This window comes from Pagrus pagrus, assembly GCF_965226575.1.
Source record: "Pagrus pagrus genome assembly, chromosome: 24".
Lineage (NCBI taxonomy): Eukaryota > Metazoa > Chordata > Actinopteri > Spariformes > Sparidae > Pagrus > Pagrus pagrus.
In genome coordinates, this window is record NC_140206.1 from 18,664,244 (window position 1) to 18,736,332 (window position 72,089).

Here is a 72,089-nt window from a genome sequence, read left to right on the forward strand (position 1 = left end):
AAAGAGAAATACTCCAAAATATATAACTCAGTTATGGCAAAAAAAAAAAAAGTTAAATAGCCTCCATTGCCTTCATGAGGCGTTTTAACAATAACCCAATTTCTTTAAATATACCCAGCTGTGATCAAAGGTTGCCATTGTGAATTGTGATGGTAACATCTTTATTCCAGAGTTTTTAGCTGAGACACACCTCTTATACTCCTGTTTCTACCTCAAAGACAACAACTTCTATAAGTTAGGATACTCTGAGAGAGAGCAGACCCTGCTGAATGCAAGGATACACATGATTGTTTTAGGTAGAAAAAATGTGAAAAATACAACAAGTTTTAAAAAAAAGAGTTGTTTCTGTTTTACTCTGGAGGTCCTACTCTCAAATTACATCGGAGTCAATATATAAAATTGGAAGGTACTCCTGTGATTTATAAGGCCAAAGAGCAAATTGTGTGTCTGATTGCTTCGTTACATTTTATAAAAGAAGACACATTTTCCTTAATTTTGATGAAAACAATTATGTATAAGGAGTGAAACTTGAGGGAGTAAAAGTAAAAATAGGAGAATTCATTTTTTGGAACATTTTACAGTTCCTCTCCACTCTAAAGCCAAGTTCTAGACCAAAGATTTGCAAGATGAGTTGAATATTGCAATTACTTGCAAACTAACGGTCAGCAACATTCTGAAAACCTGCCATTTCACACCAATACGACTAGATGAGAAGATGTATCATCTCAACTGCAGCGCGGATCAAAGCAACCTTAAAGTGGAAGAAATAACAGACCTAGAAGCATTCATCGATCAACATCACCAGGGACCCATAAACATGGAAACAGATGGCTTACCACAACACGGCTCCAGCAAGCCAAACAAGGCTGAGAAGACTGACACATCCACTGATACAGATGACCCATGAATCACCGATATTGACATCAGTGTCCTCTCTAGCATTAACAAAAAACTAGACCTCCTCATACCACTACAACAAGAAATAAAAGATTTATGCTCCAGTATGGAATTGGCCCACAGCCATATATATGTTATTTATTTAAAGGACACAAGGTTTAATGTCAACAACTACTTGCACTCTATCCTTGATCGGGCTCACAAACGCGTGCACACATGCATACATACCCCTTCCACTTTCGACAGAGTCAACACATTATCACACGAACTTTGAAGCTGGTAACCTGGAATGTGTCCCGTATCCTGTGTGTGTGTATGTGCGCGCGTATGGTTGGGATAGGTACATTTGCTACGAAAGATTCAGTGGTTGTATGGGCTCATAATTCATATTCAGATGAAATAATTTGGCAGTAAAACAAACCCCTGGTAAAGACAAAAGACCCGGCCATTAGTTACGCCATAACGTATATATTCTGTAAATGCATGCATATGTATAGTCCTTATGATAATCATTAAAAACTTAATAATACTATTATCAAAATATAATTATTTATGATAGCAATTCATGACGAATGGATACAATCACAATTAATTTTACCTACTGCAGTCTCTGCCCTAAAGGCTTTAAGCAATTGCTCTATGTTGCAAAATTTTTTCAGATTAGGAAGAGCCTCAGTGTGCAGCTTTTGGTCTGTGCAGATGGAATTTTGTTAATGAACATAATGCATTAACAACATGGAGGGTACATTTGCCATCTCAATCTGCACATATCACTGCATGGTATTCCTTTATCATTTTCCTGAGCCATTGTGTGCCAGTACAATATTAATATCAGCAATGTCTCGGTTTGGGTCTGGAACGGATTAAGAGATAATTGGGTAATAACAAAGCTTCTTTGTGGTGTGGACTGAGATGCTTTGTAACATAGTGTCAGTGTGGTTGAGTAGAGTTGTCCTTGTCATTAAGCTAACTAATCTAGACAATTAACTAGATGGTACCCTCACTGTTGTCTTGTCTACTCTCTTTGTCGTTTGTTGAGCTCACACACTTCTAAACTGGCAGAACCTATATCAGTAAATCACTCAGGAGGCTAAGGAGGTCAGAGTAAGACACAAAGTTTGCTGTTGAAATCGTTTGCAGGTTTGTTGTAGCTGTTCTTATTGGTCTCGTATGGCGGGGTGATGTCCCAGGCAAAGGGACTGATTGTGTCTAAGGAGCTGGGGTTCCGGGCAATGGCTCGATTTGAGGATGTCTCTCTCTGCAGGGTCCCAGCTCTCACATCAGGCTCTTTGTCAGGCTCTGAAATGAAAGGTACATTTTTAAAAGTTTAATAAACCATGTACTCACTGTTTTGTTATTCTGTCATCTACTACTCATCCATGTCATGAACTCAAAAGTCTATTCAAGTCAATACATCCACCAAATACACAACAGTTAGCTATTGTTGTTCTTACTCAACCATGTAGACTAGTCATAACTAGTAACAAGCATATGATACAGAAACTCTTTCACTCACTGTTTTAAAACATTGTATTGGAGCTTGTGTCAAATAAAGAATACCTCATGATGAAGTTTTTTTGGTGATCAGATTCTTTAGTAAGTTAGTGCTACTGCAGAAATTGTTTTATTCACTTTAACAGAAAGTTTTGCTGCTAAACAGCATACTCAAGCAATCCTCACGGTGGTAGAATAACAACAGAAAAAAAAATAACAATACAAAGGGGGAATACAACCATGGGAACACTTTCCCCTAAACCAAGAAATGAGAAAATTCATTATTATTTTCAATATCAATCTTCAAATCAAATCACTATAATGCAACTCATTAGAATCACACCGATAAATCACATTAATATTTAATTTCAATAAAAACAATCTATGTATGGGTTCTCTGGACCGCATACACATCAGTTGTTTCTCTGGTGCAATACATAATATATTCAATTAGTGCAGCATTTCTGAATATTATCGATTTTAATAACTAACATGCAAGCTTCTTGCACTTATATCTCACATATAATATGTATTTATACATGAAACTAGTAAGGGGTTTGGCTTCAGTCTTGAAGGGCTGCTTTACATTTTGTAAACCAGCAGATGTCACTCTTCTGCTGAGTTTAAATCCAGAAGCCTCCAGTCTGTCTCAGCACAAAAAGAAAGCCCCAAATCACTAGTGAAAACCATAACAGGGATTTGAGATAATGGGATCTGGGTGTTCATAGTGTCCACCCATCTTCACCTTACACTGTGAAGGTACTGCCACCTGGTCAACTAGTCTTTACAAGCTAAGCATTACTTATCTAATGAGATAAGATATCTGTCCTGCTGATATACACTTGGCAACTGCTTATCTACTCCCAAGCAGTGGGTTCAGCCCCTACTCTCTCCAGTTGCTTTCTTTCTACACCTGATCAACATGTCATCAACCATCCAACCTAACCATCCACCTAAATTTCTTTTCAAGACCTAAGTAATCCATCTTACCATGTACCTAAGCCACTTCTTTAATTCACCACCTCATTTAACTCTGCCTCTGACTGCATTTCTATACACCAAAGCCACTAGTCTAGATACTTCAACCATTCTGTAAATCAGTGTTTCAAGTGATCAGCCTGTGACCTAAGATTTAGGTTTCAACTAATAACCTGCTAACCACTATTCCTAAGCATATATTATACTTGTATATACTACTGTCTATACCATCATGCCAACCTGGTGACACTCTACCCTTTTTATAATTTTCCTTATTTGGTTCATTACCTTTTTTGCTCTGGCATTGAGAGTCCTCCCTGTGAAGACAGGTCCTTCCCACATCTCTTCCCATGATGCTATCTTCTGACACCATTAGGTTCCCCAAAAGGAAATAAGTGGTCATCAGGCCTTTACCCTTCACCTCAATCTGCCCACGCGTTTGTATGTTGAATCCTCCATCCTTCAACTCACTGAAGAGGGGATGGGTTGGGTGGGGACATGCAGAGGGACACAGAAGGGAAGCAAGTAAAGTTTTGGTAATAAAAATAACAACTGGCACCATATTCTAGCTAGGCCTGGGCGATATGGCTGTCACCTCCCAGCTGGTCAGTAGTGAGTACGGCAGTCTGTAGTCAGGCAGTGCGCATTCATGTGTTTGGAGGAGTGGGTCTTAAGCGAAGAGGTGGGATTTTTTCAGTGGATACTTTTAAAATTTTGCTTGCTTTTGCTGGTTCCTACAGTCTTACCAACCACAACTAATTGTGGAAGATGCTCTGCTTCTGAAGATAAAACAGACATGGACACTTTCAGAAATAGAAGTCCAAACTCAATCAGTTTCACATAGAGATATTTACAGATTAAATTTGGTTAGAGCAAAGCAGAGTACCGGTCTTTATTATCAGATCCCATTAGTAGATGGATAATTTTGTATCTGGGAATTGTATCAGGACAACAGAAGTCACATCAGTGCTTGTCTAAATAAGAGTCGCTGAATCTGTTGTAGGTCACAACAGTTGGCTTGGGGTGAGATACATGCATACACACCTGTATGTTGAAGGGCTGATGTGAATGTGGTCAGGGAGTCCATGACTCTCCATCCTGGAGGCTGTGTTAACAGTGTCTCCAAACAGGCAGTAGCGAGGCATCTTCTCCCCCACCACCCCAGCTAACACTGGGCCGGTATGGAGACCCACTCGGATCTGAAACATAAGCACCATGTCAGCACATACATGCTGGCTGGAGTACAGTAACACAATAGTGGTCTATATGATGACGTTAACCAGTGGTAAGATGCTTCTGCTTTTGTGCAGGCTCTGTTCTAGTGGCAGGAAGCGTGCGGAGGCACATTAGGTTATAGTGTTAATCTCAGCAAAGTACTCCATCGGTTTATGCTTACTATGTACATCTGCTATAGCATAGTCGTCACACAGATAGTCTACTTACTAACTTAGCACTTACTCCTTAATGAGTATAGAGATTAGGGACTTGAATTCATTGTAAACAGTTTTATTAGGGACAATCGCTTTGGCTGAGACTAGTTCCATTAAAATCTGTCTGTGTAAAGTCTGTGCAGGGTCTTTGAATAATAAGGAAACAAATCATGTAAAGAGATGTTGCTGTTGATTTTATTTATTGTATCACAAATAAGATTCTGTTCTAATCTTTGAACAGCACATCTATGATTTTCTTCCTATGACTCATAGTTGGTTTACATTACTGAAAACTGACCACATTTCTGAAGGTGAATTAGTTGTAATTGCTGTATGCTGTATAAGCTATGATCCTGCCACAGTGATACAGTAGCATGTGGTCAGTACACCTTAATATCATTGTTGGGTGTGTTTGCAGGTGCAGCGCAGCACACTTCTGTCTACATCCGACTACTTACTAGTCTGCAAGTGTTCACTGGTGCAACAGACTAAAAACTTCCAAAAAGAATGGGTTAGTGAAAAGGTTCTTTCCAACTTGATTTTCAGTTACAACTTCAGTAAAAATCTATTCTATAGGCACTAACAAGAAGGCACCTTGGTCATGAAGTAAATGGACAAGATATTAGGTAGTAAGTGTAAGCATTAACATGTAGTTCATGTAGGAAATTCTTACCTGTATGGGTTTGCCTGTGACAGGGTTGGTTACCTCCTTTGCTGCTACCCTCATACCCAAAGCGAAATTCGCCACTCTGAGAGCATGTGTATCTGTAGGGACTGGAACGCCACCCACCACCATGTATGCATCACCAATAGTCTCAACCTTTAGGGAACCAATAACCACCAAAAGTAATTCAAACAATATTTGATTGAGTAATGTGAAATTTTAAGTTACATACTTTTATTAAACAGGTTATGGAATATCTTTAACCTTTTAATACAATCACAACCATCTACCGGATAGTATTTCAGCATTAATTAACTCATGTGGAAAAGCTTATGTTAAAAACACACATAATTTCTGTGTACTGCAGTCAAACTTAGTTATTGATGGGACAGATGATTATGAAAGAGTGGGGGCAGAGGGTCCAGCAGCCAAGACCACATAACTGCCCCATTGTAAAGGCGAGTGCTACTGTTTAATAGCAATGCACCTGGTCTTGGTGCAGATGGCTGATTTAATTTATGTTACACCCAAAACACACCCATGACTAATGTAGAGTCTAAATACCGTACACCCCTTTGCGCTGTGCGCCTAACTTTGCACCCAGATTATCCGCCGTTTAAGAAGCAAAAGAGTTGGACACTTCCTAAATGCACTAGCACTTTAGACCACCTGACATAAATCATCAGACCAATAGCGTCCTTGTTTGAACATATACAGCCTTCCATAAACCAGAAACATGTATTACAACCACATCAATATCCCCCCTAAACCTCCTAGTGGAGATGACAAATATCACAGGTGCAAAATACCTTGTAGATGTCATGAATATTGGTGAGTCGGTCAAACTTGGAATACATGGAGTTGAGCATGTGGACAATATGGATGGGCTCACAGGCAGCGCAGATATTTGTGAAGGTTACCACATCACTGAACAAAATAGTGCACACCTCAAAGTCTCCTGAAAAAGACAAACACTTTGACAGAGGAGAGTACAGATATGCAGAGATGGAAAGCTGGGTTGGTCAACAGACTGACCTGCTTTTACGCTCTTCCCATCTTTTAGCTGATTGGCTATGTGGCGTGGCAGCATGGCATACAAAAGAGTCTCTGTCTTCTCTTTTTCAGCCTCTAGGTGCTTGGACAGGATTCTCAATTCCTCCTACAGACAGACAGACATATGTGCATGCGCGTGCGCACACACACACACACACGCGCACACACACACACACACACACACACACACGCACACACACACACACACACACACACACACACACACACACACTAAATTTTCCAAGGTCTATGAAAAGACTCAAGCATAACTTTACAAATCACAGATTTGTAAATTGTCAAGCCACGGAAAGTGCAAAAGGGAATATAAAAGTGGGTCCAGCATGGAAGTGGAATATAAAGCAGAGGGCGTAGAGATATACACTCTCAAACAGTTGTATCAATTAACCTCTGCAACAGCTGTGCCAATTACAGTCAAGCATGACAACCTATGCAATGTGACTAAGCACACTTCACCACAAAACCTCAGCCTCAGGCAGATTGTTTATTATTATTATTATTATTATTATTATTATTATTATTATTATTATTATTGTTATTATGTTTAATTGTATAGTGATGATAGAAATACATCACAAAAATATAGAAAGCTTCTCTTGGACTATAAATAATGAGGGTAAGCTTCGTTTTAGTGCTGTACTGTATCACCAGAATAGAGAACATCTTCTTTCCTCAGGCTGTGAGACCCCTCAATTCATTGTCATCACTCGCCAAAAAATGGTTTTAATTTTATGATTTATCCAACTCACACCAGTTGGAATCCAAGGTGGTGACAGGTATTAATAATAACAACTATAATAATGATAATAATAATTATGCAGAAATAGCCAATCCTCTCACTAATGGCCTTGTTTGCTTATGTAGGTCATATATAGGGGGATCAGTATTGAATTTAGCATGTTTCATAGCCAGTCAAAAGTTATTTGTACTACATTTTAATACATAATAAGAAAGATACAAAAAAAAAGATAAAAAAGCTGAATATTTGAGCACAACATCTGCTATTTAAGTTTTAATTTTTAAGACCTAACTTTAAAGGCCCATTTTCCACCAAAATACCAACATATTGCATTGTACTGCCTCATTTTAATGAACTTTCCACCTAGTTCTTCCAACATGTGCACTATGCACTCTGTGCTGGACACCAACATGCCACACAGACCGGCAAAGCAAATGTCAAGGTCAGAAAAATCGATCTCGTTGTATTTTTTAGGTTCTGACTCTGTGGGGGAGAAAGGAGTAAATCGAGCCATTGGGTAAAATGAGCCACCCCCTGTATCTAGGTAACCACAAACAAAAGTAGTCATGTGACCACAAATTAAGGAAGTACACTTCATATTACTCAATTCAAATTCAAACCAGAGTTAAACAATTATTATTGTCATGCCAAGTAAATTCATCATGTTTCTGAAGTTATCAATCCTGTATATTAAATAAATAATAATAATAGACCTGTTTTGGACCACAAATAGATACATTACCTCATTTCTATGCATCCTGCAAATGCCAGGTCTTTCTTTCACTCGCTTTCAACTAGGGATGTAACGATACAAAGAACTCACTGTCTGATATCATCACGATAAATACTCCATGATACGATATTTATCATGATATTGAAAAAGTGACTTGAACAATTTCCTTTAATAATAAACCTGATATGTTATTTGTATACAATTTGTTTTTACTTGAGGTACTTCTTCTTTCCTTCTGCAGTAAAATAAAAGTAGCAAGCTTTGACCTAAGCATGTGCAAAAAGTAGCCATGAATTGTCAAGAATTGCCATGATATATTGAACTATGGACAATCCCAAAACAGTACAACAGCCAGTAGTTCGCAATCCCTCCCTTCCTCGGGTTGTACAGCAGGACTACCAGGGCACCCAGGGGGGGTGTGGAACGGGAGGACAGCCGAGAACAAGCACTTGGCCGTGGCTCTCTCTTGTTGTCAAGGAGACGGCCAGGGCCATGGAAATCTCTGCTAGCATAGCTGGCATGTTATTATTTCCTAGCTACCCTGCGAACAGCTGACCTGTTGGCTCCACCCTACAAGCCTACTTTTGCAGTGAGGACAGGAGCAGCTCCGGGAGAGAGGCCAAAGAGGTTGTTGTGTCGGTGTGAAGAGGTTGGGGTGTTACTGTTATTACAGCTCAACCACCGCCGTAAACAGACATTACCAGACCTACTATGTGTGTTAACAGTTTGTGTCAAGCATAGAGAATGCAACTGAGGTGAACAAAAGTTGTCTCTTGCCAGGTTACAAAGTAAATATATTTAATTGATCATTATTTGTTTTCAGTTCAACATCTCTCCCTCATATGTGTACAGTGAAGTTCTGGAGGGCAAGGAAGTAATTTATCCAAGAACTCCCCCAATGACTAGGTTTAGTCAGTGACCCTGCTTCCAAAGCTTTTGTGAAATGCATAATCTCTGTGGGCTACCATTGTCTAGTCTAAAAGATCGGGCTTGAGCAACATGTTTTCCTCAAGATGAACAAGAGGTTCGAAAGCATATGTGTGTTTGTGTCATCACAGCCCACTACTTTCAGAGACAGTCCCAAGACGATAACACATATTTGCCTCAGCTGTAAATTAGTGTGGCATATTCTAATTTATTGTAGAACTAAATAAATGCCATCATTTCCATTGAGCTATTAATTTTTATGTGTATAAACTGAGCTTCCATTTTGTCCAAGATTGTTACAAAAGACTACATGAACAAAAAATTGCTTCCTACTTTTTTCCTCTCTAGCTGGTTGGTTAGCTCCATCTCAGCTAGACGTTGCTGGTTTAGGAGAACTAGGTCTCTGGTGACGTCATGCTGGGCCAGGTCAGCCAGGTGAAGGCCAACATCTTTAAGTTCCTGGAGGCTTCTTAGCTTTGGAGAACACAGGTACAACATACAGCGAAGAGACTCCATCCACAACATCTGACCTACAGATAAGTACAGGTTAACACATGGAAATAATGCAGTTCAGATATTATGGAACTGCCAACATTGCCATTGAGTACACACAACTTGTACTGAATTTCCATTTTCTCTGCTCTTGTGTGCTTACTTACTTGATCCCATTAGTGCCCTTTGCGACATAAGGCCACAATGTGCTACTTTTATCACACCATGTTGCGCTTCCCCCCCAACTTCGATTTAGCTATGATAGCTTGGTTGTCATGGTCCTGCACTAGGTCAGGTTTTGGTCTTCCAGGTTTGCTTTTGCCGGGATGGGTCAGTTTAAGTGTAACCTTTGGGCTGGCTTTACACAGTGAGACTTTTTATGTAGCTTTAGTTGGTTGCAACCAGGGCTGGGCCATATGGCCCTAAAAAGATATTGTGATATATTTAGGATATATCCAGATACACATATATCTTGATATTTTTAAATTTACTTAGAAGCACTTCATATGCTGGGACTGGGTGACTTTTGAACAAATACTTAACATTGATATTGTGACAATGTTGAAGGGATGGCTATTGGTTCTTTCACAAAATATTAGAACAATTCTGATTTCTGAAAAATTAGTGCTTGGCAGTGGGAGTGTTTGCTTTGCCCCCTTGACAGTTAATACTGAGTCGAATTTTATATTCTTGTTAAGTGTTCTTGCTGTTAAGCCATGTTTTATGTTTGTTAGTGTGGTCAGTTTAAAGTAAATTTTACTGCACTTAACCACTTACAATTATTTACAGTAAGTGTTGCTGTCTTTTTATGATCTAAAAGAACAATCTCAAATATCTGGAATATAGAAGTATAATCGTATTCAATGCATAATAAACAGTCAATCCTGACAACCCACAACGATCTGGAAATTGAATTTTCTCGTTCCCACGTATTAAGGAAGTCGTGGTCTGGACTTAAATATTTTGTGACAACAATTTAATTATCCTCTGGCCACGACTTATTAAAAATTGTGGCAACCAAATTTTTTCCCCCTCAAATATCACCAGACAGGCTGCGTAATTATGCCATGAAATGCACCAAAAATACAATTTTAAATAACTGTAGGCATTAAGTAATGTAAGTAATGTTAAAGATACATAATTTGCTCCTGTATTTATTCACCTTTGTATTAATTCCACTATTTATTTACTTTCCCATTTAATATTATATTTTATGTATTCATTTATTCATTTTCAACATAGCACAAAAAGTAAGGAAATTTGTGTTTGGTATTTCCTGCAAAGTAAAGCCGATATATCAATCTATATTACATTTTATTAATTAATGAATGTCTACATTTTTTTTTTTTTTTTTTGTGCATTTCATTTATTTATTTAGCAATTTTTTTTTGGCAGTTTCAGTCCTCATATGATGGCACTTACTGATCTTTTTAAAAAGCTTTTCTCAAAAGGCACTTTTACTATGGAGAAAGATGATGTTGATTTGATAGGATATATTTTGTTATAATACATTATACAATTTATAAAAAAAAACAATGGGACTTGTGTGTTAAGTTGTATTGTGATGCTGAACCCACCTCTTAGTTTGAGCATGGTGTGTTTGTCTTTGTAGCTCTTCAAGACAAATTGACTGTTGATGAATTTCTTGATGCTCTCGATGGTAAAAGTTACCTGGAGGATAGAGAAAAAGGCTTCACGACACTGGTTCAATGTTTACTACTGCTCACCACGATATTCTGCTGTACTTCATAATTCTCTGTGATAATTCTCTCTTCTCCTTAAAGTTGCAAAAGCAATTCAGTGTATTTACATTTAGAAATGACCACTCTATATGGACTTGATGGATTACCAAAGGAAACTTAGGAAGGCTATATATATTTATGTACAGTACAGACCAAAAGTTTGGACACACCTTCTCATTCAAAGAGTTTTCTTTATTTTCATGACTATGAAAATTGTAGATTCACACTGAAGGCATCAAAACTATGAATTAACACATGTGGAATTATATACTTAACAAAAAAGTGTGAAACAACTGAAAATATGTCTTATATTCTAGGTTCTTCAAAGTAGCCACCTTTTGCTTTGATTACTGCTTCGCACACTCTTGGCATTCTCTTGATGAGCTTCAAGAGGTAGTCACCTGAAATGGTCTTCCAACAGTCTTGAAGGAGTTCCCAGAGATGCTTAGCACTTGTTGGCCCTTTTACCTTCACTCTGCGGTCCAGCTCACCCCAAACCATCTCGATTGGGTTCAGGTCCGGTGACTGTGGAGGCCAGGTCATCTGGCGCAGCACCCCATCACTCTCCTTCTTGGTCAAATAGCCCTTACACAGCCTGGAGGTGTGTTTGGGGTCATTGTCCTGTTGAAAAATAAATGATGGTCCAACTAAACGCAAACCGGATGGAATAGCATGCCGCTGCAAGATGCTGTGGTAGCCATGCTGGTTCAATATGCCTTCAATTTTGAATAAATCCCCAACAGTGTCACCAGCAAAGCACCCCCACACCATCACACCTCCTCCTCCATGCTTCACGGTGGGAACCAGGCATGTAGAGTCCATCCGTTCACCTTTTCTGCGTCGCACAAAGACACGGTGGTTGGAACCAAAGATCTCAAATTTGGACTCATCAGACCAAAGCACAGATTTCCACTGGTCTAATGTCAATTCCTTGTGTTCTTTAGCCCAAACAAGTCTCTTCTGCTTGTTGCCTGTCCTTAGCAGTGGTTTCCTAGCAGCTATTCTACCATGAAGGCCTGATTCACACAGTCTCCTCTTAACAGTTGTTCTAGAGATGTGTCTGCTGCTAGAACTCTGTGTGGCATTAACCTGGTCTCTAATCTGAGCTGCTGTTAACCTGCGATTTCTGAGGCTGGTGACTCGGATGAACTTATCCTCCGCAGCAGAGGTGACTCTTGGTCTTCCTTTCCTGGGGCGGTCCTCATGTGAGCCAGTTTCTTTGTAGCGCTTGATGGTTTTTGCGACTGCACTTGGGGACACTTTCAAAGTTTTCCCAATTTTTCGGACTGACTGACCTTCATTTCTTAAAGTAATGATGGCCACTCGTTTTTCTTTACTTAGCTGCTTTTTTCTTGCCATAATACAAATTCTAACAGTCTATTCAGTAGGACTATCAGCTGTGTATCCACCTGACTTCTGCACAACACAACTGATGGTCCCAACCCCATTTATAAGGCAAGAAATCCCACTTATTAAACCTGACAGGGCACACCTGTGAAGTGAAAACCATTTCAGGTGACTACCTCTTGAAGCTCATCAAGAGAATGCAGAGTGTGTGCAAAGCAGTAATCAGAGCAAAAGGTGGCTACTTTGAAGAAACTAGAATATAAGGAGTATTTTCAGTTGTTTTACACTTTTTTGTTAAGTACATATTTCCACATGTGTTAATTCATAGTTTTGATGCCTTCAGTGTGAATCTACAATGTCAATAGTCATGAAAAGAAAGGAAACTCATTGAATGAGAAGGTGTGTCCAAACTTTTGGTCTGTACTGTATATACAGTAGCTATATATGTAGTTCAGTGGGTAGAGCAGGTGACCAGCCACCAGAAGGTTGCTGGTTCGAACCCCGGCTCCCCTGGGCGGAACTGAGCTACATGCCGAAGCATCCTTGAGCAAGATGCTGAACCCCTACACTGCTCCTGATGTGCAGTTGGCACCTTGCAAGATGCAAGGCAGCCTCTGCCATCAGAGGGCCCTGGATGAACTGGCGTCTCATTCAGGGGTGTGCCCTGGCCTTCGCCCTGTGAGCTGGATTTGGCCCCAGTAGCCCCGCAACCCCCCGAAAGGGGGGATAAAAGCGGCAACAGCCCGCGACCCCAATAGGGAAAAAGCGGAAAGAAAATGAGATGAGATGAGAGACATATATATACACAAGCCAATGTGCTAAAGCGCAAATTCTACTGGTGTTCAGATGATGTTAAAATGAATCTCTTCAGAGCTTACTGTACCCCTCTCTATACTGCCCCTTTGTGGGTTAAGTTCAAAAAGGCAAGTATTCACAAACTTCAGGTTGCCTATAATGATTGCCTACGAATTTTGATGGGAAAACCTAGGTGGTGCAGTGCGAGTGAGTTATTTTGTCAAGTGCGAGTTAATACATTTCATGCTCTGTTGCGGAAATTGATGTATAAATTCATCTGTCGATTGAATGACACACAAAATTCTGTCTTAATGCTGTTGTCCAATCCTGGTCTCAGTGGTGTGAGGTACCAGTCAGCCATGTGGAAACACTGGTATGACTGTCTCCTTTAAATGTTTATGTGTGTGTTTGTTTGTCTTTTTTGAATGGACCTTGAGTCTAATAATAAAAAAGTCTATAATAAATAATAAAAATAATATATATATATATATATATATATATATATATATATATATATATACACACACACACACACACACACACACACACACACACACACACACACACACACACACATAATGTCTGCCTTTACCTGTGGGTGTATAATGGTGAAGTATTGGTCCAACGTAGCGTTGCTGGCCTGGAGACCTGGAACAAACTTTTGTATGTTCACCCCTGTCTGCCTTACCTTCAGCTGATAGTCCAGGACAAAGACCAGATACAGAAAAAGTCAGATGGGTAGCAGAAACAGATCAGGATTTCACAGCATGAGTTTGAGCCCAACCAAAAATAACATCCCAATCAATGTGATTGTGAATGAAAAATAGTCCTAAACGCTCATGTTAAAGCACATATATACATGGAACCTTACATCTTCACCAAAGACAATGTGAAAGGGAAAAGCATTGCAGAAGGTTGTCTCTTCCATCCACAGCTTGTTTGGGTAACATGGACTGAAGGTGCATTGGAGGCTGCCTGGAATGTAAATCAAGCACACAAATTCCATTAGTGTTGGAGGGGCTACCCTTGAAACATAGCTAACACAAAATTGGTGACAGGATCTGGCTGTGTTGTATTATGGTTATGCTACAGCATCTGCTTCGACAGACTAATTTCTAGTCTTGTTCAGAGTTATTTTGCTGACATTTTCGCAGCTCATTAAGATGTTAACAGATGCTCTGTGGCTGTCCTTGACTCAATGTAATTGCTGCACTACATCACGTCTTCTGATTGCACCAAAACCCTTTAAATGTATTTTCATTCTCTATTCATCTCTCTATATTAGTTTTTTTGGTACTGGCGAAGTCTGCCATTTCCAGGCTGAATTTAACCTAAACAAAAGCTTTAGATTTAGTTAGCTTAGCATAAAAACTGGAAGCAGGGAGAGACAGTGAGCCTACCTCTCTACTAAATTAAAAAATACACCTACCCAAACTTCCTTGTGGTTTTAATTACAAATTACATGCTTAAACTATTTCTTGATATATGACTGTATCTATATTTGGATTCTAGTTCTGTGCAGCATATCTACATCAAAGGTTGCTAGAGAAGATCAGTGAGCTCAGGTTGTCAAAATAAGAAATTCTAGATATAGATTTTTTTAAGTTCACCTTTTTCTGTGGAAACCACAGCCCTGATCAGGTCCCAGCCACTCTTTTTCACAGCTAGAGACACACACCTTTCCCTCATTGTTCTGAATAATGCCTCCTGGAGAAATTCACAAAGAGCATAAGCGCCATGAATCAGAAACATACATAATATATACATATAGAAATTGGTCATGCACATTCACCTACAAACACCCACCCCTCTAGGATTGGAATGGTTCTGATTCCTATTCCTGCGAGCTTGGTTGGTCTGTTTGACCAGAAACACAACATGCTCCTTCTTTCCAGTCCTCTCATCTTCTTCGGATTGATTCAGAACCACCATGGTTACTTTGCTATTAAAAAAGTCCCTGGCAACCGCCTCGATGATACCTGCAGCAAGGTGGAAAAAGGGCAAACAGGGACCATGTCGTTATGGAAGTACAGTGGCCAGTAGCTTGATACATGTCTCTGCAATTTCATGAATGTGAATATGCACAAGCAAGTAGTAAAAAAAAAGTGTTTATTGCCCCTGTATTTTCCCTTTCCTACGCCAAAGACAATTGAGTAACACATTATTTGAAGGGGTGTACATAAGACTGACATGACCATCATGACCATAACGTCATGTTTGGTTGGATTCAACATGTTCTATCATGTTCTATCTTTGTATGTCTGTGTTTGATGAGGTTTGGTCAGTTTGCCATGCTTTATTGTATATACTATGCATATCCATGGCAACACAGCTCACACATGTCCAGTATTAGTGCTAATCTCTTTCACATTGCCGCATGCATGCATTTGTACTGTGATTATGAAGGCCAAACTGAGCATGGTTAAATGAGACTATCTGGTCTACTGGGAATTTCCTATAGGCTACACATGATCAGCTCCCCCCGACCTTAACCTTGCGCTACAAAGCAATGCACCTGTCACCTAGCAACCTTGACTGTATTGGGTTCCCTTGTTTTTTTGAATAATTGTATCATTAGCTATTCAAGTGACTTGTAACCCCATACTTACATCTAAAATTGCATTTGAAGGAGCCTTTGAAATGGGACGCCTTGTTGCGCTGCTGTGACGCATTTGGTCTTCAAATGCAGCCCTCGAAAGATGGGGCCCCAGATTTGAGAGGCAGTAATTGTTTGAGATTTCTTTGTTACGGTAACTTGAACCTTGAACAGCACTGTCACCTATATTTACTGCAAATGCACACAATTCTCGGCAAAAATAGACCTGAAAACAATCTGTAGACGGTCATATCTACATCACACCAGCGTTTCACCACAGTTTTAATGTCTGTATCTATAGAATGTCACAGACATGAAGAGAATACACAAAACAGGTGAAGGGCAGTTTTTTTCCTGTGTACTCTTCTTTATTTCTCTCCCTCCCTCTCTTTCCCCCTCCTGCTTTTTAGCTCTTTCAGCTGGGGTGAAGAAAAATTGCATCATCATATTTTTGATAATTATCATAGGCAAACTTCATGTAAACAGATAGGGCAGGCAAGAGCCACACTGCAGCAGCAATGCTGCCTATGTGGACACACACGCGATTGAGCCACAGCAGCTCAGCAATGCAGCCACCATGCACCCTACACAAGCAGCATGTGGCCAGCCTGTAAAGGCAGGCAATGGACAAATAACTAAGCTCACTAAACACAGTGACTCACAGGAAAAGGCTGGAACGCTGTCACAGGGGAACAAGATGAACTAGCACAGAGGAAAGGGAACACAGAGACTAAATACTCTACATGTGGGGAGAAAATGACACACAGGTGGAACACATTAGGGCAGGGCAGGTAATCACACAGGAGGGAAACACAGGAGAGCAGGAAGAGTGAGTGACAAAGTAAAACAGGAAACACAAGACAAGGGTAATTTATCTATCTTGAAATAAAATCAATAATTTCTTACGTTAGCACTCAAATATCCAAAAGTGTGACCTCGCGATTTAATTGATCCCTGTTCTCCACAAGTACCAAAGTGATTTATGATATTTTACCCATTGCCTATTTTATATAACAAGTTTGAACGTCTTCAGCAAGGGCTCAACAGCCAACTAGTGATCCAAGTAATGTGATGTCATGGAGGCCAAAAATACTTTACACCCTTTATATACAACATATATGGTGTATTCTGTCACTTTGTGATAGACAATACAGTTTCTTGAATCTTCCTATATATTTATGTGATGTAGGTCTATTTATACACTATATATACTCATCATATACCCCTTCATTGCATTCATAAGATGTTTAAACTTGTTTAAAAAGTACTAATCAATAACATTCAGATTTGTTTCAGAGCTGCAGCCCCAGGGCTGAGTCAGCCAATTTGAGTATTAGCTCCAAGGCCAACTGATCTAACTGGCTAACAGCAGCTATCGCAAGTTAGCAGCAGTCAGTGGTTGGCTCATTTTAGCAACAAGTTAAACTCCATAAACTCCATATCCCCAGTTGACAAACTGTCCCGCATGGTGCATGGCAGTCTAATGCACACCCCTTAGACAAAAATATAAGCTATATGTTTGGTAGTTTTGTTTCTTCTGATTTGAAATTGTTTTCCTTGTTGTCACTGGATTAATTGACTTTCCAACAACAAACATTTGAACTTCATACAGAGGCTCTGATCCAATAAGCCAACTGTCTAAACCATTCTAACTAGAGTAGCAGGGGTCACCAGGAGTGGCCAACCAGAATCCAGGCTGCCCTGCCTCGCTTGCTTGTATTTTTTGAATGAGTAATACCTATGTAGCAATTGAATACGATTTGCAATATGAAGATCAGGATCAATGCAGTGGATTTAGGTAGTCAATAGGTGTGTTTGTTTTTACCAGGCACAATATGGTACAGGCCCTTCCTGTCAGAATAGTAGTGAAGTAGCATCTTCCCATCATCTGCCATCTCCACTCGGAAAGATGGTGCATTCATTTCCTTAAAAACAGGAGGTGTGTCTCAGATTCTGTTAAAGTTAGGGTTATAACAAACAGAAAAACTCCCAAAATTTCATACTGCTTTCCTCTCCAGGGTACAGTCAATGAAATTCCTGTATTTACTTATAACACATTGCAGTGGTGTCCCCACACAGTACATAAGAGTTGTAAAAGTGGACTGCATGCTGGGATGGATGGGTGCTTGGGCACAGGTGCAACTTTTTCACACACATTTTGCAGATTAACCAAAATGTGAAGTACTCCTATTGGTTTTAAACAGATGGATCCACACTGATACTCATTGCTGCAAACATCACACTGAAGGATATTACACAAAATATTACAGGAAACCATTAAAGGAAACCTGTGCTAACCAATCAGAGGTGGAGTAGGGCAGGTCTTATGAGAAGGAGTCTGTCTTCTTGAGCAGTATGATTGCACCCTCTGCTGTTCAAATGGAACAATACAATGATGAGGAGCAATAGTAGAATGCATTCATACTGATTTCCCTTGTTAGATCCATGAACTTTACAAGCAAAATAGTCACACGGTGGAATTGCAGCACTTTTCCAACACTGACATACTCCTCACAATCACTAAGTAGTAAATAAAAAGACTAACACAAGGGCCTCTAATTTTAAGTACAAAGCACTGATGAGCTTTTCAGAATGGAATTCAGAATTCCAAAGACATTTTCCTTAGGCGCACTGAGTAGTCAAAGTAATATAGTTGAAAATATGAGACACTGTTTTACAAAGTCTGTTTGTTGTTGATCCATACAGAAACAATGATACACATAAGCATACCTGATAGGACAGGGCCAGGTAACTATGGAGAGCATCCAGATTCCCAATGAATTCAATGAGATTTCCTCCCAGTGTCTTCAGCATCGTGTCATAACCCGCTTGCTTACAGAAAGTAAAGGGGGGGGGCACTGTTACACAACTTAATAATATCATATCCAATGGGTGTAGGGAGCATTTAAAATATGGGTGGGACTATCAATCTAATGCATTATAACAGGCATTCTAATTAGGGTCTGGGGGTTCGTCCCTAGAACATTTTTAACAGAGTAGATGTAATTTCTTGTATTCTGGTGCCTTTTAACACCATACATTTATTTGGCTATAGTAGCATGAGAAATATAATAATAACATATTATTACATTTAGCAATTTCAGTATTGGGCTTACATGTTTGAATATATTATCAAGCTTAAATTACAGAAATTGATGAGATGATGAATTTATAGCTTCGTGGCACAGGCCCCTGATATCTCCCTTTTTAGCTTAAAATACATATTTGCTTTAAATAGCTAATAATTTCAACTCCAATACATAGAACCCAAAACATCAAATGTAATATAATGGGGTTAGTACGTTTTTTATTTTGTAAATTTCATAATCTCACACAATTATCAGGTGCAGGTGTATCAAGTAATGTAATGGTGGTACTGCAGTAACATTTAAAGATAATAACTTGTGATACTAGTTGATAGCCTTTGTTTATTGTGTGGACAGACATGGTAAAACTAATTCATTTTATAAAGTGGGCTCTTGTCCCAACCTTGTATATCAGCTGGGATGCCCATGTTATGTCCATCAAATACATCACTTACTACTTTGTAGTCTGGCCTGCAAGTACCTACACTGTAAACCCAGAATTAAATAAATTTTTGAGTGGTCATGAATTAGTCTTTCATGTTTTGTAAAAAAACCTCTCCTATTGTTAAATCAAATAAGTTGTGTGCACTAATCAGATGCAATATGCAGTACAATGATCATGCACAGATTACATAGTATGTTAAGGTTTTGGAAGGTAAGGGAGGCGCCTGATTTGTGGCATATTAGCAGATTCCTAGCATCATTTGATATTTAAAACTCTCCTGAGACCATACTTTTTCATAGTTCAAAGAAAAGATAAATGATGGAAACTTGCCTTGCCTGTCTTTAATACATTTTAATGTTCAATGTTAATGTAAGTTATGTTTATTTTTTTGCAATAATGAAGACATTGCTGACTGTGATAAAGGTTAGTATTGAATTCAATCATGACCTACTCATATTTGGCAGAGATCTGCTTGGAGCGCTCTCTTCTTTGAACCAATACTGAAATCCAGTGGATAAGCTTAAATCAACTTCGGTTAACATGTACAACACTAATGACTAGGGTGATAGAACTTTACAGAAATTGTATTGTTAAGTTATGTAAACCAAAGAATAGTTATTATTACAGGGATTTTATGTTATGTACTGTATATCTATCTGAAATAAGTTAATTTGTACAACTTAGACTCCAGTAAAGAAATAATTTATATGATCTAATGATTTTGAGTAAACTTTTGATTGTGATTGCTGTAAACTTGTTATGTCAACTACATCCAATTATGGCTCTAAGTTAATACAACTAGAAGTGTTTGGTTTCTGCTTCTTTACAAATTAAAATGGTTAAAGGGAATGGGTTTCCTCACACTTTTCTGGTAAAGTCAGACTAGTTCAGGTTTAGAGTGTGTTTGTTTTACAACAACATTGGCAGCAAGCAGATATTCAATTAGCCTATTCCCAATATTATGTACAATCCAGATAATTGGACCCTTAGGGAGAGCTCAGTACAATGTTGACATGCCCCCATTATGCTTTATACACCTGAGCCCTGGGGCCCATTCTTTCATAAACAGTTTTTTTCAGCCACTGCTGTGTAGACTAGTCTCTCTTTGCAAATGTGTAGTGCACCATACTGTGACGATACAATGTCTCTACAGAACTGACATTATAAAAAAGGTAATTAAATTCAAAACAAGAATATGTTTGTTACAAGGGATTATATTTATACAAAAGCTGAAACTGCAGTCACATGACAGTCCTTTCTACACAAATGTTTAGCAACTAATGTAAAAAGTTGCTATTTTCCTCCCAAGTAAGCACGATATTCTCTAACTCACGAAAAGCCCACCAAAAACTTTTTTGCATCTTTATTCGTTTGCATATAATTTGAAAGCAGCCATTGAATCATGCAGCAATATAAACATCTATTGGGTGTAACCTGTTGGACTTCATCAGGGACCTTGTTAACACTTCATCACAAACACACAGCTGTAATTTCACACCTCAGACAACTACATGCTTGCATTTATCTTGTAGTATAAAACATTATTTAAATTCAAAATTATATGATTATTATACAACAGAAAACATATTTGACTACAATGTATAAATGTGTAATGCGTACTGTAATGATTTACTCAAACTACTTATGATATGTATAAAAGTGAGGACATTGTGCACTCAACATTAAGGCTCATTAATTCAGGCCATGGCTTGACTGCAACTCTGTTTCACCAAGAACAATTCAGCTAAAAATATATAACAATGCCATGCTTCGAAAATGTTATCTGCTAAAATGCTGGCTTACAATCACCATCTAATAAAAAGCTTTTAATGTAAATTCGGGTGAGCATCAGAATTTAGAAAAGTAGCACTATGTATGGATATAAACTAACACAAAAATGTAATAAATGCAGTCCACAACTTTACCCCAGGAAGCAATCCATTTAATTTTAATCTTATTTTGCTCTACTGTTTTAATCTTGCATTCAGTGGTTCTGAACAAGACACTCCACAACAGGCATTGTGTACAGATAAACTTGTTGAAATTGTACACTTGTTCATCCATACGCAATGGCTGTTTTTAAGTGTGACAATGCCATCATATGGTCAAAATGTCCCTTCAACCAAACAAATGTTGGTTTATCACAACATGTCTGAAAACCCCCATTTGGATTGGGAAATTAAATATTGTGCTTTTTGGTAATTTAACACATTGCTGTGGGTGACGTTGTAACCAGGACCACATGGCCGTTTTGCAGGACAGTGTCCAAATAGACAGCCAATAGACGTGGGATAGGTAAAGTGTAGGTTAATATACTATACTACAAAAAATTGAAGCAAATATGAACACACAGACATGACACACATGTTGATATCATTCAGTGTGGTTTAGACTTCCCAAGTATGTCATTATGTCTGATGTCCATTAGGAGTAAACATCCATAAATCTGCTTAGAAATCATGGCCCATTTTGAGGAGTCTTGCTCTCATGATAGCTTTGAGTTTGTCATCATATTCCCAAATAAACCTTACCTGTATATTGGAGTTAGCATGCTTCCAGATTAGCAGAAACAAGGTAAAATTTCCCATTCAGGCAATTGAAAATTAAAAAAGCAACAGTACAAGGGCAAGCAGCTCCTTGTACCACACAGAAAAACAATAGGTAGCTTGGGTATTTATTACTGGAATGGGGATGGAAAATTACCCACATCTATATTCTGGGTGTGATTAAAATCACTGACCAACACAGGTAATGTAAGATTCATCCCAATAGGGCTTCACTCAATAGTTAACTCATAATAGCTAACTCAATCAAAAAGTTAGACTGGCATGGAATTTGGTGAAAAAACATGATGTCTGATATGTACAGAGAGATACCAATGAAAGCATGGCATCAAAAATGTTGACAAAATTACTGGAAATACTGGAGATCTAACCAAGACATAGAGAAACTTAAATACTTGCCCAGCAGTGAACATGCCTCCTGCACCAGGCTTAGAGTTACAATATCATCATAAACCGTATATGTCTTGAAGGTATCCTGGAACCCTGGTAGAGAGCTATGCAAAAACCATGATTTATTAAATATGTACATAAGGTCAACATCATCACAGTTATCATATTGATCCTGACAGCCATCGCTGTCAGTTATAATATACTGTATAAGTGTACATGCGTCCAAACCTTAGTTTGTCCCAGGTCTCCTGGCCAAACCTCTCCATCACCAGAGACTGGAGGCAGCTGTTAATGAACCCATACTGCAAAGAACAAAAACACTTTAACTGGTTAGTACTGCGCTAATTCCATTAAATGTCAAAAATTTGTATTTTAACTTCACAAATCAATCAGCATGCACCAGTGCGTTTGTCACAAAATATATACAGTACATGGCCCTTACTGAATCAAATAATAAGGTCCTATGAGAATTTAGAATTAAGGTAGAATTGCATGTCCCCCTCATCACTTCTTCTGTTACAGTCCGTTAAGTGTATGTTTTCAATGGGACCTGCAGTCAGGGAGTGGAGATGAAAATTAGCTTTAAACAATACATCCAAGGTCACATTTTAATTTTATATCGTACTGTTATTTGGTAAATTGAGGCCAATCTCAGAGAAATGAGTGCAGAACCAAATCAAACTGTGCAAATCTACAAGCTTTCACCTGTTTTGTTGTTGACCTCCCTCACAACCCTCAAAGCACATTTAAACATTTAAAATATATATTTTTTTACAACACTGGCTATGGAACTAAGCTCACAAACACACATAATGCTTTCTGATGCACTATATGAACAGTCATAAAATACTATAGATGTAACTTATTAAAACTCCAAGTGTATGGATGGTATATGTTCTTGACTACTTATAAACTTGAGGGTTTTATTTCTATTTAGCCTTTATTTAACCAAGTTAGCCCCACTCATTTACAAGGGAGACCTGGCCAAGAATGGCAGCAACACAGAGTTATAACAGCAAATTAACAGAAAAAACACTCTGATGAAACATTTGCCCACAGACATGGACTTCCATTATAGTTTTAAAGTTGTTCAGTGGTACAACATTCTGAAGTCTTGAGTTCAGTCTGCAGATTTATCCATGCAGTGTGTGCTGAAAACCTAAAAGCTTACTGTCCCAATTCAGTTCGGACAACAACAACAAATCGCAAAAACTGAGTTTTATGAAAGTAATTCCAGGCCAGCTCAACATCATCAAAGCAGGCCATTCTCTCCCAATTAAGATTATACGAATCATGTAAATTAAGCCTGATCAGCAAAACATCTTATACTACTATCACACAATGGTCACTGGAAAACACTGGATGCAACATATTTTAAAGGCATGTTTGTCAAAGCAAAGTCAATGAGAGTTGATTTTTCTAAACATTTAGGTTTGGGTCTTGTGGGGGACCAAGAATTATCCTATAAAGATAGGATAATTCTTTCATAAAACATTGTTGGTTTGTGACTTGAACTGGGATTGACTAATGCCTGTCCTGTCCAGAATCCACCACGACCGGACAATAAGAACCAATCAGAGCCAGGATGGTGTCTGATGGAGTGTCTGACAGCTGTCAATCACTGCTCACGCACACACTGCGGACAGCCCCCTCCCCCTTCCTCCTCAGCTCATGCTAGCGCTTGGTCAAGCTCATATCTCCAAGAGCGGCTTCAGGAGCTTAGAGAAAGTAATGGCACAGCAACAACCATCAGCGAGGAAAAACGATCTATACCTCCATTACCAACAACAGCATACACGACAAAGACGAGTAAAAAGAGGAAGCTAGAGCCGGAGCCACTACTCCGTAGTGCATGTGATGTTACTGTGATGTTGCAGTCGGGCTAACGTTAGCTTGTTTCCGATGCTAGGGCTAACGTTACTGGTTGGTGTTGTTTTATTAGAAAGTAGCAGAAAATATCTTTATGAAGTGACCTGGCAGTCTTAGCGGTTTCGTTTTTGTCCTCATAATTATGTGGAACGTTTCTGTGCTCTCACAGATACATTTTGTCATACGTTGTTTACTGGCCATTTAGCAATATTCACAACAGTTTCGGTTATAAAAAAACCCATCAAAGTAACTTACTGAAATCAGTGTGTGCTGGGTTGTGTAGATTATTTTTCATGTCGACATGATTTATTTCTGCTCGTTTGTTGGCCAGCAATGTTGACTATTCATAACAGTAATGTCTAACGTTGCGTGCACGCCACGTCGCGTGGGGAGGGACTTTGGAGGCAGGGCAGGAGTGCAGCGGAGAGGGAGGGGGAGAGATCTGAAAGTTGTACTTGTTCAAATTTAATACTAAGTCCTCTCTCTCCTCAAAGTTACCAACTGCACCTTTAATGCAAGTATCCCTGTTCTCTACAGATTTTGTAAGCCAGGTTTCAGATAAGACAACAATGTCAGCATTAGTTACATTTATCCAGATCTTAATCATGTCAATTTTAGAGAATAAACTCCTTACACTGATATGGATAATCCTAAAACCAGATCTAGATTTAAAATCAGCAGGTGTGAGGCATTATGACAGGGCCTGGATTTGTCTCAACATTGAGAGCAAAAGCTATACTATAACTAAATGTTTGTGCTTGGTGTTACAGTCTTTTATGTCAGTCACAGTAAATCAGGTTGACTGATGGGGCTTATCATACATTATAACTACCTACACTCACCTATACATCAACAACCAGGAACTCATGGGATGCTATTATAATCAAAAGTTCTCATTGTATTTCTGAAGTAAAGTGAAGTGCATAATAATGCATCTGTGATAATGCATGCTTCATCAAAATAATTAATTGTTGGTGGTATGTAAAGAGTAATGCATTTTCTGTGTGACGTCTGTCTGTGTAAAAGTCACCATCCATAGTGTTTAATGACAATTGACACAGTGCATTACAAAGCATTATTGGTGTTTATGAGGATAGTCACAAAGTATTATGAATGCACTGTAATTTCACTAGGCTGTTCCAAACACTCTAAAACATATATATATATACACTACTTTGATGCGGCAGTGATGAAAGTCCAACTCACAATGATAATTTTAGAGCTTAACCAAATCATATATCATCATATATCACCAAACATCGATAAGACTCATAAATGAGATACCATATGAGCAGTTGCATCCAAAACCTAAGTTATGTCAAGATAAAAGACTAAATTATAATCTACACCCTGAAAAGGAAATAAAAGTTAGGATGCCCTGCTGATGCACAGAATTAAGACTTATACGTATTGTCTATAAAGACAGACGTACGACATGAAGAGAAGCTATCAGAAATTCGCTACCTCCATACCACTGATCACACATGAGTAACCTACAGTCCCAGAAAATATAGAACCAACGAGCAGTTTCAACGAATAGTATAACAGCAAGCATCACAGAGCTACTTTGGGTTTCTCCCGTTCACACCTTCCCACCACAGCAGATGCACAATGAGGACCTCTTTCAAACACTACAGGACTCTATACAACATATTATAGAAAAAAAAAAAATTCATGCAGAGCTTTCAAATACACCTACGTGGTTTCACTATTCTTAATTCAGTTCTATTTTAAGTCAAGCATCCTACATTATATCTCACTGTGAGTTTTATAATGTAGGAATAAGATAATACAAAATAATTTTAACAACTATTGGATTGTAATATGTGGTAATGACATCCACAAGTTAAAAGCAAGCACTGACGATACCTGTACCTCAGTATGGAATTTACATATATTCTGAGATGCAGATGAGTCAATAATCATAGATATATTGTTGATGACATTACACAGACTAGAAGTTGGGTGACGTTGAATGAAGATGAATTGAACTAAAATGTAATAAAAGTTTTACATTATTATAAAATATTAAAATTAAAAGATCAATCCCCTCTTCAAGGGCACCAAAATAATAGAAAAAACCTTGTTACAAAGAATGCAACCTGCACTTGTGATTGAAAATGAAAGACACAGCACAAATTTTCAGGCCTAAATGTTGCACTTTATTCTCTATTTTGGCACAGTCTGACAGAAATTGTTGGATTGAAACGTTCAGTTTTGCTGTTCTAGAGTTTTGCAAAGTGTAAAATCTCGGACATTTTAAACTTGATTGGCAAGTATGGCTGTGTCAGGGTTTATGATTCTTGTGCTCCAGTTACTTTTTGCATTTGTACCCCCAAAATACAAATCAACAGCAACTACAAGAATATTGTTACATCAATGCATTCCTAGCAATGTTTCAGAAATTACAAAAATCCAACAGCATTGATTTACACAATCCAAAATGATGGGCAATGTTACAGCTTTGAAAGAATACACCATAATAGCTATCATACATAATCTCCACCAGGATTTGTTTGACATAATCTTTAATCAAAATAGGGAGACATACTCACCATGTCTGTGTTTGATGTTATCCTACTGTAATAGTTTGTAACCAAAACAAAGGACTTTATACCTCTCTCTCTCTCTCTCTCTCTCTCTCTCTCTCCCTCTCTCTCTGTCATTCCTACCCCCTCTTGTAGCTTGCCTCTTTCAGCTGGTTGTGACAGCAGAAATATCAGAGACAGATATATCTCTAAACTTGGGCAGATCACACCACTATTTGCGCTAGATACCAAAATAAATGGGGGTTGTAGCTCTGTCATAAAAGCCAAGCTGCAGTTAACGGTTTAGGGCGAATTGTTCTCAGGAACAAAATCATGGGTTTATTAAACCCAACTGCTTTGTCCTCAGCTTGGGTTTGAAATGCACCTGTTATCCCAAACCAAGGTGCTGTGTCCTATATAAATCACTTAAACACCACAAGATGTCATCAGATCTGAGCTTTAAAATAAACCTAATGCAGCTGTTACACCCAAAAAAGGTAGAGACCCATTAAAGATGTCCACACACTACGCTCACTCTCTGGCATTTATGGAGAATGTGTATTGTTTTTGAAAAGCAAAACATATTTACAATACAACATAAGAACAAGCAGTAAGGCCACTGCAGCAAATATTGAGACACATTAAGCAGCAAAACTCAAAGCTTTAGTTATGAACTGGACAGAATGGAAGAAATTCTCCAGAGGAAACAGAAATAAACTTTTAACTCCTCAAATATGTTTTATTTTTTGATGCTATATCTTTCTTAGAAAATGGAGTGTTGATGGCAAATCGATGAGACTCACAGCCCAAGAAATGAAGCTGCTCTGTAGTCGTCTGTTGGTATAGCGACAGATACTTCTGTATCTTGTGCCAGATGGCAGCAGGGTGAACAGACTGTGGCTGGGGTGGGTGCTGTCTTTAATATCCTTTGGGATCCCTGCAGGCATCTAACTTCACCAATGTCACTGATGCTCTGTAGATGGGTACCTGTGATGTTCTGGGCAGAACCACTGCAAGATTGTTGATTTTGTTGATGTTTTTAGCACTCATATCGTTGTCAGGGATCACACTGTGGTTGATTCTGTGACACTGACTCTGTGGAAACCTCTGAGTTGACCTTGCCTTTGGACACTGCAAAGGTGAGCGAGTTTGTAGAGTGTAGACAAAGCCTCCACAAGTGACATTAAAATGTTGCATAAGCAGCTCATTGCTGAGCAGGAGAACAATGTTTCCTTGTCACCCCTTTTATGCTGACATACGTTTAGAGGAGGAATGTGCCGGTGATCCAGTGGGGTCAGGGAGTATGGCTGGCCATTTTGGTGTCAACAAGACATATGACCGCATTTTGCAAAATTTCTTTTGGCCGGGTTTGAAAACGGATGTGAAGATTTTTTGTAAAACATGCCAGGTTTGCCAGTTTACAGGCAAACCAAACGAAGTGCTTTTAATGAGCCATTCAGCAAAGTGCTGGTGGATTGTGTGGGATCCTTACCCAGAACAAGGGGTGGAATCAGTTTCTTCTCACAATCATGTGTGCATCTACTTGTTTCCCTGAAGCAGTGCCACTTAGGAAAATTACAGCTAGAGACAGGGGTGTGGTCAAGGCCTTGGTGAAGTTCTTCTCAGTCTTTGGCATTCAGAGAGAGGTATGATCGGATCAAGGCTTGAACTTTATGTCTTAGGTGTTCCAACAGGTGATGCGGCAGATGGGGACAACTCACTCTCCCTCCAATGCATATCATCCGGAAAGCCAAGGGGCTTTGGAATGATTTCATCCCACCTTGAAATCAATGCAGAGAGCTGACTGGGGTGAGGGTGTTCCTCTGGTTTTGTTTGCAGCCCATGAGGTTGCGCAAGAGTCACTGGGGTTCAGCCCTAATGAACTTGTCTTTGGACACCGAGTTCAGGGCCCCATGGCTTTGCTAAAAGAGAAGCTCTTGGAAGAAGAGTCTAGCTCTCAGACAAGTCTGAGAGGGCATGTGACTGCATTTCGCTGCAGGTTGCGACAGGCCTGTGAAGTTGCTGGTGAGAACCTGAAGAGGACTTGGACCAAAAAAAGGTCTGGTTTGACCAAAAAGCCCATACTCGCTCGTTTGATGTAGGGAATCAGGTTTTAATTGTATTGACTGTTGTTGGGTCTCCCCTTGAAACATGTTTTTTGGGACTGTATACTATGGAGGAAAAGGTTGGAAACTTGAATTACATTGTTTCAACACCCGAGCGCCGAAAGAAACGATTGTGTCACATTAACATGATGAAACCATATCATGCTCCAAGTGACAAAGGAAACAGAATGGGTAAACCCTAGCTGTTGGGTGTGCTGTAGTGAGCTGACTCATTGCACAGGAACAACCAGAGTCTAGGCCAGTGGTCCAACTTGGCAACTCTTTGATCTCGGCAAATCTTGATGGTTGTCTCATTTATGCCCAGAAGAAAAGGCAGATGTTGCATCTCTATTGTGTAAGTTTGAGAGTATTTTTTATGATGTACCCTCTGAGACAAATGTTCTGGAGCATGATATATAGATGTGGTTGATGCTAAGCCTATCAAACAACACATGTACAGAGTCAATCTGGAGAAATGTGCTTTGCTCAGATGTGGACTACATGGTTGAGCATGGTATCACCAAACCTAGCAACAGTTCACTGAGTTTGCCCTGCACAAGTCCACGGTTCTCTTCCGACTTTTGTAAGCTCAAAAGTGTAACTGGATTCCTACCCACTGCCGAGGGTAGATGACTGTGTGGACTGTGTTGGATGGGCTTGTTATGTCAGTAAATTTGATTTACTGAAGGTATATTGGCAAGTGCCGTTAACTGAGTGTGCCAAGGAAAGATCAGCGTTTGTAATCACAGAGGTTTGCCTATTGCCGATGTGGCCGGAAGATGTAGTGGCCCGCCATGCCTCTGTACGGCACTGCGCCGGGGTCTCGCTGTGCTGTGTGCTGGGCGGCACCATGCGCACCTATATAGGCAGGTGCCCGACCACACCTCTTCCTCTCTCTCTCTCTGCTGGATGATTCCTGTGGTGGTGGCTGCAGCCTAGCGTGGCGGGGCAGTCCGTTGTGGCGTGATAGCATGGCCGCCAACGTGCTTCACGGTTGTCTAGAGGTAATGTACTCTGCCAGTATACTCTCTCCATTCCGGTGGGCAATCGGCGCCGTGTGCGCACTGGTGACACCGGTGTTTGTGTGTGCAGTTGGCTGGCGTCCGGTCCTCTTGGCGAGTCGGCGTTGTCTGCCCGGCTGTATCAGCTGGCACCCGACTCTCGGCTGACTGATGGCTAATTGCCCTTTTCATCTTCCTCCTCCTCGTCAGTGAGACTGTACCATTGCCCGCCGGCAGGTGAAGGTCCCTTTTTTTTCAATGAATGAAACTCACCAATATATTCACCAAAATTGTTAATATAAATCAGTTGTGCCCTTTTTGTTAGAGGCTGTCAAGGTGCCTGGCCTGTCACCGGCCACCACCCCCCAAGTATGGCTGCTGCTGTTTTGGATGCTGTTGATACCGTTTTGTGCAGCTACTGACTGCTGCTGTTCGCTGCTGCTGGTTGAAGCGGCTGGTCGCTGCAGTTTGATGTGGCTGCGCTGCTGCTGACCACTGCTGCTTTGCTGCTCTGGTCCCTTCCTCGTTTTGGTGTATTTTGTTGGTTTCCAATTTTCACTCTTTAGTCATTTAGTTATTTGTTGCTTTACGTTGTATTAAGAATCTAAACCATATGTTTATTTTGTACTGTATTTTGTCAATATTAATTTTGTTGGTTGGATTTCGTTATTGTCTTTATTGAGGTCCTTGTATTGTGTTCTTTTTCTTTCAGACTTGTGTTAATTTTCTTTGTTTATTTGACAGGTGCTGTGGCCCCAGGCAGCAGTTCACTCCTCTGGTGGTTGGTTTCTTCACACTCCCGATTTGTTTGCTGTGTCACGGGTGATTTTGTTTGGTTGTGGACCCCCGTCCCTCATTTTGATCCCTGCTGCCGTGGTAAGCCCAGTCCTGTCTTTACCCTTGTTTGGTTTCTCTTTATTGTGTTATTAGTTTTTGGTTTAACTTTGTTGGTTATTCAATAAATCATTTTTGCACTGAAAACGTTCTCTGCCCAGTGAAATCTTTTATCGAACCTGTGTCCTGCGTGCTAATATAAAGTAAAAGACCATATAGCAAAATAGTAACACCTTACTTTAATAATTTCCTAGGGGTGAAATTCCCCGGGTGGCGTTGTCACGGCAACTTATTGAACCACTCTGCCACACCTACATTGATGGCGTGGTGGTTTTCAGTGACTCATGGTTTGACTACCTGAGAGCGGAGTTTAGAATGACTGAAGGCAGCCAATCCAACTAACAGTAAATATCTGGAAATCCGACATTGCTCAGGCCACAGTTGTTGTTTTTTTTGTTTTTTTTTGTTTTTTTATTAGCGCCGTATAGTGTGAAGACATACAATCAAATACTACAGGGGTGCAACGTGGGTGATTAACAAACAACAGAACAATACAAACAAGACTTCAAATAGGCAAACAAAGAGGAGACAAGAACAAAACAAGACAGAAAATAAAAGGAAATAAAATAAAATAAAGAATAAAAGGTATGTTAAGATTTTTTCGTGTGTGTGTGTGTGTGTGTGTGCAGATGTGTGAATGACTTCTTGTGTGAGATTTTTGGGCCAGGAGAGAGTGCAGTTAGGTAAAGAGAGAATGAGAGGGAAGCAGAGATAAAGGGAAAGGGATGGATGGGAGAGAGGAAAAAGCAAAATACATAAGTTAAGATAGGTAGTAGTACTGTATCCCCAACTTTAAGACCTCCAGCTTGCCTCCGAGGGCCAAGACATCCAGGGTGGAAGCAGGGCGGGACTGGTGGGGTATCATTTAATCTTTTTTTTTTTTTCTCCCCCTTTTCCCCCCCCCCTTTTTTCCCCCTTTTTTTCCCTTGTTTCATTTTTTTCCTTTTCTTCGTTTTTTCCCCTTTTTTTCAAATGTGGATTTATTTTGTTTGTTTTATTCTTTCTTTTTTATTATTAATAAAATTATTGTATTTAAGTATTTCATTCTCCCTACGGGAGGGTTCTGCTCAGGTTGGTCTGAAGGGCAGTTTTATGGTTGGAGAGGGGTAAGATCATGTTCATGTCTTGTGATATCTTGGTGTCCAAGAGCAGTCTCATCCGTCAGTCTTCCCCCCAGCTCCCCAGCCTCCCCACCCCCAGGACTCCTCAGCCCCCGTGGCCCAGCCGAAATGGTCTCCCGCCTCCGACATGGAGGAAAGTAGCTAAGTAAATAAATAAATGCCAAAATACAAATAAAAGGAGGAAAAGACATGAAGGCGGGGAAGAATAGAAGATGAAACAAATAGGTAAAACAAAACAAAGAAGAGTAAGATAGAGTAGGAAATAGAGGAGAGAAAATTGATAAATGTAGTGGGCTGTTGTCTCGATATACATACAAAAATAAATAAGAGTACAGGCAGGTAAATAAATATGCAATGTGGGGGAGGCCGTGAAAAAAAAAAAAAAAGTCTGGAAAGTCTGTGCAGAAATGATGACTTTAACATATTGATAAATGGGTGCCAGATTGTATCAAAGTCGGCAGTTTGTTTTTTCATAGAGGCAGATAGATTTTCCATGGATATGTATTCTATTAGTAGATTTTTCCATTGTGTAATGTTAATTTTTTTCCGTGATTTCCAATTCATGAGGATGGTTTTCTTGGCGATGGTTAGGGCTATAGAGAGTATTCTATTGGGTATGTTGTCAAGGTTGATGTCGGATGTGTCTCCCAGTAAGCACAGTGCGGGGGATCGTGGGATGTGACAGTCCATGATAAGTGATAGGTTGTTTGTCATGTCCTGCCAGAATTGTTTAATTGGTGTACAGTTCCATGTGGCATGCAAGTAGTTGTCGGTAGTGTTTTGTGTACAGTGTGTCTGTGAAACCCATTTTAAACATACGTTCCCCTGTGTAATGTATTCTGTGAATGATTTTATATTGAATAAGCTGAATGTTTGTGTTGGTGGACAATGAAAAGATGTTTTTACAGGTTTGAGTCCAGAAGTTGGTATTGGGGATGAACTGTAAGTCTTGCTCTTATTTATTTGAAGGGATGGATGTTGTCTGGTCGAAGTCGATAATAATTTGTAAATTTTGGAGAGTAGTTTTTTCCTTGTTGTAATTTCTACAAGATCTGATAATAATGGGGTGAGGTCAAGGGAGGGTGGGTTAATGCTGATTTTAGCTTGAATAGCGGATTTGATTTGCAAAAATTCCAAAAAGTGGTTTTCCCCAATGCTAAACTTCTGGACCAGATAAGAGAATGTAGACCAAGTGTTGTTGTGGAATAGATGTTTGAGATGTGTTATGCCTTAACTGATCCATGATGAAAGGTGTAGTGGTTTTTTGTTCATTAAAAAACCTGGGTTGTTCCAGATGGGAGAGTGCTTGGTAGGTGAGATTGTGGTGTCAGAGATTTGGTGGGTCAGAGTTGTGGCTATGGTTGGAATTTTGAAACAGGGATGGTGTGTGATGGAGCGACTTATGAATGGTAGATCTGAAATATTGATTTCTTTGCATAATGTTTGTTCTATGGAGTTTGTTCCAGGAGTTGTCCGTATCAGTGGGGTGAGACCATTTGTGAATATATTGTAATTGATGGGCTAAGAAGTAATGGAAAAAATTTGGTGCTTCCAGGCCTCCCTGAGTCTTGGGTTTCTGTAAAGGGGCTAGTTTGATTCTGGGTGTTTTGTCTTTCCAGTAGTATTTTGAGATGGCAGAGTCTAGGGATTTGAACCTGGAAGATAGGGGCATAATGGGGATCATTGAGAATAGGTAATTTATAATGGGTAATATAGTCATTTTGATTGTAGAAATTCTGCCTATGAGGGATTTTGGTAGGTTCATCCAGCGCTGTAGGGTGTGTTCTATCTTTTTGAGGAGTGGGTTAAAGTTGAGATTGACTAACTCTGACAGCCTGGCGGAGATGTTGATTCCTAAGTATGTGATATAACCAGTGCTAATTGTGAGGGGGGAGGGGGGGGGGCTGCCACATCCCAGCTATAATTGCTTAGTGGGAGGATAATAGATTTGGACCAGTTGATACTATAGTCTGAAATTTTAGAAAATGCGTTTATGAGGTGAATGGTTTCGGGTAATGATGTTGAGGGATTTTGTAGATAGAGAAGTATGTCGTCTGCATATAGGTTAATCTTATGGAGTACATTTTTTGTTGGAATTCCTGTGATGTTTACAGTTTGACGTATTGCACCTGCAAGTGGTTCAATGAATATGGTGAATAATGATGGTGAGAGTGGGTATCCTTGCCTAGTGCCCCTGTGCAGAGTGAAACATCGTGATATCATTCCATTGGTGATGACTGTGGCCATTGGTGTGGTATACAGAACCCTCACCCAGTGGATAAATGATTCACCAAATCCAAATTTTTTAAGTGCAGAAAACAAATAAATCCAGTTTACCCTATCAAAAGCTTTTTCTGCGTCTAGTGATACTATGGCTGTTGATGAGTTGATGTGAGAAGTATAATGGATTAAAATAAACAGTCTACGTAGGTTGTTAGATGATTGTCTTCTTTTAATAACGCCTGTTTGATCTGAGTGGATGATATGTGGTGTGACCGTTTCAATTCGTAATGTTAGTGCTTTACTGATAATCTTTGTGTCTGTATTAATGAGAGATAGAGGACGGTAGCTTGAGGGGTGCGTAGGGTCTTTATTAGGTTTTAATAATAGAGATATCGCAGCCGTATTCATGTCTATGGGAAGTTTGGATTTTTCTTTAATGTCAGCTGTTAATCTGTTGAAAATTGGGGAAAGACTGCTCCAGAAGTGTTTATAGAATTCAGCTGGGAAACCATCAGGTCCTGGTGACTTATTACTAGGTAGGAGTTTGAGTGCATCATGGAATTCTATTGTTGTGAATGGTCTGTCAAGTATATTTGCTTGGTCCTCAGTAAGTTGTGGTAGTTCAATGTTGCTTAGAAAGGTATTAATGTCTTCCTGGCTTGGTTTATGTGATGATGTGTATAGTTTAGTATAAAAGTCTTGGAAAGTCTTATTTATCTCTTCCGGTGTTTGTGCTATCCTCCCAGCCGAGTTCACAATAGTTGAGATTGTCGTTTTTTCTCTATTTCGTTTTATTTGGTTGGCAAGATATTTTCCAGTAGAGCCCGACCGATAAAGGATTTTTAAGGCCGATACCGATACAAATATTTGGTGATTTAAAAATCCGATATTCCGATATATCAGCTGATATATATATATATTATATATATATATATATATATCCAGAAACGTGTAACAAAACATACAACAGATTTCCGTAACATTAGTTTTTTGTAGTTATTTATGAGTCCTCACTGAAATAATATGATAATGCAGTTTAAAAATAAACTTGTTTGTTTTATTGTCACAACAGAACAGAGGAACATCAAAATTACTTGCTAATTCAGTTTCACTCTCGGCTTACATGTAACAGCAGCAAAACTGGACATGGTAGTCACAAATTCTGTCATGCTTATTTGAGTTAAGAGAACTGATGAGGATGTTCTTTTAATTGTCATTCAAGCAATGTATTTCTCGTGACAGTTGCCATGAACACACTCCACCGATGATCTCAGTCGTGGGTAACTGGTTCGCTCTGCCCGACTCTGGCAGGATCAGCCGGTTGTCGGGTTTGTGGCGTTCTAAACACGAGTGCCACCAACAGGGACGTTGTAGAGTGTCCTCTGGTGGAATAAATATGCAACGCCAACACTCATAACATGGTTGAAGGGTGTTTCATCCGTTCTTATTTTATTTTTTAAATATTCATTTATCGGCCATTATAAATGCCGATACCGATAGTTTGGAAAATGCCTAATATCGGCCGATAATATCGGCCAGCCGATATATCGGTCGGGCCCTATTTTCCAGATTTATTATTGTATTCAAAATTGTCATGTCTTAGTCTCAGTATAAGAAATTGAGTTTTCCTATTAATATGTGTTACGTGTTCTGCAGTAACCTTGTTTCTGTTCTCACGTCTTGTAGGCCTGGTCCCGTGTGTTCGTGAATGGGGATGTGCCAGCGTGCGGGGCGTCTCCCAACCGAGGACATAAAGTGGGGCTGGCCTTTGAAGTGGCGGCGCGAAAGCTTTGCTTTGTCTTTTGGTTTTGTTTGATGTTGAGATTGTTCTACAATATATATGCTTTATTCGTGGAATAAAACCCGACAGGGGTGAAATTGCTGAAAAGTCTCTCTTGGCGTTTCTTTGTTACTTGAGCCGGTAACATATGTTCATTTAACTGTAGTTTGTAATGCCGTAAATCATTCTGTATTGTTGTTGTTGGATTATTTGCATTGATGTTCTCTAGTTCTTTAATTTTTTGTTCCCTTTCCCTGTTTCCCAAAGTAATGATGGTACTATTTCTGGTGAATCATTTATTTCAAGAAAGGAAGCCCACTCTCTTTTGACATATTTATCAAATTCAGGGTCCGTAAGTAAAGATGAATTAAAACGCCATCTTGTGGGTGATTTGTGAGGAGGGTTAATTTTCCAAATGAGAGAGACCGGAGCGTGATCGCTGATGGTAATGGAATGTATCTGTGTGTCTGAAATTTGGGATATAATAGAATTACTGGATAGAAAAAAATTGATGCGAGAATATGAATGATGTACTGGTGAGAAAAATGAAAATTCTTGAGTGGTGGGGTGTTTTAATTGCCAACCATCGCCAAGACCAAAATCGCTCATGAACAGTTTAATTGTTTCTGTCGATTGATAGTTACGTGTATTGTGTAAATTACTCGATCTGTCTAAAGATGGGTCAGTAATTGTGGGTGAATCGGCTAGATTAAGAAGAGAAGTAAAAAAGGTATGGAAGAAAGCTGAGTCATCCTTATTTGGGCCATATATGGATGCTATAGTGATTGGGTTACTGTATACTGTGATGTTTATTATGACAAATCGTCTTTCTGGGTCCTTAATCGTATTATTGTGAGTAAATGAGACATTTTTGTGGATTAAAATAGCTACGCCTCTTTGCCTAGAGTTGAAGTGTGCTGAGAAAAATTGATTAAATTGTGGAGTTTGTAGTTTATGATTGTCAGATTCCATTGTATGGGTTTCCTGTAAGAGACATATATCTGCCTTTAATCTGTTTAAGTGATTAAATACTTTAAGTTTTTTTGCCTGTGAACCAATACCAAGGATGTTCCAAGTGATACATTTGAGTGTGTTCATGGTAGCAGAATGCAGTGGATGTGCATGTGCGTGTGTGTGTGTGTGTGTGTGTAGGAAGGGGGGAAAACATCATGAAAAACATCATGGAAAGCAGAAAAAAACAAAAAAGCAAGACAAAAAGACAACATAAAATACATAAACGTACATTTAAACCAAGTGTTGAGGTGCTTAGTGAGAGAGACTAAGGTGTAAAACCAATCGTCATTATCATCATCATCATCATCATCATCGATTCTTAGACTAGCCAGGGGGTTATCTTTGTATCTCGGAAGAGCTGGCCATCAATGTATAACCTATCAACAGAGATCACTGCTTTTTTTCCCTCTTGTATTTTTTGTTTCCTGATAGGGAACAATGTTTTACGTCTGTCCATAATTTCACGGGGGAATTGGTCATTCAGTCCATAGTTTATGTTTTTGAGTTGTCTGCCTTGGCATTGTACCTGTTGTTTTTGCTTGAAATGTTCGAATTTTGCAACAATGGGTTGTGGGCATTTGTTTGCAGGGTTTTTAGGCCCTATGCGGTGCACACGATGGAATGTGATGTTGTTTACAGTGTCCAGTGGCATTTTAAGGTGTGCGGTCATGAAATCCTTGATCTGCTGTTCTGGGTCACTGTCCTGTGCACACTTTGGGATCCCGGAAAAAAGTAAGGTTGTCCCTCATACTGCATGATTGTATATCTCTTCCATGTCCTTGTTTTCTTTAACAGCGGAGGTGAGTTCAGTTGTGAGAGTGGTGACAGATTGTTGTAATGATTTATTTTCCCTCGTGAGTGTCACAAGCTGTTCCTGGCTGAATTCCAAACTGACGCGTAAGTTTTGGAATTCTTTATGGAGTACTTCCACCAGCGCGATTCTTGCATCTAGTGTCGAGAGTTTACCTTCGATCGAGAAAAGAATGTCACTGACCTCAGTACAGCATGTTTTGTCCAGAGAGTTATGAAAGGAGTTCGATAGCTGGCATCTCTTGGAGTTTGGCGTGGAGGTGCAATTGTCCTTGTCGTGGGCTCTCTGTGTGTCGCTCATTGTGCACAGTCAGGTGAAACATTCGTCAATATAATCCTCGAGGTCTTCCAGATCGATCGGTTGTGGAGTCGGATGGGTTGCAGTCTGAAAACGATTTTATTTCGTAATAAGAGGAAGGTGGTCTGATGTGTTGAAAATCTAGCAGCAGGAGGCTGCCATGTTGAATCTCGCACCGGTCTCGTTGGGTCTCGCGGTCACAGACGCATCCTCTCTCTCACAGACGCATCCTCTCTCTCACAGCTCAGGCCACAGTTAAATACCTTGGAAAGGTGATTGGACAGGGCCAGGTGCTACCAGTCTCGTTAAAGATAGAGGTTATAATTAAACTCCCTGCCCCCAACACCCAGGACCTGAAGCGTTTCTTGGCAATGGCTGGATACTACAGGACACTTTGTCGCAATTTTGCAGTAGTAGTAGTCGCCCCCTGAATGACTTGACCAGCCCTGAGATCCCTTTCCAGTGGAGACCAGAATGCCAGCTTGCATTTCATAAACCAAAGGCACTCCTGACTATTGCCCCTATATTGATGGCTCCCAACTTTAGTTGTCCTTTTTGTCCTCTACACGGATGCGAGTGATGTACGTAGGTGTAGGCGTAGTGCTTATCCAAGTGGAGTGGAGCACCCTGTCGCATTCTTCTCATAGAAACTCAGTCCTTGTCAGGTACGCTACTCTACTATTGAGAAGGAGACACTAGCTTTGGTGCTGGCTTTAGAGCACTTCAAAATGTCTATGTCGCCACCTCTGATCCTCTGGTGGTTTACACAGTCCACAACCCTTTGTTTTGTCCTGCAGCAATCCATTTTCGCTAACCATAGGCTACTCCGCTGGAGTTCAGCCTTGCAGGAAATACCACTTGAAATCCAGCACGTCAAAGAAAAGGACAATTTGGTAGCTGATTGTTTGTCGCATGTGGTCACTGATTAAACGAGTTGTTCTTTTGTGACAAAAGTAATTCATTCTGATTCTTTATTGTGACTAATTCTGATTGTTTTTGGAGAAAGGGAAGAAAAGAAAATGTATGATGTGAAATAAAAATGTACTAAATGTTTTTTATTTACCCTGTCGCCCGGTGCTGGGTGCTGGCTATTGAGTTGATGTTTTGGACATTTTATGATTTTGAGGCCTGTTCAAACATCTTAAAGGGGACATATTATGCAAAACTGACTTTTTCCTTGCTTTAGTATGTATAGTTGCGTATCCGGAGTGCCTCCCCACCCCCTAAGCATGAGTTTTGACAACTAAGTCAATATTTTGTACCTGGCAGAGTCAGGAATTGAGTCTCTAAGCGAGCCGTTTGGATTTCGACCGGATTGTGACGTCACAATCCGGTCTTTTGCATACACTTTGCGTATCTCCTCCCACATTACGGCAGCTACCTGAACGAGGATCCGCCATTTTTTTCCCCTCGCTAACTTGCACGCGACAGCCTGACCGCTACCATGTACAACCCGAAAGCCAAGCACTGCTGCTCTGTCGTCGGATGCACGGATCCTCATGTTTCGCTACATCGCCTCCCTACCAAAGAGGATATCAGAGCGAGGTGGCTACTTTTTATTTATCAGGGTCCCAGCTTCAGTGAGCAGAAGCGGTCTGTGCCAGTCACTTCACCCCGGACTGTTTCAGCAACCAGGGTCAGTACAACGCTGGACTGGCAACGAGATTGTCCCTTAAAAGATGGATCCATACCAGGTCAGTGATGGAACTGTAAGTATTTAAAAAACAGTGTAGTTTGTGTTACTTTGGCCGTTTAGCACATGAGCTAACGCTAACCGTGGGTGTAAATATGAGGCTGAACTAACATTACGTGTGAAGTTGTCAACGTTGGGCTTACTGGCCGTAGGATTCACGATAATGTTAATGATACGAAGCGTTAATTTGTCATATCAACACTTTTAAAACATGAAGGTGAATTGAGAAAATGAATTAGGATATTGAGATTGTATCGCTTCTAACCGGCCGGTGAACCACTGCTCGGCCGTGAACATGAGGAGGAGACGGGGTGAAATGTCTCAGTTGTTCGCGGACGGTGAGCTGCTGTTCCGCGGTGAACACGCAGAGGAAACGGTATGAACTGGTCTCTGTTATTCTCGGCCAGTGAGCTACGTTAATTCATTAGCATGTTGTGCTAAAGGACAGTGTGTAAGCAAACTTCTAGAAGCGTGTCTTGTCTGAATGCACTGCTGACTGTGTGACAGCCCGAGGAGCTGCTGTAGTTTGGCAGATGTCATGGCTCTGGGAGACTGTCCTCTGACCGTTTTTCTGTGTGTTGGTATACATGTAATACGTGTGTAGCGTTAGCCGTAGCATTAGCTGTAGCGTTAGCTGTAGGCTACAGCTAACGGTGCAGCTAATGCTACAGCCTGTAGCGTTAGCTGCTGGCACGAGAGACCAGACCTGAGAGTATCAAAACGTTACCTGCAGTAAAGCAATCACTACTTTATTTTGAAGCTGGAGACAGGGGCTACCTGCTACATGTCTGCTGTGCTACTATCAGTTATATGAAGGCACGGACACAGAAAAGCTGCGTCGCGCTGTGTATTGTTCCTTGTTTTTTTGTTTGTTTGTTTTTTTTCCTCAACTTTATTGAAAGTTGCTGTGTAGTGCTTGTTGCCATGGTCCCTCGATGCCTTCCTCACGTCTTCCGGTCGGCAGGAAGAAGTGGGCGGCGCACGCAGTAGCTCATTAACATAATGAAAAAAAGTCACTGAAACCGGCCGCTTAGAGCAGGGCTGTGAAACTGGTGTGTAAACAACCCTGCTGTGCTCAATCCTTTGGTTTTTTCGACCAAAGCATGTTACTATCATTCCATTTAGACATCAAGGACCCATGTCAACAAGCAGAACCCAGAGGAAAAGAAAATTCAAAAAGAGATCTCAAAAATGTTTCATTTACTTCTCCTAGACAACTATGAGATCTGTGTGACAGCAAACTGAGACTAAGGGTTATTTCTCCTGTGTCTCGTCTTTTTCTCCAGAGCAATAAGATGCACTAAATCTCAATTAAGTCTCCTTTTAAGTTTCAGAAGAGATCTCAACAAGCTCTAATATAATTCTCAGAGTTTCTCAACTTTTATGTCTCTTTGTGATATCATGCAGAGAAATCAGAGAGCTCTCTCTATAAACTCAATCTATTCTCACTCCAGCTTCAGTTTATCCATCTCATACTAAGCTCAGACAGAACAAATGAAGAGCTCTCCACAAGCACTCTTTGAATTCTCAGACTGACTTTATTGTAATCCACATATTTTTTAATTATGTATTGTTCTACGCAGAATGAATTTTAAGTATTCCATTGCACGTAATTCAGTTTTATTAATGAACCACATAAAACACATTATAAAATAAAAACAACAGCAATTTATTAGTAACTTGACAGCAATGAAGTTACTATTTCAACATTTCAGCTGTATCAAAATTTAACTGCCAAAAAACTCAGACCATTAGTGGTGTCAATGTAGTACATTCATCTTCTCATGTGAAGTTCAAAGTGACCTTTTTGTGTGACCTTTTTGTGACCTAGGGATGACAGAAAAAAAGGCATAGATACATTCATACATATGAGTTTGCATATAAAAATATGATGCAATTTATTGTGACTGAAAAGGATTGCAGTAATTTAATAATTATACACATGTGGAACCTTTCCTATTAAAGAGAAATTTATTAAAATAAAGATGACTAAATCATAATCACTATGAAAACAATCACAGTTGTAACATTTATAAGTTGGTAAGGTTAGGTACACTGATTTCACATTTTTTAAATGCCCAGAGGAAAACTGGCATACAATAATCATCACTACTAACTTGTGTTTCTATTCTGACCATTTTATTATTGGGGTATTATAAGGTTATTATAGTTAATGAAAACGAAATAATATGATGTTGAAATAATGAAGGTGTAAAAATAATTTCTGTTAGGCTAACTGAAATAAAAATAAAAACGAGGCTTTACAAAACTCAAGAAGTAACTGAAAATGTAATGTACGTTTACAAAGCTAACTAAAATAACCTCGACTTATACAGAAAATTATTAAGTAAATTCATTATTTAGAAAAAGTGTAGCATTATCCACTCACCGGCTACAGACGCTGCATCTTTGTTTTCTTCATACATCAACAAGCTGGCGCAAACAAAGTTGTGAACTTTGAACCATGTAGATGATGCAGCCCCAATGTTAACATTTCATTGGAAGAGAGCGCCATCAGTCACAAATGCTGCATCGTGATTGGTTAATTCACAACGGGGGGCTGACTTAAGGACGTTAAGTCGTACGTTAACGTAACGTTTTGGAGTTGCGTGCTGGAGGAATGGGGGACGAAACGGCAGGAGGAAAAAGAAGGTAAGCTTCATCTTTGTCAAACGTAATTTGGGTGAAAGTTTGTAAAATGTGGATGGCGAGTGTTCATGTTCTGATAGTTTTTGTAGAAACTGGTCGGCATATGTGGCAAATAGTGAAGCTAGCTAGCGAGGCTATAAGCCTGGACCACATGTGGCCATGAACTAGCTAACTAGCTAACATTAACTGTGGTTTGTCTGGTGGATTTTAGATCATGTTTTCAGTTACTGAGTGGTCTGATACGGTTAAATTAACACAATCTGTGTATCAAAAAGTTGCTGTACCAAATGACATGATACCATATGACATGATAAAACTAATTAAGGCATTGAACCACCGTTTTAAATAATTAAAATGTGTTGGAATTTTATGTTTTTTACAGAATGGATGCAGGAAATATTAAAAAATAGATGCCCCAAAGGCGCGAAACCCACCGAAGAAGTTGAGCCTTTATGAACCAGACCAGATCCAGATGGATGGCTCACCCAGAGATGACCAAGATGGTAATTGATATTTTTAACTTACTTTGAACACTATAATAACCAAAATCTTTGACAGTCTCTGGTCTCTTATCACTGGGATTATTATAAGCAATATATTGGCAACTTCAAGGCAAAAACCTTGATTTACAGGATTTTTATAAGAAATGTCAAGAAAAGGGAGAGTAACTTGAAACTGTGTACGTTTTAGTGACAGCATTTTGCAATGCTATTGGTCAAATTATCACTACATTTGGGGCTGGGAGATTGATTTAAAAATGTTATTTCAATAAAATAAATTGTCATAAAAAATTAACCTTTTTTCCACTATATGCATGAAATTTCAAATAGGTTCCTAATTGTTGTCACCTGCAGAAACTCTGTTGCCACTCGATTGCAGATTTTAGAATCGTTATTCTTTAAAATGTATTTTATTTTACAATTTACTGAACTGTTTGAACAATTTGAAACAATTTCCACAGTAGTAATTGTGGAACATAAAATTGTAATTCTTAATATTGATATTTGTAAAGTTCTACAAAATTTTGTTACTTTAGACATGGGTAATTATTGGGTGCTTAAGCTAAAACTTAAAAGCTTTAAACAATTTGGTAGAAATCTTAGCCCATCATGAAATCTTTGGATTTTTTTTTTTAAACTTGTCTCCTCCTTTTCTTGACTTAATGATTGCTGCTGTGTCCCTGTAAGGTAACACATCTTTTGTGTCACAGGTGGTGAGCACCTCGAGGCATTAAAACGTTTTCTGGACAAAGTGGAACAGATCCAACCTCAGGCTGGTGTTTGGGCTCCAAAAAACAGATCTGGGAAGCAAGAGCTGTATCCAGAAAGTGGCCTGTTCCTGTCCTCTACTCGCCTGGCTGCAATCCATGCAGAAGCAAAGAAGGACTGCCTTCGCCTATTCCATCTTCTTTTTGATGACTTCTTTACTGCGGAGGAGTGCCGAAATGCTGTGGTGTTTGGAAAACACGGAAAGGTGCCAGATGGGAAGACAGTCCTGGATAAGTTCAAAGTCGATGGGATTCTAAGTAAGTATACTGCTCATTTGGTAGTTAACAACTTATGGAAAAGTTGTGGAAATTCATTAGTTAAAATGTGTGGGAACCTAATATAGAGAGGCAAAGTCACGCCCACGGTGGATCTCTTGGGACCTTATTTTGAAAAAGATATGTTATGGCAGTGAACCGCAAAAGACAACTAATCTTTTGAATCCTGTTTTGAATTATGTCACAAATTACACATATTTGTCAATTTAAAATACAACTTTACAACTCAAAAAGTCACAGTTACAGTTAAATACACACCCAAGAGTTGCCCAAGTAACGTCATGCTACCCAGAGCTGCTGAAGCTAGTGTTGACATGATGCCTGTGTGTTTTGTTCAAGCATGTACCCTTCACAAAAAGACATTAAAATAAGTACTTTCCCTTTTGTTTTCTTAAAATATTTATTCACCATGATGTAGTTGGTAAGATGTTGAAAGTACCAGAATAACTCAAGATATCAAAATAGCCAAAATCCCACTTTTCCATCTATCTTTGCCACGAGACCGCCACACATATTGTGTAAGATGAGACATTTAGTTTACTGACCGGTTTCACTTACTTCACTATTTTCATGCTTATTTTTCTTTTATCAGGTAACCTTTTGTAGAGATATAAATTAACAAACATCATGTGTAATTCATGACACAATTCATGGGATCAGAAGTTAAGTTGTCTATCACTGTTCACTGTCGTTCATATAGGGGTGTCACGATTCTCCGATTGCTTGATTCGATTTGATTTTCGATTTTAAGGTCGCGGTTCAATTAGATTCTTTATTTTTCCCCCTTTTAGCACAGATGGCTATGCCACGTTTAGATTAATCTAATCTAGAATCATTGGTTTTATGCCATGATAACTAATTTAATTTTTAATTCTTATTTCAAAAGATGGTCTACATGGTGTCATGAGTGATATTTATAATAATAATAATATAATTTTAATTGACAACTAATTAACTAATAGTTTCAGGTTCCAGAAAATCAGTTTTAACATCAACATATTTTTTTGTTTTTCAACAATGCTTCATCTTCCTCAAGTACTGCTTAACATGCATCCAACCATCAACTTTTTCAACCTAAAGCAGCACATATTATTTTCAAACATTAATTTGTTTTAATACTAGTTTTTAATTTCTACTTTGTTTGTCCCTCTTTCTTCTGCCCCTTCTCACATTTATCACCCTATCTGGCCAAATGTGGCATAGTTTCTGAAGTGTTGGAACCCCATGTATCACATAGCTACATTTAATGTTGTGATTGTTTAAGTGTCCTCACAGTGTTACTGAATGTTCTTCATGTGTGAACAATAGAGATATTACAATGTGAATTTTGTGATATCAGGATAAAAAAGTTCTTAATACAGTCGTGGTAACTGCTGTTACATTATGCAATTTGTAATTTGTGCTTTCTTTTCTTTCTTTTATTTTTGCAGCTTACATCATGCGCTGTAGAACACTGGATGGATGGACACCGGTTGACAAAAGTAATGTCAAAAAAGCCTTCATAAACAAATGCCGCATGAGGGCCACAACACTGTAAATGGATGTAGTATACTGAGAGACATTTGTTGAAATGACCATGTTCAAAAAAGCTCTTGTATGCAAATGCTGCACGTTGGCCTTAAAGACTCTTAAGTTGTTCAATGTTGTGCGTTGTTGTAAAGCTGTGCTGACACTGTTCAAATCGCTGTTAGAAACACTGTTGCTGTTTCAAAAACATAATTTTACTGAAGCACATTCATAGTTAAGATTTTATAATGATGACAATGTGAGAATAGCTTTTGCTGCCTTTAAATGCTAATTTTATTGTTATTAACGTTATTACACCTATTTTAAATACTCAAAAAAGTCATTGTACTTTTTGATCACTGCTGTGTTAAATTTTAATAAAGAAGATAAAGATTGTCAGATCCAGATTTTGTGTGTGTGTGTGTGTGTGTGTGAGAGAGAGAGAGAGAGTGTGACACTCACATATTGCTCCATAGTAGCTCCAGTATTGCTCATTTTCATCTCCAAAGGAGAAATAAAGGAGCCATTAAAAACACTGAATTGAGATTAGCAAGGTATCTCCCTTAAGTCTCAAGTATGACTCCCTCTAATTACTCTGTCTCACCTATTGCTCCTAGTGAATTTTAGGAGAAACATATGAGAAACATTTTAGTCAAAATAGAAACTAAAATGAGGCTCAGCTGAGAATCTCAAATTTGTCTCCGGAGCTACAGAAGAGCAAGCTTTGAGCAGTAAATTTTTCCTCTGGGAAATGAGCATTATATGTCCCCTTTAAGCCATTTGGTTGTAGGCAACATTTCCTTATGAGTTTATATCAAAGTGGGAGTTTATTTTGGTGCTATGCCAACAAACCTGTTAGATATGTTGTCTTTTAGGAGGGAGGTGTTATGGACGGATCAGAGATTCCCCAAGGTCCCATTGTGAACAGATCTCTCAAGATCTAGGTCACAAGTCATCAGGAGCTATTGGGTGCACCTGTGATGTTGTCCCTCAGCTAACTGCAATCAACCTGGAAGCTATTGAGGAAAAAAATGCAGATTTTTCTTTTAAATATTCAAGGAATACCGAACTTCAACTAAAATCCACTATAAAGAGGGTGTGTCTCATTCAACCAGTATATGAAGACATTTCTGCATGCATTTGAGTCAATGGGTCCTGTTGACAACAGATTTCTCAAGATCTAGATCATCAGGAGCTACTGGGTGCACCTGTGATGCTCTACCTCAGCTGACTGCAATCAGTCAACTGGAAGACTATATAAGGGGGTTGCAGTTCCCCTGCTCAGTTTGTTGTGTGTCTTCCGGCAGTCAACATCATCAGTTGGCTTTCTGTGTTTCACATTTTTCTTTTGGCCAGTTTCCATACTTTGTTTACCCCCTGTTCAGTGACTCCCACTTCAACGTTGGTTTTTGGGTCCAATCCTTTTGTTCATCGATCATTTTGATAGAATCAGTGGGTGGCTGTGTGTGTTATTCCCGCCACCACCTTTCAGACACCAAGGGACCAGTTTGCTTTGACCCTTTTTTATGATTTGTGCAGTATTTTGTTAGTTTCCACAGCTTACGACCCCTGTCCTTGAGGTTTTGCTTTCTGGTGAAACACAACAGTCAATCGACCTGGAAGCTATTGAAGGAAAATGCAGACTTTTCTTACAAAAATTCGTGAAAAATGGAAGTTCCACTAAAATCCAATACAATGAGGTGTGTCTTAATTGCCCCATTTAGTAATACAATTCGGCATTGGTTTGGAGTGGCATGGAAGCTATGGGAAAAAAAGCCAATATCTTATGCATTTATTTTGCAAACATATTTGTATAACACATTAGCAATCAAAAAAGTCTGCTATATGAAATCAGTTTAGTATTTTTTATTTTTATATCAAAATTTTGACTAATATCAAGTAAGCATGAATTTACGTTGTTTCTGTAACATGAACAAACAATAGGGTAATTTACTGATGGTCCCTAAGTCAACCTCCGGTGCAGCCAAGGTTCTGGGAGGCGAGGTAACTGTCCTCCTGCTGCAAACACGCTGTGTAACAAACAGTTTATCATTCATGTGTGGGAATTATGTCAATACAATCAGAGCTTATCCAGTATTCATAAAAACATGCTGAAGTTTTCTATGTGTATCTACATAAACACAGACACACAATGAACAGCATCTATAAAAGGCCTGTTTGTAGCTGTAGCTGCTGCTTACGGCAGTGATTTTAAATGTGTTTCAACAAAGTCAGTTAAACTCATTGATCATTTTACGCCTACACAATTCCATCACTTTAATGCAGCACTATTTGTTCACTTAATTCTAACAATATTTAAATACATAAAACTAATTTAATTAATTATCTTGTCTGATACTTTTCAATTAGATTTTTCTTGATTATTCTTAAAATTAAACACTTTTTCCTTGTTGAAAATGATGGAACAATTCCAACCTTTATTCCAAAACCTGTATAAATGGCAAATATCACAATCACAACATTAAATGTGCAAAGATAAGTGTTTCAACCTGGTGACACTAACTCTCTACAAACATTTCCATCTTACAGCCATATCAACCAATGCTGTCTGATATGGAATACAATTTGTACTCAAAACATGTCGGATGCCAACAGTCAGTGTTGTTAAAATGTAACATGTACTCTTGCACTAGATCATCAGGATCCTCATTAAGGTAGACACTGGTATCTTTGTCTTTCATAACATGTATCCCCACTGTGGGCTGCTCAATAGATCCCTGGACGAGAGAGAAAATGGTGCAGTCTGTAATGGTCCTTGGCTGTAATTGCGCCTGTTTTCAAGAGGTGGGTGTTACGCTCAACCTAGGGAACCGAGCCTAACATAAATAACCGACACCCAACACGGTGCAAGTTAAGTGACACAAAAAACAATTTATTGATAACACGAGTAATAAGTGCAATTATGTACAGTGAAATAGGTGCTCTATATACAAGTGGTGAAGCGGGCTTCAGGGTGAGCTCAGGCCTAAAACAACAAACAAAACACAGATCTAAACTCCGGGGTCCGAATCTAAGCCCTATGAAAAAGAAAAGAAACAAAAGACAATTGCTGAACCTAACTCCCTAACCTAATCAAAAAACAGGAGAAAACTGATGTAAAGAAAAAGGCAGCTCACCCCTACTGCTTCCCTAACCACAAACACTCTTGCTCTGGTTTTACCCAGAGCACACGCACACTCAGACACTCTCGCACTCGGGCTCACAAACACACTCTAACGAATTACTAATTTCACAGCACAAAGGATGCTCTCTAAGTTTGGTAGATGCCGGCACAATAGCGATCCACACCATCCTCTGGCATTGCCGGCTCTTATAGTCCCCACTTCCGGAACAGCCAATCCCTCGCTGCCACAGCAGGGATGCGGAACCAATGACGTGCAGGAGCCACAAGCTCTCACTCTGTGTACAAAAAGAAACAAAAAACACACACACATACACACCTAACGAATAAAGGCCCGAGCCGTAACACAGGGCTTTCCATTTTAAACGAAACATGACTCCTTTGCGTCATCTCAACATGATTGAGACTACTAGACTTTACATCCCACAAGATTAAAACACATCTGAGAGGGAAACATAAATTAAAGCTCTGGTCTACGATCTGAGAAAGGTTTGAAAAAAGCATCCCCCCCTACACACACCCCTCCCCTCTGTGCTCCTTAACCCCTCCCCTCCGAGCTTGTATCGCTCTCCCCTCGGAGTCCCGCGACACACCCCCTCCGGCTACAAGCTTTTTTTTTTCTCTTCAGCGAACTTTATACCTCCCGCAACAAGGTTTTTTTTTTTTCTCTTCAACGAACTTTATACCTCCTGCAACAAGCACCAAGAGCAACAAGCCGGCAGAAACCAAATACAGCCCAGCTTCGAATGCGCAGTAAAGATGTCGGATTCACAGATAAAGTTATTACAATGCACGTTGAAGCTAACGTAAATCTTGTAAGTCATTACAATGTCCACAGCTAAGCTCCACAGCCAAGCTAGCGTAACGTCATTAGCATGCTACAGCTACGTTACCTTACAGCTACGTAATAAGTTACAACAGCTAAGTTAGCCACTTCTAAAAGTTATTGAGGGCCAAGAGACTAACAGATGCTGCCGTCAGCTTTCATCACAACGATCGCTTCCACATTGTGGCTGAAAAACAAACCTGTGTGAGTCTCGGAGCAGCTGTGTGTGTCCCAGGTGCTGTCTGAGTAGCACCAGACAGCAGCTAGGACACACACAGCCGCTCCGAAACTCACACAGACCGCGACACAAACATGTCCGTAAACCGTAATCTCTTGTTTATGACAGATAAGACACACAAATACACACATCGTAACGCGTTTATGATAATCCACCATATTGATTTAGCAAAGGCTTCGTTGAAAACAAACGGACAAGACCGGGAGGAGGGTTAGCAAATCAGTTGAGTAGTGACCGGGCGAGAGGTTGCTATGGAGAAATAAATCCGGACAAATAAGATAAAAATCCGGAAATAAATCCGAAACCCCTCCGCTTCGCGATGGGATTTCATCCATCCCTTCATTCATCTTACTTGCTGCTTCATTTAGCTGCCACGAGCAAATAAATAGGATTTAGATTTGATTTAGATTTGGTGTAAACATGTTAGCAATATTAGCTTGTTGTTAGCTTACAATGCTAGCATAGAGGCTAACGTCTCCGTCGAACAAGTAAACAAGTGTTGACAACACTGCAGAGACAGACACCGTCTAATAACACAGAAACAAACTAACGGCAGCTTTCACAGTCATAAGCCAGCATCGGCATGAAAGTTATCTGTGTCACAACATCCACAATAAAGACGAAAGATTACCTACTCAACAGAAACGTCGCTGTATCAGCACCGGGTCCATATCTTCACGGACCTTTCGCCACCGTTCAAATGATGACCCAATGTTTATTCGGTTTGAGCCCTCTTTGTTTCACATGTCCGGTTTGTGTCTTTTCAGTGACAGACTTTCTTTCTTTGACTCTTTGTCGGTGGGGCGAGCAGAGGCAGCTGAACTGCTCAGGGCAAAACAAACCTCTCATCCGCTTGTAGTTTCAAATGCGGAAGTGGGTCGGGACCAGACGTGAGCAGGAGCAGGAGAGTGAGCGAGGATTGGATCGGAAAATTGATCCAATAGGAGCCATCCGGGCCGGATGGTTCCTATTGGTCAATTTCTTTTCAGTTTTACAGACACTAGAGAGAATGGATTTTTTTGGTTCCTTTTACTCTCCACATTGTGTGGGTGGTACTATTGGGTCATAACCACCATCTAAATGATGTTATTAATAATAACATATCTTTCAAATCGTAGACCATAGCTTTAAGTGTAGTATTCACTAAATACATATTTGTAAGATGAACAACCCACCATTTTCCTTTCAGTGTAAGACACCTGTTTTTATTGAATTTTACTTTTTATTATGAAAATTCTGCTTTTATTTTCAATAGTTTCCATGTCATGTGACCCAGTGACTCAAAAAGACCAATAGGACACACTTCTATTGTGTCCATTGCCACACACTGGGAATGGAACAATCTCACAGTCACCACACTGGATCTGTGAAATTGATTAATTGATATATTTTTTTTTTTATTTTGCTATTAGACACCAAGGTGTTTACATGCTTCTGTCAGTTAGCTTTCCTTCAGCTATACTCAAGTGTACCATGTTATGTCCACATTTTTACTGCTGCTTCACAACAACTCACCCAGTCTGTATTGGGAGGTCCAGATCCTGGAGGCCTTGAGGCTGCACACATTGCACAACAAGTGTGCTCATCAAAGACTGAAACAAAAGAATTACAAGATATTATGTATTTATTTACATAGTACATTGTAGTTATGTGTTATTTACAACATATGTACCTGATGCCTCTAGGATTTGGAGAGCCAGATAGTTCATCTCTTTGGTAGATGTCTCGAAATTTAACATCCAGGATCAGAGGGAAGGCCACCATCAGTGTGTTTGCCATCTATTAAAACAACAATGCTGTTACAGAGGGTGTTTCTTCTTCATTAGATAATACCACTGATACTGACAACAAAACTGGGAGACACATTGCGAGACATCCACCCATTTACCTGTGCATCTTTATCTGATCCTGATCCACTTGTGGTATGTGAGATCTTGGGGTTTGATTGCCCTGCAGAGCTGTTAGAGTAATTCCATTAATTACAGTAATTCCAAATTTATTAACTTTGAAATGTTAGTCTATGTTTTTGTTAAAGGTTGCATCAAAGCTTCTGGTGGCTCAACAAAGTTAACATTTACTGGGAGGCCTACCTGTATGAAGCACCTCTGTCTGGATTCCTCTTCTGTCTTCATGTAAGATGACCTTCAATCACTTTAGACCATTTTTGGTGCCTTCGAAAATGGCCAGTGAAATTGAGGACCTCTGCTCAGGTGAAACCTTTTCGCCCACCTTACCAAAACCATGGTGAAGAAAAGACTTGACAAGGAATTCCCTCCCTCCAGCTTTTTGCCAGAGGTGGGTATTTGTCTGTGTTTGGCCTTTTCTGAAACGTCCCATTTTTTGGTTCAGCAACAAACAAATTTACCATTTGTGCCGTTTATCCAAAATGTCTTCGAGCGTCCTCTTCTTCTTTATAAGTTCTGTGTGGTTGTCATTCAAGTACAGGTGCATTATCGCCACCTATAGGATACTGCTCCTCAGGATTTCAGCCCTAAATTGTTGTACAGTCCTGTCCCACACTGTTACATTTTAGTTTGTTTTGTTCTTCATAAATCTTCATAAACCAGTATAACAAGACATTTTGCCATTGCTTTTGAGTCGATAACTCTAATGACTTGGAAGTTATGAAAAAACCTTGGGGTGTATTCACTAAAAATGGTGATTTTTCTTTAAAATAGTCATGAAAAATAGAAAATCCACTAAAATTCAATAAATGCAGGTGTGTCTCATGCTACCAGTATAACAAGACATTTTGCCATAGATTTTGAGTGGATGGCTCAAATGACCTGGAAGCTATTGAAAAAAACGGCCGGTGTATTCACTAAAAATGCTGATTTTTCTTAATGTTCATGAAAAATGGAAATCCACTAAAATCCAATAAAAACTGGTGTCTCATTCTACCAGTTTAACACAACATTTTGCCATTGATTTTGAGTCAATGGCTCAAATGACCTATATTTTGTTTTCCGAATACAGGTTTTCTCAAACCTAGGTGTATTCTACGGAGCTACGGAGCCCCTAAAGGGACATGGGGGGGGACGTAAACGTTTCTCGTGCTCACGAGATACTTTCTCGTGCACACAAGATACTTTGGGGGCGGGGACGTAAACGTTTCTCGTGCTCACGAGATACTTTCTCGTGCACACAAGATATTTTCTCGTGAGTGAGGATTAGAGAATAAAGCTTGGATTTCTCTTGTATAACAGGGCATACATCCCAAATTTCTCCAAAATAGCAACGCACCTCTATCAGTTGTGACAAAACACCACCTGTGGAGCCCCAAAACAGGAAAAGGTCATCACAACCAGAAACAAAGGCAACCCCACACCTAAGACCCCCATACACTGGACACAAAGCCACCAAAAGACTCTAAACTCTCTCCTTGACAAATTGATTGAGCCTCCCATCCTGGCATACCCAGACCTCACAGCCCTTCATCCTGCATTGTGATGCCTCCCAGGAATGACTGGGAGCAGAACTTTATCAGAGGCAGCACGACAAGATGGTAGTAATCGGGTATGGCTCCAGAACACTAACTCCACCACTAGTGATCATCTGTACTATGCCCCTCACTTCCTGGTATACACAGATAATAACCCCCTGACAGCCAAACTCAACCCCAGTGGTCACAGGTGGGTCGAACGTATCAGTGGTTTTGCAGAAATGCTACCTGCCAACATTTCCTTTTGCCAACTGTGCTGGAATCCATTGACTTAACTGACTTAATTTACTTGTAGGAAATGGAGGGAGTCTGAAGCGCCTATGTTGGCTGCAGATAAGGGAGCATCTCAGTCGCCTGCACTTGAGAGCCCCCAGTTTTTATTGGCTTCCTTCCTATACCTCCCGTGCTGATAGATGACCTACGTTACAAGGAGTTTGATGTCTACAGCAGCATTGTTAACCCACAGTGAAAACACAAACCGTTTTCTTACAGAAAACACTATTACAGAGGGACATAAATTGTCAGTATTATTAGTATACTATCCAGGAGTCAGTCGTTATGTTTGCCTCGATTGTGTGTTCTTAAAAGTACTTGTACATGTTTTATGTACTTTATACCTTGTTATACTATTTGTACAAAACTGTATGTTCTTTTCAGTTCTTAATTTCAGTATTTACAGTGACATGTTATTGCCTCGTGTAAAGATTTGCTCTTTTTTTTTTTGCAAACGGGTCATAACAAAACATTTTGACAAAACTGCAAATCATGTATTCTTAGTATTACAACTATTCCAAACACTCTAAAACAAATAAATGCTACTTCAGTGTGGCAGTGATGAAAGTCCAACTCAAAATGACAATTTTAGAGCTTAACTAAATATATCATATAAACCAAACATCGATAAGACTCATAAATGAGATACCATGTGAGCAGTTGCATCCAAAACCTAAGTTATGTCAAGATAAAAGACTAAATCATAATCTATACCCTGAAATGGAAATGAAAGTTAGGATGCACAGAATTACGACAGGACAAATCCAGGCTTTTACGTATTGTCTATAAAGACAGACGTGTGACAGGATGAGAAGCTATCAGAAATTCGCCACTGCTATACCACTGATCACATGAGTAACCTGCAGTCCCACAAAACATAGAACCAACGAGCAGTTTCAATGAATAGTATAACAGCAAGCATCACAGCATCACGTTCACACTTTCCCACCACAGAAGATGCACAATGAGGACCTCTTTCAAACACTACAGGACTCTATACAACATATTATAGGAAATTATTGTTTTTGCAGAGCTTTCAAATACACCTGTGTGGCTTCACTAATCTTACTTCAGCTCTATTTTAAGTCAAGCCTCCTACATCATATCCCACTGAGTTTTATAATGTAGGAATAAGATAATAAAAGAATTTTAACAACTATTGGATTGTAATATGTGGACATGATATCCACAAGTAAAAAGCAAGCACTGACGATACCTGTACCTCAGTATGGAATTTACATATATTCTGAGATGTGGACGAGTCAAAGACATGCAATCAAAAAACCTGGATATTGTTAGAATCATAGATATATTGTTGATGACATTACACAGACTGGAAGTTGAGTGATGTTGAATGAAGATGAATTGAACTAAAATGTAAAAAGTTTTATATTATTATAAAATATTAAAATGAAAAGATCAATCCCCTCTTCAAGGGCACCAAAATAATAGAAAAAAACCTTGTTACAAAGAATGCATGGCTAAAATGTTGCATTGGATGTCTGTGTTCATCGTTGAAAGGCCAGCATACTGCGAGCGGTGGAACGGTTGAACAGCCATGAAACACCGTCCGGCCAGCTTTGCAACGTCGGATGATGGGCTGTGTCCGAGCGTTTCTGTGACTTTTTGTTGCCTGAAATGCCGTTGGGACGGTTCACTTGGCTAACGTTGGCTGAAAAGCTGATCTTCAAGTGGGAGATGCGCCAACGGTCGGGTTAACGAGGGTGTTGAAGACGTTTCACCTCTCATCTGAAAGGACTTTTTCAGTTTTTACGGCCTGGTGGGGAGGCCCTGGTTGCCTCGGTTCAAAACTTAGATACACCAGGAGCTGGATGTCTGAAAACCGTCACAGACATGTAGAAAGAAGTTGAATAGACTACGAATGAATCCACCAGGAATGTGTGCCTGCATGTAATTGTCAACGCAGCGCCTTACTGGATGACCCTGCGATACCGTAAAAGTTGAGCATTGATATGTGACAGCACAGTTGCTATAATGTATCACATGCTGGCAGATGTAACGTACCGTCTGCCCGTACACTTTGGAATTTCCCCTGAAAGACAAAAGCTTTCTCAGGTCAGGATGGCCGAGCGGTCTAAGGCGCTGCGTTAAGCTGGGGAACAATCGTCCATCAAAGAGGGGGAAGAAGGGGGGGAAAGGGGGAAGAGGAAACAGGGAGGAAAAAGGGAGAAAAAGAGAAAAGAGAGGAAAAAATGGCCATCTTGCACATTTATAAGGCATTTCTAGCTGCCTGAACGCAACTTGGAAATTTTTTTTGCATTCAAGTTCTTTTGACACACCGCGGCCGGGATTCAAAACCACGAGCCTGGAGACGGGGGTGTTCCCCAGCTTGGGCGATGACGAGGCCTCCACTTCCTTCCTTAGGTTGTAAATAATTAGGCAATAAATAATAAATGCTTCCTTACTTATGTGAAGATCATTTAGCATGTTTTTATAAATGCAGATTGTTTTCTTGTGAAAACATAATTTCGGCATCATTTCTGTATGTGCAATTATTCTTTTTTTCTTTTCCCACCATCCTGAAGGACCAGAATGCCCACTGACAAAGGCTCATCACTTGGGTGGCAGATCTTTCCATTCTGAAATTCCTCCTCATGTTTACCAGAGACCACCTCCATCATTTATCAGTAATAAAAATGCCTCCTCTGAGCATGTTTCTTTCTCTCTGTTTTCATAGAGACAAAGAAACATGCTGTTGATGTGCTGCACAACACTGTAAAAAAACTGTAACAACTTAACTGTTGCCTGTAACTTTTAAGGTTTTGCTGTATAATAATAAATGAAATGAGGCTCCTGCCTCTTCTGCCTGCTGTTGTGCCACTGGATGAGCGTGTTCTGGTTCACCTCTACCAGCTGAATCTCTGATCCCTGGAACACCAGGGAGTTGCCAACAACAAGCTGCCTGATTTTGTGGTAGTCCCTCAGAATTAATGACCACCTTGAGTCAGCCCCCTTGCCTGTCCTCACTGGACCAGGGTGGAGGGCGCAGAGTCTGATAAAAATGTTCTCCACCAATCGACAGCAGTTAGGCCACTGAGCAGGTGCACTACTTGCACCTAACATGCAACAGGTGGTGCTCTCCACACCAGGATTTTGTGGTGGCTTCTGCGGTGTCCTGAACCGTCCACTCAAAAGTCTCCCCTGGTGTTGTGCTGCATAAATCACCTGCTGCTTGTCACCTTTGTCCAGCTTCTCCCACAGTGCTATGATTGCACTGGTCTGCTGGTTGGTGAGACAGAGAGAGGTCTGCTCCCGAAGCTTCACCAGATACTCAGCCAGTCTGTCCACGTGCTGGTATCCAGGAACATTTTGGTCATCAACAGCCTGTGCAAATAAGAAAATAGCAAACCTTTACAACCTTCACAGTTTATTTAAAGTACACATCATCCAGAGTGTGTGCATATGTACTGTGTGTAAGTGTGTATATGTAAGAGTTGGGCTCATATCTATACACCTACATATTCGAAATTGAACACACCCACACTTACCATATCTTCATCTTCAGCCTGCATATCCTCTCCAGCCTCAGCGGATGAAGTAGAGGGCATGATGGATGCACCAGAGGCCATGGAAGACGTGCCAGGAGCCAGGACTGATGTTCCAGGAGGTAGGGCTGCATGAAATGGTAAGACAAATCACAACAAGATTATTTTGTATAGATATTACAGCATCATAGTTTTAACTATTATAACTATTATAACCATGATGATGCGACATTTGTTGGGGTCTGTACCAAATGAACATGTTCTCTTACATCTGGGGAACATGATTTGTAGGCCAGGCATCTCTGCAGCACTGCGCTACATCATTTTAATGCTGTTTTGTCATTGCACTTGGTCATATTGCAATTTCACTAATATTTTGAATAGTTTAACCATACCAGTAGCTATGGTGGGTGTGCCGAAAACCACTGAGGATGTGCCCACACTCAGGGTGGATGTGGTGATCGCCAGGGTGGAGACGGTGGACACCAGACTGGATGAGGGACCAGGAGTGAGAGACGCTGCAACCTGAGGGACCTCCAGGTCAGCCACTGTGGGGTCGTCTGGGATGTCAGTGAAGCCCTCATCTGTTTCCACGTCATCCTCATGCTGTTCAATTAACTCAGCAGTCTCCTCTGAGTCAGGGTGCATATCCTGCAGTGCCTGACCAGTCTGCCGGAACAGATACTGTAGCCCTATGAGCTCTCCTGAAATAATTGAAGTAAAGTGGATCATTTACAGTGTTAATAAAGGATTTTAAAACAGAGTTGAATACCACTGTGTTCACAAATGCTTACCAGTGTAACGTGAGGGTGGACAGAACTCTGGCGCCACCTTCTTGCCAAACAGCTTCTCGTAGTGCTTGTTCACGCAGTGAAGCAGGTCACCCGAGTAGCTGCGTAAAGGTGATGGTGCAGTAGACAGGGCAGCACTACCACGGTCCTGGTTCCACCTATGGAGTCCCTCCAGCAGGTATGCCTGAAAATTCAGGCTGTTGGCACTGGTCCCTAGAAGGACATTATCAAATATTAAATTATGAAATATTCTTGGATTATATAGCACATGAACCAACATGTCTGAAAGACACAAACCTGGTATGAAGCGGTTCAGGTGGAGATGAAAGGACTCCAAAGATGTCGAGCCTCTGGCACATCTGTATGTTGGTGGCCGCAAACCTCCCTTTGTGAGCTCCCCTGTTTTGGTGTATAGAGCAACACCTGGCAGGTCCTGGATGCACTTGATGTGCTTTTTCTGGACGTGCCAGATGTGCTGCATCCTCTCCCTGTCAAACAGCGGAACTCCAAGGGAGTCGTTCCCACTGCTACCCATTAGCCCCTGCAGCAGCTCCTCCAGCAGCTTAGTGGTGGTCTCCTCACCACGGGTCCTCCTCCGGCAGTGGAGAGCCAGCTCCTCCCTGGACAGGTGTCTCTTGATGTCACCATCGGTGAGACAAGGCAGGCCCTGTGACTGAAGCTGCCGTTTCTTTGCTTCACACAACAGAGCTAAATCAGCTGCATCCCACTCAAACAGGCACGCTGATAGGCGCGACATGAAAACCGGGTACAGCTGATGAGCATCTGTTGTGCATCCCAGGGCAAGTCGGCGCATGAAGTGCCAGATATCCAGCCTTACTGTCAGTCCTGGCCACCCGCTGAATCTGACCTTCAGCTTGGTCTCCGTCGCCTCAGCACAGCAACCACAGTCCACATACAGGATGACAGGGGAATCCATACCTGCCTGCTGGTATTGCTTGACCAGATCCGCTGCCATCATGTCCAGGCCAGCTCCTTCCTGAGCGGTCAGCACACTTATTAGTATCTGACCATACTCATTTCCCACTGAGGTGAGCCAGAGTGCTGTGCTCTTGGCAGTTCCGGCAAGCTTCTTGGTGACCTGAAGCACACAAAATGTATAGGGTCTCTGTCAACATGATTCAGAAATACTGAAAAACAGGCATGTATGTTATATATATGTTATATATATCAAAATATGTAGCCTATTTTTTGAAGCAAAGAAGATTGTTTAACCTTTTTAGTGGAATCCATCTTTAGTATGTCACCATAGGTGGAAGTGATTCTGGCCTTGATGTCCTCCAGCCTCGTCAGAATGTCCTGGCTGTAAACGGAGAGGAGCCACTTACAGCTCGGCACCACAGCAGGCTCTGGAGGCTCAGGGAACGCCATGGGCAACAGTCCGGGCTGCTGGAGGAAGTCCACACACTCTGTGGTGTACTGTGCCACATGGTGAAGCCATTCCTCCGTGTGGTTCTCCCTGAGTTGCTTCAAAACCTGCGTAGGGCTGTTCCCCAGGCCTCTGTCCTGCAGAGCAAGCAAACCTTGGTCACAGACAGATGTATCAGTAAAAATGTTTTACATAATTCTATTTGACAAGGCAAGAGAGACAGGAGATGTTACTCACTTTTGTGTGAGGATGACCCGAAATTCCAACCTGTGCACCAAGTCCAGTTGTTTCAGGACAGTCTGACTCCAAGACACATGGTTGGCTCTACATTTGGTGCAGGTTAGAGTCTCTGTCACCATGTTGTTGATCCTGTCCACGTCCAGGACCCGACGTGCTCTCTTGTGCAGTCCTGCTCCTGTGAGTTGGTGGCGTCCACAGGCAGGGTTGGGACAGACCACCTTCACCTTCCACAATTTGTAGGGCATCCAGAAGTGGGTGGGCGAAAAAGCGGTCTGGAGCAGGAGCCTGGTGGTAGAGATGACTTGGCTGTGGTGGATAGTACCAGAGCTTCAAGTTGTTTTGGAAGCTCTAGTTTTCCCCTGGGCCCCACCTTCAAAAAGTATTTCTCAATCCATTTGTGGTCTTCAGGTGGCAAACCCTCTGACCACAAACGGGGCAGCTGAGATGATGTCTCTGTGCTGAGTTGCGCAGCCTTAGTGATAAAAAAAAACCCACCATGCATAAACACACTTAATACTGGTAGAAGACTGATTATGCTCTACACAGAATGATATTAAATGTTATATTACTTACTGTGACGGTGGCACACACTGCTGTGGTACTGAGGACAGGCACTGGACCTGGAGCATCTGTCACAGGGTCTGGAGACTGTAAAGGCATGGAAAAGATTAAAATTCATATTATTAACAACATAAAAATTACTTTATTTCATATAGCTGCTCTACATGAAACACTATTTAGCTTTCAGGTGTCATTTCTGATTTGAGTGTTTCTTTTGTAATACTTTAATACGTTTGAAACTGAGTTATATTGTTACTTACTGAGACAGTAATGCTGGCTGGGGAACTGGTGCTTGCTTCAGTGGGGCTGGTGACTTGGGTCTGTAAAGAATTCAATCTAAGTAACTTGTACAAACAAACTTAAATTTGAACACTTTCAATGTGATCTCCATTTACCTCTGTTGCTTTTCTGTCTCTGCTCAGATTTGGCTTTGCAGCAGCAACATGAGTGCCACCAAATCTTGGCTTGGTAAACTGAAAGGAAATAAAGCAAAGGCCGGTGTCATGAGAGGACTTTGTTGTCTAACTATCAGTCAGTGAAGAAAATGTCAAATATTCATCGTCAAGTTATGAGTGTCACAAATACCATTGACAAATTTAATAATGGTCGCTGTTTATGGCCGGCTGTCACTTGTCCCACGGCTGCACCCTGCTGGCCTGCTGCTGCACTATGTGGCCCCACAGTGCCCTGGACGGGACCTGCTGCTGCACTCTGTGGCCCCACAGAGCCCTGGACAGCACCTGCTGCTGCACTCTGTGTCCCCACAGTGCCCTGGACATGGCAAAGTATATAAAATCACAAATTAGCTTGTGTACTAATATACACACACAACTTGAGTATTAAATTGACCAGTGTTACCTTCTGCGTGTGAAAATGACACACACACTGCCTCTCTTGACCGAACAAAGACCTCTGTCCTGGCCTCTGCATTGGACATTTCTCAATCTAAAAATAACAGTTGCACATTTGATTGAATCAACCACAGATTAAATCACTGATTTTCATTTGTGTAGTTACACAGATCCAATGCAAATTATTTGTTCATGACATGTTTATTAACTCATAGGAACATGGCCTTTATTGCATTTTATACAAATTATAATGAGTTAAATGTATTGTGAGAGTAAATAACAATGAATACAATATACTGTATACAGTGAATATACTGAATATACTCATACCATCTGATAGAGGGAATACCACTTCTTCTGCCTGGGAGCTGGCCTGTTTCCTTCACCTGGAGGCCAGACCCCAGTGCTGGCAAACTTCCTCAGGCGGGACATCCACTCTGAGTCCGCCATCGCCTTGTGGGACTTGGAAGATGTTGCCTTTGGTGACATAATTGCATGAACATTTTTTAAATGAATGAAAACAACGTGAATACTGGAACATGAAAGCTAGACCATGACAACCAAAGCCAACTAGGCTTTAGTTGCATCTGTGTTTGTAACTCAGCTGTAGAATTAACCTGATTTATATTATAAATATGTATTCTTATAGTATGTTTCGGGAAATATCATGAATTAGAAAGTTAATGCCTTTACAGTTTGAATAATCTTATTAAAACAGAATGAAGTTTTAAGAGTCAGCTTCTCAGAAGTGTTAAAAATCGCAAGACACCGTGAGTTCAGGATACCACTAGGACCACCCCTCCCCCACCCTGACAGTGAACTTTCATTGACAAACAATGAATGACTTTGATTGTGTAAGGGATACGTGTAACACTAAATGGACACAATTAAAGTATATCTCCAGCGATCAAAACGAGTGTTTATCACATGGAAAACACTAGAATTAGCCTTGTGAATGGGCTTAAAAGCAAATTAAAGCTAGCGAAGCTAATGTCTAAAAGTGGTGAAGATAAAAATACGCATTCTTATGACAACCCTAAACTATATTTGTTTATATATGTGAATTTCAAGGATTTGGTAGAAATATTCTGCTTCAAAATCATTCATAAACTCTGCTTCGAAAACGACGACGGTCTTTTAAACTATTTACAATATACCTATTTACAGTGGCATCACTTCCTCCTCATTTCTGGAAACCAGTCCTCTTAAGAAAGGGTTTCCACATTTGGGCACCCTGCCACGGGAATGGCTGTGCCCATTTGCAGCACTCCGGAACTGGCCACACTTTTTGCAAGTGTTGGCTTGCACCGTGCGCCTGTAAGGCCTTTTCGGGATGGCACCAGCTCCCTGTGTGTCTGTTGGTCCTATTTGTGGATTGGTGCCCTGACCTGCTGCCACTACAGGTATGAAAAAAACAACAGCCTGTCCTGCAAGCTGGGCTGTGCTGGGGTGGACAAAGGGTCCTGGTATGGTGCTGGGGTGGACAAAGGCTGCTGGTGCAGCAGGTGCTGAGGGAGTGGCAAACAGCTGTCTCTTTGCTGCCGCCTTTGGCAGTATGGGACGCGGTATCTGCCGCTGTTGTGCCTGACCGGCTGTGCTCTCCAGCAGCCGGTACTGGTGTTCCTGGTGTGCTGGAACAGGCTCAGCGGGGAGCTCTCTTGCCTCCTGAAGAGGCTCTTCGGCCACGGTAAGGGCTGGAGGTAAAGACGTGCCTTGCACCAGTACAGACAGCTCCTGCCTCTTTTGCCTGTTGTTGTGCCATTTTATCAGTGTGTTCTGATTGACTTCTACCAGCTGGAGTCCAGTTCTCTCCATCACCCGGGAGTTGCCAACCACCAACTGCCTGATCTTCCAATAGTCCCTGAGAATTAAGGACCACCGGGAAACTGCCCCCTTACCCTTCCTCACTGGGCTTGGGTACAGATGGCACAATCTTATAAAAATGGCCTCCACCACCCGACAGCAATCTGACCACTGGGTAGGTGCACTACTTGCACCTAGCATGCAGCGAGTGGTGCTCTCCACACCAGAAGTTTTGAGGGCTTCTTTGGTGTTCTAAAGCGACCACTCAAAAGTCTCTCTTGGTGTCGTGCAGCATAAACCACCCGCTTCTTGTCTCCTTCGTCCAAGCTCTCCCACAGGTGTACAATTGTGTCCACCTGCTGGTCGCTGAGACAGAGTGAAGTCTGTGTCCGTAGCTCCACCAGATACTCAGCAAGCCGGTCTACATGCTGGTATCCAGGCACATTCTGGTCATCAACAGCCTATGAAAATGATTAAACAGAAAACAGAAAATCACAATTTAAAACCTTTACTGACATATTACTGACACTTATGCTGATGCCGTGGACTTAACTAAATATGTGATATGCATACAGACTCTAAAATAGTACTAAGAACATTTTTTATACATCAACATAGTTTAAAATGATCACACGGCTATTTACCATAGTTTCATCTTCGGCCTCAGACAATGAACTTGAAGGCAGAGAGGAGGTGCCAGGAGCCAGGGTGGTTCTGCCAGGGGCCTGGGTGGCAGTGGCAGGAGCCAGGGTGGCAGTGCCAGGAGCCAGGGTGGTTCTGCCAGAGGCCTCGGTGGTTCTGCCAGGGGCCAGGGTGGATGTGCCAGGAACCAGGGAGGATGTGCCAGGAGCCAGGGAGGATGTGCCAGGAGCCAGGGTGGCAGTGCCAGGAGCCAGGGTGGAGATGTCAGGAGCCTCTATGTCCAGCAGTGTGGGGTCCTCTATGAGGTCAGAGAAGCCCTCATCTTCCGCCACATCATCCTCCACATCATGCTCTTCAATGAGCTGGCCTGTCACCTCTGAATCAGGGTGCATATCCTGCAGCGCCTGACCAGTCTGCCGGAACAGATACTGCACCCCTATGAGCTCACCTAAAACAACAGATGATAAGTTAATCAGGCAAGGCACAGAAACAGCAAGACAGTTTTTGTTTGACATAGTAATACTGATGTACTGCAATCACAGGTGTATTATTGTAAAGTATTTCACAATTGCTCCGAACACGGCTCTGCCAATCATAATCAGGGAATGAAAACAGATTTAAATGACAAATTTGTTCACAAATTCTTACCAGTGTAACATGATGGTGGGCAGAACTCTGGTGCCACTTTCCTGCTGAACAGCTTTTCGTAATTGCTGTTCACACAGGTCAGCAAGTCCCCAGAGTAGCTGCGCAGAGGAGATGGTCCTGTACTCAGGGCAGCACCACCACGGTCTTGGTTCCACCTCTGTAGCCCTTCCAGCGGGGGATCCACGCCGGCCTGCTGGTACCTCCTCACCAGGTCAGCTGCCATCAAGTCCAGTCCAGCTCCCTCCTGAGCGGTCAGCACACTGATGAGTATCTGGCCATACTCATTGCCCACGGAGGTGAGCCAGAGTGCTGTCCCCTTGGCTATCCCAGCAGGCTTCTTAGTGATCTGAAGCACAGAAAATGAATCAGTCTGAATGTGATACAGAAATACTGAATTAGTGACTGGAAGTAGTTAATGCGTGTAGCCTATTTTAAAGTGAATAATATCTTCAAACCTTTCTGGTGGAATCCATCTTTATAATGGTGCCAAACGTGGATGTCAGCTTGGCTTTGATGTCATCTAGCCTGTTAAGGATGTCCTGACTGTAGACAGACAGGAGCCACTTGCAGCTTGGCACCACAGAAGGCTCAGGTGGCTCAGGAGAGACCATGGGCAACAGTCCGGGACGCTGGAGGAAGGCCAGGCATTCGGTGGTATACCGAGCCACACAGTTCAGCCACTTCTCCGTGTGGTTCTCTTTTAGCTGTTTCAACAGCCGCGTAGGGCTGTTGCCCAGGCCTCTCTCCCGCAGCAGCCAGATCACCCGTATGTCACAGGCATATCTTTGTCGTAGACAAATACATCAGTAAGAACATATGAAAGTATTATTCTGATTCTATTTGGGAAGGTAAGAGAAAAAAGAGATGGCACTCACTTTTGAGTCAAGATGACTCTGAACTCTGACCTGTGAGCCAAGTCCAGCTGCACGAGGACAGTCTGGCTCCAGGAGACGTGGGAGGCTCTACATTTGGTGCAGATCAGCGTCTCCGTCACCATGTTGTAGGTCCTGTCCACGTCCAAGACCCGTCGTGACCTCATGTGCAGCCCTGCCCCAGTCAGCTGATGCTGCCCACAAGCGGGGTTGGAACAGACCACCCTCACCTTCCACAGCTTGTAGGGCATCCACACCAGCAGTGGGTGCACAAAAAAGCAGTCTGGAGCAGGGGCCTGGTGGTACAGCTGGCTTGGCTGAGGTGGGTAATACCACAACTTCAGGTTGTCCTGGAGCTCCAGCCTCCCCTTGGACCCCATCCTGAACAGCACCTTCGACATCCACTTGTGGTCTTCCGGTGGCAATCCCTCTGACCACAAACGGGGCAGCAGAGGTGACGAAGCAGGCCCGAGGTGTTGTGATGCTGCTCTGGACTCTGCTGCTGTGTTCTTAGGAATAACAGAACAATGTATAGCCACTTTACACTGCTAAAAGACACTGCTGAATGAAGCTCTCCATATGAAAATAAATGTTATATTACTTACTGACACAGAGGCACACACTGCTACATCAGGCACTGTAGCTTGAGTCTCTGTCTGAGGGTCTGGAGTCTGTGAAGGTATGTCAAAGAAAAAAATGTTGGAAAAGACACTATAGATGCTATACATATTATGAAACTGCTTGTAGAACTAAAAATGCTCGAGCTGTATTTGAAAAGGTTACTCACCGAGACGGCTAAGCTGGCTGGAGAACTGGCACTCTTCCGGGTGTCCGTGACTGGTAACTGTAAAGCAGTGTCTGAGTAACTTGTATTGAGATCCCCCCTTTAAACAGTTTGAATTGATCTCTTCTTACCTGGGTCACCTTTCTGGCCATACTTAGATTCGGTCTAGCTGCAGAGACGTGAGTGCCACCTAATCTTGACTTGGTAAACTGAAAAATAATATATACAAAGGCCGTATCATGAGAGAAACATTTTGTCAAATTATCATTCAGTGAATGAAATGTAAGATATTAGTGTGAGTTCAGGATACCACTAGGACCACCCCTCCCCCACCCTGGCAGTGACCTTTCATTGACAAACAATGAATGACATTGATTGTGTAAAGGATACGTGTAACACTAAATGGACACAATTAAAGTATATCTCCAGCGATGAAAACGAGTGTTTATCACATGCAAAACACTAGAATTTGTCTTGTGAATGGGCTTAAGAGGCAAATTCAAGCTAGCAAAGCTAATGTCTAAAAGTGATAGATAGAAATACGATAAATATAGATAAAAAATACGCATTCGTATGACAACCCTAAACTATATTTGTTTATATATGTGAATTTAAAGGATTGGTGGAAATATTCTGCTTCAAAATCATTCATAAACTTACGTTATCAAAAAAGTCCCATTCATTCATCGGTAACATGAATGTCAGCAAACGCGACAAAAAGCTAAATGTCCGTCATATAATTAACACAACAGGTGAAATTCCTTTTCTATATAAAGTGTTAATGTGTACAGCAGTGTTATAAATGTTTAAATACTCGCCATTTCACTTGTTATCCGACTTCTTTTGTCACCGTCACTCGCCTCAAACTCCGCTCCGAAAACGACGACGGTTACCGCAAATCTCCTCGGCTTTGCTCGGCTTCGCTCGGCTCTGTTCAACATTTCTCCGTCGTGATTGGTCAAATGTTGAAGCTGGGCATTGTGAAATGTTGAACGGTCGCTCCGGCGGCTGCTTGCGTTCAGGTCGCAGTCTCCCCTGGAGGCGTGGGTTCGAATCCCACTTCTGACATGCAGTGTTTTTCACTGGAACTGTTTCTTCTAACGTGATATTTGGAAAGAAAAGTCGGCAATATATGCATGGTGGCAGTTCTGACATAAGCCCTGTACAAGGTGCAACGTTGTTCATTTCTGTTTGCGCACTTTGTTCCCTGAGCAAAGAATACTATTGTTTGTCTTTCTCAACCTGCCTTTTTATTGGAGCTTTGTTCCCGCCGCAATTAATAGCAGTCCATCACGGTCCCAACTTTTGAGTTTGTATGTGAAAGGCCAGTGGGTCAACAATCTCACGCTGTGAGCTGTTAACTTGCCAGTTTGTTGTTGTCTCCAGTAGCCCTATTTGATGCTGGATAAATTGTTTGTGGGATTTCCTTGAGAAGAGTGCCTAAAGTTGGCATTTCCCACAGCTGCTCTCGACTGTGACCAGTCAGCTAACTAATTGAAGTAAGTTGGCGCGTAAAGTTAGCATGTTTAGCGTGTTGTCTTCTGTGTCACTGGTATTGATGCGTGCCTTCTTTGTAGTACACGAGAAGGACGCAATAACACATTCCAAAAGTGTTCTACAGCGATCCAGGGGAGCTCTTCTGAGGTTCCATGGTGCCCCTGTTACAGGGCCTCGTGGGCGTTCCCACTGCAAACGTTAAGGTGGCAACACAGTTGTTCCAGGTACCCCTAAGTCCCGATGCGAGCAGGTGTTCACTGTCGTCCAATCAACCCTAGAGACTTGGGATTCCAAATGCGATAGAACAGGAAGGAGTGAAATGGATTCCAGTTACATTACTTGTGCACACTTTGGATTCCGTCTCATTCTCACCACAAAAGTGAGGCTTCACCGAACTTGCTGCGTCTGGGCGTCTGTGCTCATCGTTGAAAGGCCAGCATACTGCGAGCGGTGGGGCCGTTGAACAGCCATGAAACACCGTCCGGCCAGCTTTGCAACGTCGGATGATGGGCTGTGTCCGAGCGTTTCTGTGACTTTCTATTGCCTGAAATGCCGTTGGGACGGTTCACTTGGCTAACGTTGGCTGAAAAGCTGATCTTCAAGTGGGAGATGCGCCAACGGTCGGGTTAACGAGGGTGTTGAAGACGTTTCACCTCTCATCTGAAAGGACTTTTTCAGTTTTTACGGCCTGGTGGGGAGGCCCTGGTTGCCTCGGTTCAAAACTTAGATACACCAGGAGCTGGATGTCTGAAAACCGTCACAGACATGTAGAAAGAAGCTGAATAGACTACGAATGAATCCACCAGGAATGTGTGCCTGCACGTCATTGTCAACGCAGCGCCTTACTGGATGACCCTGCGATACCGTAAAAGTTGAGCATTGATATGTGACAGCACAGTTGCTATAATGTGTCACATGATGGCAGATGTAACGTACCGTCTGCCCGTACACTTTGGAATTTCCCCTGAAAGACAAAAGCTTTTTCAGGTCAGGATGGCCGAGCGGTCTAAGGCGCTGCGTTCAGGTCGCAGTCTCCCCTGGAGGCGTGGGTTCGAATCCCACTTCTGACATGCGGTGTTTTTCACTGGAACTGTTTCTTCTAAGGTGATATTTGGAAAGAAAAGTCGGCAATATATGCGTGGTGGCAGTTCTGACATAAGCCCTGTACAAGGTGCAACGTTGTTCATTTCTCTTTGCGCACTTTGTTCCCTGAGCAAAGAATACTATTGTTTGTCTTTCTCAACCTGCCTTTTTATTGGAGCTTTGTTCCCGCCGCAATTAATAGCAGTCCATCACGGTCCCAACTTTTGAGTTTGTATGTGAAAGGCCAGTGGGTCAACAATCTCACGCTGTGAGCTGTTAACTTGCCAGTTTGTTGTTGTCTCCAGTAGCCCTATTTGATGCTGGATAAATTGTTTGTGGGATTTCCTTGAGAAGAGTGCCTAAAGTTGGCATTTCCCACAGCTGCTCTCGACTGTGACCAGTCAGCTAACTAATTGAAGTAAGTTGGCGCGTAAAGTTAGCATGTTTAGCGTGTTGTCTTCTGTGTCACTGGTATTGATGCGTGCCTTCTTTGTAGTACACGAGAAGGACGCAATAACACGTTCCAAAAGTGTTCCACAGCGATCCAGGGGAGCTCTTCTGAGGTTCCATGGTGTAATGGTTAGCACTCTGGACTCTGAATCCAGCGATCCGAGTTCAAATCTCGGTGGGACCTGGTTTTAAATGTTACAGGGCCTCGTGGGCGTTCCCACTGCAAACGTTAAGGTGGCAACACAGTTGTTCCAGGTACCCCTAAGTCCCGATGCGAGCAGGTGTTCACTGTCGTCCAATCAACCCTAGAGACTTGGGATTCCAAATGCGATAGAACAGGAAGGAGTGAAATGGATTCCAGTTACATTACTTGTGCACACTTTGGATTCCGTCTCATTCTCACCACAAAAGTGAGGCTTCACCGAACTTGCTGCGTCTGGGCGTCTGTGCTCATCGTTGAAAGGCCAGCATACTGCGAGCGGTGGGGCCGTTGAACAGCCATGAAACACCGTCCGGCCAGCTTTGCAACGTCGGATGATGGGCTGTGTCCGAGCGTTTCTGTGACTTTCTATTGCCTGAAATGCCGTTGGGACGGTTCACTTGGCTAACGTTGGCTGAAAAGCTGATCTTCAAGTGGGAGATGCGCCAACGGTCGGGTTAACGAGGGTGTTGAAGACGTTTCACCTCTCATCTGAAAGGACTTTTTCAGTTTTTACGGCCTGGTGGGGAGGCCCTGGTTGCCTCGGTTCAAAACTTAGATACACCAGGAGCTGGATGTCTGAAAACCGTCACAGACATGTAGAAAGAAGTTGAATAGACTACGAATGAATCCACCAGGAATGTGTGCCTGCACGTCATTGTCAACGCAGCGCCTTACTGGATGACCCTGCGATACCGTAAAAGTTGAGCATTGATATGTGACAGCACAGTTGCTATAATGTGTCACATGATGGCAGATGTAACGTACCGTCTGCCCGTACACTTTGGAATTTCCCCTGAAAGACAAAAGCTTTTTCAGGTCAGGATGGCCGAGCGGTCTAAGGCGCTGCGTTCAGGTCGCAGTCTCCCCTGGAGGCGTGGGTTCGAATCCCACTTCTGACATGCGGTGTTTTTCACTGGAACTGTTTCTTCTAAGGTGATATTTGGAAAGAAAAGTCGGCAATATATGCGTGGTGGCAGTTCTGACATAAGCCCTGTACAAGGTGCAACGTTGTTCATTTCTCTTTGCGCACTTTGTTCCCTGAGCAAAGAATACTATTGTTTGTCTTTCTCAACCTGCCTTTTTATTGGAGCTTTGTTCCCGCCGCAATTAATAGCAGTCCATCACGCTCCCAACTTTTGAGTTTGTATGTGAAAGGCCAGTGGGTCAACAATCTCACGCTGTGAGCTGTTAACTTGCCAGTTTGTTGTTGTCTCCAGTAGCCCTATTTGATGCTGGATAAATTGTTTGTGGGATTTCCTTGAGAAGAGTGCCTAAAGTTGGCATTTCCCACAGCTGCTCTCGACTGTGACCAGTCAGCTAACTAATTGAAGTAAGTTGGCGCGTAAAGTTAGCATGTTTAGCGTGTTGTCTTCTGTGTCACTGGTATTGATGCGTGCCTTCTTTGTAGTACACGAGAAGGACGCAATAACACGTTCCAAAAGTGTTCCACAGCGATCCAGGGGAGCTCTTCTGAGGTTCCATGGTGTAATGGTTAGCACTCTGGACTCTGAATCCAGCGATCCGAGTTCAAATCTCGGTGGGACCTGGTTTTAAATGTTACAGGGCCTCGTGGGCGTTCCCACTGCAAACGTTAAGGTGGCAACACAGTTGTTCCAGGTACCCCTAAGTCCCGATGCGAGCAGGTGTTCACTGTCGTCCAATCAACCCTAGAGACTTGGGATTCCAAATGCGATAGAACAGGAAGGAGTGAAATGGATTCCAGTTACATTACTTGTGCACACTTTGGATTCCGTCTCATTCTCACCACAAAAGTGAGGCTTCACCGAACTTGCTGCGTCTGGGCGTCTGTGCTCATCGTTGAAAGGCCAGCATACTGCGAGCGGTGGGGCCGTTGAACAGCCATGAAACACCGTCCGGCCAGCTTTGCAACGTCGGATGATGGGCTGTGTCCGAGCGTTTCTGTGACTTTCTATTGCCTGAAATGCCGTTGGGATGGTTCACTTGGCTAACGTTGGCTGAAAAGCTGATCTTCAAGTGGGAGATGCGCCAACGGTCGGGTTAACGAGGGTGTTGAAGACGTTTCACCTCTCATCTGAAAGGACTTTTTCAGTTTTTACGGCCTGGTGGGGAGGCCCTGGTTGCCTCGGTTCAAAACTTAGATACACCAGGAGCTGGATGTCTGAAAACCGTCACAGACATGTAGAAAGAAGCTGAATAGACTACGAATGAATCCACCAGGAATGTGTGCCTGCACGTCATTGTCAACGCAGCGCCTTACTGGATGACCCTGCGATACCGTAAAAGTTGAGCATTGATATGTGACAGCACAGTTGCTATAATGTGTCACATGATGGCAGATGTAACGTACCGTCTGCCCGTACACTTTGGAATTTCCCCTGAAAGACAAAAGCTTTTTCAGGTCAGGATGGCCGAGCGGTCTAAGGCGCTGCGTTCAGGTCGCAGTCTCCCCTGGAGGCGTGGGTTCGAATCCCACTTCTGACATGCGGTGTTTTCCACTGGAACTGTTTCTTCTAAGGTGATATTTGGAAAGAAAAGTTGGCAATATATGCGTGGTGGCAGTTCTGACATAAGCCCTGTACAAGGTGCAACGTTGTTCATTTCTCTTTGCGCACTTTGTTCCCTGAGCAAAGAATACTATTGTTTGTCTTTCTCAACCTGCCTTTTTATTGGAGCTTTGTTCCCGCCGCAATTAATAGCAGTCCATCACGCTCCCAACTTTTGAGTTTGTATGTGAAAGGCCAGTGGGTCAACAATCTCACGCTGTGAGCTGTTAACTTGCCAGTTTGTTGTTGTCTCCAGTAGCCCTATTTGATGCTGGATAAATTGTTTGTGGGATTTCCTTGAGAAGAGTGCCTAAATTTGGCATTTCCCACAGCTGCTCTCGACTGTGACCAGTCAGCTAACTAATTGAAGTAAGTTGGCGCGTAAAGTTAGCATGTTTAGCGTGTTGTCTTCTGTGTCACTGGTATTGATGCGTGCCTTCTTTGTAGTACACGAGAAGGACGCAATAACACGTTCCAAAAGTGTTCCACAGCGATCCAGGGGTGCTCTTCTGAGGTTCCATGGTGTAATGGTTAGCACTCTGGACTCTGAATCCAGCGATCCGAGTTCAAATCTCGGTGGGACCTGGTTTTAAATGTTACAGGGCCTCGTGGGCGTTCCCACTGCAAACGTTAAGGTGGCAACACAGTTGTTCCAGGTACCCCTAAGTCCCGATGCGAGCAGGTGTTCACTGTCGTCCAATCAACCCTAGAGACTTGGGATTCCAAGTGGGATAGAACAGGAAGGAGTGAAATGGATTCCAGTTACATTACTTGTGCACACTTTGGATTCCGTCTCATTCTCACCACAAAAGTGAGGCTTCACCGAACTTGCTGCGTCTGGGCGTCTGTGCTCATCGTTGAAAGGCCAGCATACTGCGAGCGGTGGGGCCGTTGAACAGCCA

At 41.3% G+C, this 72,089-nt stretch overlaps 1 protein-coding gene and 1 long non-coding RNA gene across 2 annotated transcripts; one reads left to right on the forward strand and one right to left on the reverse strand.

Annotated features, from left to right (window-relative positions):
- Window positions 1–1,021: 1,021 nt before the first annotated feature.
- gucy1b2 (guanylate cyclase 1, soluble, beta 2) lies at window positions 1,022–26,822 on the reverse strand. Its single transcript, XM_084346954.1, has 17 exons — window positions 26,815–26,822; window positions 22,619–22,692; window positions 22,388–22,494; window positions 18,636–18,763; window positions 17,731–17,830; window positions 15,116–15,288; window positions 14,920–15,016; window positions 14,181–14,284; window positions 13,902–14,003; window positions 11,003–11,096; window positions 9,267–9,463; window positions 6,499–6,622; window positions 6,273–6,421; window positions 5,473–5,619; window positions 4,414–4,568; window positions 3,658–3,839; window positions 1,022–2,196 (listed from the first exon to the last, which is right to left on the reverse strand). The coding sequence occupies exons 1-17, from the start codon at window positions 26,815–26,817 to the stop codon at window positions 1,997–1,999; spliced, it is 2,136 nt and encodes a 711-aa protein (XP_084203080.1). The 5' UTR covers window positions 26,818–26,822; the 3' UTR covers window positions 1,022–1,996.
- A 15,975-nt stretch (window positions 26,823–42,797) lies between these two features.
- LOC311253268 lies at window positions 42,798–45,718 on the forward strand. The gene is made up of 3 exons (XR_014621661.1): window positions 42,798–42,878; window positions 43,586–43,900; window positions 45,349–45,718. It is a non-coding gene; the product is annotated as an uncharacterized lncRNA (long non-coding RNA).
- Window positions 45,719–72,089: the final 26,371 nt, after the last annotated feature.

Bases quoted from the DNA above. Each gene is read 5' to 3' on its own strand.
- gucy1b2 (XM_084346954.1), bottom strand. The intron at 18,764-22,387 runs GTTTCTCTATGT...GTTGTGTAACAG, and splicing joins ACTGCTGGGCAAGTATTTAA to TGCCCCCCCCCTTTACTTTC. The intron at 11,097-13,901 runs GTAAAGGCAGAC...TCTATCCTCCAG, and splicing joins TCACCATTATACACCCACAG to GTAACTTTTACCATCGAGAG.